This window comes from Malania oleifera, chromosome 13 (genome assembly GCF_029873635.1).
Source record: "Malania oleifera isolate guangnan ecotype guangnan chromosome 13, ASM2987363v1, whole genome shotgun sequence".
NCBI classification, from domain to species: domain Eukaryota; kingdom Viridiplantae; phylum Streptophyta; class Magnoliopsida; order Santalales; family Ximeniaceae; genus Malania; species Malania oleifera.
Window position 1 is genome coordinate 2,613,725 of NC_080429.1, and position 72,089 is coordinate 2,685,813.

Consider the following 72,089-nt stretch of genomic DNA (forward strand, 5'->3'; position numbering starts at 1 on the left):
TTATTATTATTATTATTATTATTATTATTAATTAATTAATTAAATTTGAGTAAGAAGAGTCTTTGAAATATTTCTAGGTTTTTTCCAAAATTTTAAATTTTTGTTTTGAAACTTTTTCAACAACTTTATACAATACTCTAGAATAAAAAAGACCTTTTTTTTTTTCTTTTTCTTTTTTTTTTTTTCATTTTTGTGGTTTTTTTTTTTTTTTTGAGTCAAAATAACTCAAAATTTCTTTTTTATTTTCCTAATTTTTTTATATGACAAAGAATCGCACGCACGCACACACATATTGCTATATATATATATGATGGGTTAATGGTGACATAACAATAAATAAAAGGATGGGATACAGATAAGTGAGGATGGTGGGTTAGAGATGGTATATGTATATAAGTGAGGATGATGGGTCGAATTTGAATTGATTGACTGGATCAAAAGGTCAATTTTGGAGCATTTTTTTTTTTATATATATTTTCTATTTTTGAATGGTTGTACATGCAAACAAAACAAGACATAAAGTAAATTATACCTTTTACAGCTCCTCGAATTCTTCAATCTCAATTTCTTGAGATATCTCTATTCCTCACTTTTCAATTGCTCACATACTTGTCTTTCTATGAATGTATCCTTGTATGAATTATTCATCGTGTGTCTTTACTCTTTCAGGAGCCTTTATTTATAGGCTTGGAAGAGTGATTTGCATTCAATTTGATTTAACTAAACACTTTTGATTGCTCAATCAAATTTTAAAGTAAATTACCAATCAAAATTTCAATTCTAAATTAAACTGTCAATCACCTCCTGCTCTTTTATTCTTTTTATTGTATTTTTCCTTTTTGTTATGTAAAAATTTGAATCATCTTGTATTTTTTTTATTTTTCCTATATTTTAATTTTTTTCCCCTTATATTTGAATTTTTTTTCATGAAATAAATAAAATGCTTTTTATTTTAGTTATATAAGGTCCGGACTATTTTGGGTGTCTACAAGCTTCTTTCATCCTAATGTTGTAGTGTCACTTAATAATTTTAATTTTTTTTTAAAAAAAAACTAAATTTTTTATAAAATTAAATTAAGATTTTAAAAGATGACAAAACCACATTGCTCTTTTCCATTTGCTTTCAATATGTCACGTCTCGAACCCAGAAATGGGCCCCAGGGTATGATTTAGTAACTTAACATGTCCCTGTATTATATAACCATCCATGATACTACACAATATAAGGGTCCGACCCCATAGGGTTCACGTATACCCTATACACAATCACATACATAATATACGCAGCGAAATAATTCAACCTACTACATTCATTCCATACCATACCAAAGTCTAAACAATACTGGAACCTAAGTCCCATAATACAAAACATACCCCTGGGTGTCCACATAACCCAAAAATGACAACCCGACCAAAGATTAGTACTTACACAAGTACTTAGACAATGCTACCAACAACCATGCTCCTGAAACGCTAGAACGCTAGTGTCGGCTGCTCGAAGGACCTAAAATACATTTGTATGATAGGGGTCAAACACTTCTCAATAAGAGAGAATTAGGTTATATCAGTGTATGGGCACATGAGTGTTATTTCAACAGTAAAACATAATATTTCACAATTCCAGTATTTTCATAATACAATTCTAGTATAGTTCAAAAATCACATCTGTAACGACCTGCTAATTCTTTAACATTTTTTTTTTCTATCTATATATCATAAACGTCATCTATCTGAAATACTACTGGTAAACTCAGGCTCAAAGGAGCACTGAGAAAAAACTCTGTAAGTTATACACATCTAAGCAGCGGTAACTGTAAAACAGTAGACTGTCATATATATATATACACAATACTAGAAAACTATAATATTCTGAAGTATATTTACAACCCAAAAATACCCAGTGACAACATCAAAACCTGGGATCTACCTCAAATCACTGGCACCAAAATACACCTACCCGTTCCTGTATGGGCAGTGGAAGACAATCTCTATCCGCGAGCCTGATCTGTTCGCCTAACTAGATCTCCTAAAAAAAAGTAAGTCATTGGGATGAGACAACGCTTAGTAAGAGGAAATATGCTATTACTGGTGTGTGGCAACTGAGTACACATATGAAATACTGATACTGTTATATGAATAAGCTGATAATCTGTACATAATATATGTAATGTAATTTAAAGTATAGTTGTGTATTTGAGGTTACTATCTGAACATACTGCTATTATAATGATATAAACTACTGCTGTGTGATATATCTGTACATAAGAACTTCTGCTATACCTTGGGATCTGTATGTCATGATTTAACCCTTCATTACAAGGTTGTGCAGCCCGTAGGTTAGATTTACCCTGGTTGGCCTACCAGGCAAGTCAATCTATATCTGTAACATCTGCCAATCTGGCCCACTGCAATCTCTCTTGGCATGGTTAAATGGAATCTACATACTATCTGAGTTATGTGGTTGCACTCTATTCTGTACTAGCAATGGTACTGTGCTCTGCTATATATATCTCTGTCTGTAATTTCCTTAGGGATTTGATACTGTGTAATACTATATATGTATATATATACTTATCTTGCTATTTTTAACATGATTTCAAAACAACCATAACACTGTAAATCTGGAATATTTGTAATCTTTATCTGTAACATCTGTAATTTCTATTGGTAATATTTGTAATCTCTATCTGTAATATATGTAATTTCTCTTTATAATATCAGTAATTTCTGTCTGTAATATCTATAATCTCTCTCTGTAATATATGTAATCTTTGTCTGTAATATCTGTAATCTCTGTCTGAGTGTTATGGTTTAGAAATCATGTTATTCTGAGAAATGCTGTAAATCTCATTTTTTTGCTAATAATCTGTATAACTGAACATCTGTAAAGTTGTATAATTAACATACTATATTGTAATAAAATCATGCCACACATTTGAGTAATTAAAATCTCATGCTCAATTTCTATAAATCTACTGTAAAATAATATTCATGATACTCTGGAAATATAATCTGATTCACATGCTTGTAAATACACATTCATAATCTTTTGTTATACATATTAAAAATCTCTAGCATATCATATTTCTCTTACCTAATCTCTGAAAAGTCCGTACTATATCCTGGCTTTATACCTGCAGGGTTCCCCGCTCAACACCCTGAAAACAACATCCTCCAAAACAAAATATTATTATTTCTTCGTATACTACGTTTCTTCTAACTGTAAGGAAAACAAATACTGAATAAAATGCCTTACCCTGAAATTGGCATGAATTTCTAACAAGCCCCACCAATGATCTGCTCCGACAGACCTAAGGAGAACTTTTCCAGGAGTGTCGTGGTGGCTTTAGATCGTCGATCCGACAAGAAACAAGGCCGAAATCGAAGAGAGAAGGGGAGAGGGACGTTAGAGAGAGAGAGAGAGAGAGAGAGAGAGAGAGAGAGAGAGAGAGAGAGAGAGAGAGAGAGAGATAGAGAGTTTCTTGCACCAAATTCTGCAGAAAAATTTGGGTTTTAGCTATTTATAGCCCCAGATTCGTCGACGAGACACGTCATCTTGTTGATGAGTCCTAAAAAAAGTTCGTCGACGAATCTGCACCCTTCATCGATGAGTTTTAGACTGCTACAAACCCCCTCTCGGTATCTTCTCATTGATGAGACGTGTCCTCATCGACAAGGTCCTCATGAACTTTCGTCAACGAAACCCCTGTGTTCGTCAACGAAGCCCTGGTTAATTTCTTGGGTTATTACATTCTCCCCTCATAAAATTTCGTCCTCGAAATTTACTATCTTTGTTGAATACTATCCATATAATCTATCATCCTATAGAGGCAAATTGTCTACTTATTTTATTATTTACCCTCACTTGTGGCGAAGGAATACCGTGGTTACATTTTAAGTTCTGGGGAAATTACACATATAAAACTAAAAGGCTACCTACTAACTAAACCAATACATGTACCTGCAAAAGAAACTTTATCTAACTACTTATACTTTACCTGTTTACCGCTAAACCTCTTGGAACAACTGCGGATATCTCTGTCTTTATGAATAAAATGGAAAGTAATTTATCTATTTATATAGGCATGAGTTACAGTTTATAAATGCATTTTTTCCTTAAAGTTAAAGTAATGATTATATTTTGTCTACACTAAAACTCATGCTAGCCATTCACTGATGATAATCTATTCCTTCTTACTGAGAGGTGTCTCACCCTAATGAATATTTAACTTTTCAGATCCTACAAGAGATCAGGCTTAGAAAGCTTTGGGAAGGGTTTAGTTATCATAGCAATGGTAAGTGGTTGTGAGATATGGAACTTTTTATGTTTATTTTAAATTTTTGGGATGTAATAATGCTATTTGGAGATACTTATGTTTGTGATAGTATAGTACTCTGGTAATGTATTCGAGGTGGTTTAAATTATTTTCACTGCTTTTGTTGGATTATCGTGGTATCAGAGATTATAGATATATAAATAACACTCTAGACCCCACTTTTAGGTTCGAGGCATTACACTTTCTCTTTACTGCTTTCATTTATCTGCTTTCCTTTAGCTTCTTTCCTTTACAGCTTGATTGTGATGAATATCTGGTAAACAAGATAACACTTCTATAGCTTCAGTCAGGTACACGTATTGGGCCATAGTCTCCCACAAAGGTTCTTGTGATCGTTGTGATAGAGTATACTCCGATTTCCGACCGTACTCCGAACGATTGGTGCACCCTTGTTACTCTATGCCATCGAATGACTCATTGGACTACTTAGGTGGGTTCTAGTTAGTTTAATGTGGTAAACTCACTGAACTTAGATTACACACACGACATCCTAAGTCTGATTCATGATTAAGCACAGCTTTGTAGGAGTAGAATTAAGTTAGATTTATATGCTTTCATTTACATGCTTTCAAGTAGTTGATAGAACACACCTTGCAAAATACCATCTTTTTACCTTTCTTTTACACAAGGTTATAATAAACTGATTTGGAAGTGGTTTGATAACTACGCTTTAAGTCCCTGAGGATCAACACCCAATTTCCCCCACTTTCTACTGAACTTGGGATTAGTTAGGTTTTAAAAATATTATTTTTGGTAGTTAAGGACCCAAGCCTTGGTGAACCTACCAAATTTTGGGGTTGTTGCCGGGGACTTAGGTATGGTTATAAGCCAACTTCCATTTTAGAGTATTGTTGCTTTTTTTTATTTGCTTTCGTTTTATTTTATTTTTGTTTGCTGATTCTAAAGTCTTAAATCTATGTGCTTCAAATGTGTATGTTTGGTTTTCGTTCTTTGGATCTTGAAAAAGTTCCCCTAGATCCTGAGATTGAGAAATCTAGTAGGTCCTCTAGGAAACCTACCTCTACTCATGAGATTGCTGATTCATCTGAATTGAAACTCATGGCTGAACGACCATCGGTTCGCGTTGAACAAATCCCTCTACCCCTAATGCATACACCTCACCGTCTTGCATCTGGTACTCGAATATCCAAGCGATGCAATTCGAGATTAAGACTTCTATCATCTCGATGCTGCCCACCTTTTATGGGAACTCTACAGACATTCTTTACTAGCATCTAGATGAATTCTTGGAAATCTTCTCCACCATCCATATACCTAATTTTAGTGATGACGCTCTCCATCTTAGGCTATTTTGGTTCTCTATGAAGGATAAGACCAAATATTGATTGATGTCCTTAGAACTGAATTCAGTAGCCAACTGGGCCACCATGCAGCATGAATTTCTGAAAAAGTACTTCCCAATTGGGAAGACGAACCAACTTTGGAAAGCCATCACAAGTTTCTCAACGATGGATGGGGAACTCCTTTTCAAGACTTGGGAGCGCTTTCGGTACCTACTCTGTAAATGTCTGCATCATCAGGTTCCCTGTTGACACCCTAATTTTAACTAGACCTTTCCGATGAAATCTCATGTCAAACCTTCCCACACTGTTTGTGGACCCCACACATCTTTGTAGGTCCCACACTGTTTGTGAACCCACACATCCTTGTAGGTCCCACGCCGCTTGTGGACCCTACACATTTTTGTAGGTCCCACATGGCTTAAGGGCCCCACATATCTCCATTGGGCCTCACATGGTTTGTGGGCCCCATATCTCCTGGTACGCTAGCTCGGATTCCAACATCCGGTGCTCCTTACCCCCTCGGGTACGCTAGCTCAGATTCCTACATTCGATGCATGTTACCCCCTTTGGTATGCTAGCTTGGATTCCTACATCCAATGCACGTTACCTCCTTTGGCCTGCTTATGCCTGCTGGCTCAGGTTCCTATAACCCTCAAATGGCTCATCGACCCCACATGGCTTGTGAGCCCCAAATATCTCCATTGGGTCCTCACATGGTTTGTGAGCCCCACATCTCCTGGTACGTTAGCTTGGATTCCTACATCCAGTGCACAATACCTCCTCGGGTGCGCTAGCTCGGATTCCTACATCCGATGCACGTTACCCCCTTTAGTACGCTAGCTCGAATTCTTACATCCGATGCACGTTACCTCGTTTGGCCTGCTTGCGCCAGCTGGCTCGAGTTCCTATAACCCTTAAATGGTTCATGGACCCCACGTGGCTTGTGGGCCCCACATGGTTTGTGAACCCCACATCTCCTGGTACGCTAGCTCAGATTCCTACATCCGGTGCACGTTACCCCCTTTGGTATGCTAGCTCGAATCCCTATATCCGGTGCATGCTAGCTCGGATTCCTATAATCCTCAAATGGCTCGTGGACCCCATATGGCGCGTGGGCCCCACACATCTCCGTTGGGCTTTGCACATCTTCTAGGACCCTCATATTATTATTATTATTATTATTATTATTATTATTATTATTATTATTATTATTATTATTATCTAATTTGTCAAATGCAAGCATGCTTTGTTCCCCCATCATCACTCACCACATGTCATGTTTCCTCCCTTTATCATTCTTCCTATGCTATATTCCCTTCATCATTCTTCATTCCATGCTTTGTTCCCCCCATCATCACTCACCACATGTCATGTTTCCTCCCTTTATCATTCTTCCTATGCTATATTCCCTTCATCATTCTTTATTCCATGCTTTGTTCCCCCCATCATCACTCACCACATGTCATGTTTCCTCCCTTTATCATTCTTCCCATGCTATATTCCCTTCATCATTTTTCACCCCATACTTTGTTCCCCCATCATCACTCACCACATGTCATGTTTCCTCCCTTTATCATTCTTCACCCCATACTTTGTTCCTCCATCATCACTCACCACATGTCATGTTTCCTCCATTTATCATTCTTCCCATGCTATATTCTTTTCATCATTCTTCACCCCATACTTTGTTCCCCCCATCATCACTCACCACATGCTTTGTTCCTCTCTTTATCATTCATCTAATGCTATATTCCCTTCATCATTTTTCACCCCATGTTTTGTCCCCCCCATAATTACTCCGCTATGTCTTCTTTCCTATGCTTGCCCCAAGTTAAGTCTATAAATACCCTTCTCATTTCAAGCACAAGGGGGAGTTCTTGGTGGTGGTAAGGAGAAGATTTCGAATATTGAAGTCTTCTATTATAAGTTTGTGAAGCTAGTTTTTTTGAGTGGTAAGGAGAAGATTTTGAATATCGAAGTCTTCCACTGATTGAGGTTACGTTTCATTCTCTTAGAAGATCAAGCGGTCAACTAATCCCATTTTCTACCGATGCCGAGTCACCCCATCTGAAGAAGGCACTCCGTAGTGCCTCGAGTCGGAGCTCAAGAACAACTCTCGGGAAGACGCTGTAGACTGGCCCCTGTAGACTCACCGACAAGAAAAGAAGACTGGAGGAGAGGAAAATGACAGGTAAAACTAATGGATTTTCCCTTCTTGAGTTACAGTCTAAAGTATAATAAACGGGGTATGAAGTTGTGAATCAAAGACTCAAACCCAAAGTTAGGTTCAATCTTGAACCTAAACCCCGTTTATCTCTCTACGAATTGTTTGAACCCTTGAATCGGTATGGAGCCGATTTATTGTTTTATTTAGTATGTTTATTTTTTATTTTATTTGAATGACTTATGATTCAAAAAACCCATAAAAATCATAAAATGCCAAAAAAAATCACAAAAGTTTTTTTTAGGAAAAAATTCCAAAAATATTTTCAAACTTTGACTTCTATGAGATTTGTTTTAATTTTATTTGTGCTATTTTGAAGTTTGGGAAAAAATATTGAAAAATCATAAAAGTCACAAAAATTTTTTCACACTTGAAAAAAATCAAAAAAACATTTTCAAGGTCCAAGAAATCATTTTCACCCCGAATGAGCCCAAAACCTCATAAGGTTTCAAAAATGTCAATTTTCCTAAAAAAAAAAATTCTATAAATTTCAAAATACTTGGGAGTTATTTTTTTAAAAAAACCTATTTTCTCTATTTTCTGATCCCAATGATTGCAAGGAAGGGCGTTGAGTTTTTCGAAGCATGATATGCCTCGGTTATGAGGGAATACCTATATGTTATTATTATTTTTTTTTGGTATTCGTTTTACAATTTTAAAAAGGGGAGTAATTTTAAAGGCTAATTAAATTAATTTTTGGGATAATTTTCAATTAATCTAGTACCAGTTATAAGAATGGGTGTGTAAGGGGTGTGAAGACCTTCCCCTTACGTAACCGCACTCCTGAGCCGGTCTTTGGTAATGTAGACCGATTCTTCCCTTAATTGGGTAGTAATCAAGTGTTCTAACCACACTAAAAGGTTAGTGGCGACTCCATTACACTATTTTTCATGAAAATTTAAAATTCACTTTTCATTTGCTTTGTTCCGCTTGGGAACGTTGCGACAGCTTGACGACTCCGCTGGGGACCATTGAGAGTTGAGCCAGTGATTAATCGTCGATTATCCCAATTTCAAATATAATGAACCTTTTGAATACCCCCCTTTTTCTTTTTGTGCAAATTGATAAAACTAATGGTGTTTAGGTGAGTAATTGTGCATATTAATAACCATAAGTTTTTGACCTACCTTTTATCTTCAAATAAGAGGTAATTGATACTTGTAAATATTTGCCATGTTGAGCATATGATTGGTTGGTAAGCATGTGATTAGTTGTACAGATTTCTAACATGTGATGTGTTGCATGTATTCGATTATGAATAACGAATGGATAAATATGGGGTAGAGGGTGTAGGATAAAATGGACGAACTCACACACCTTCGCAGCTCTATACTCGGGCTTTCCCTTTTAGGATTAGATAGGAGTGTAATAACGTTTGTTCCTTCGTAGCTTAAGCTTGATGGGACCCGCGAACGACTCCGCTCAGTGGGAGCTCTGTCCGGACCTCTGTGAGGGTGGATGAAATTTCAATCTGGGAACCTTTTGTTTAGAGGGATAGAGCTTAACCACACGTGCTTATCCAAAATACCCCACCGAGGATAGAGTCTCGAAGAGACTTGTATATATCCACCCCGAGTTTGGGATAAGAACCCCATCCTTCCCCAAAAGATCTTATGGATTTACACATTGCATGTTAGTATTACTAACATATGGCATTCATATAGGCATCCCATCTGCTTTACCAAGGTTCCGAGAAAAACCAGGGCCGTCCATGGAGAATGCAATAATTTACTAGGAAATTGAGTCTGTGGTACAGTTATATTCTAAAGATCAACAGAGACAATGGGGAGACAGCCTGAATAGAGAATCAGTGGTGAAGTTACCAGCCAATGTCTACATATATACCTGGTCAAACCCACTGGATGAACTAAAGACTATTTGGAAAGGGTGGACACCGCAACACCGTTTGGAGTTCTCGCAGTTATTCGGCCACATTAGTTTTCTATTGCATATATCGGTGAATTTTCATATGGTGAAGGCATTTGTTGACTTCTGGAATCCCCCGTACACATGTTTCACAGTCAATGGGATAGACATGGTTCCTACAATTGAAGATTACACGTTACTCCTACATTTAATGAAACAACAGTCACCTTATCAAATTTACACGCCTAATTCTTGAGTTTCTCTGGCAAGAGAATTGTATAATGTTGTGGAATCAAAATTCAACGAGCCGTAGGGGAAGACGAGAAAATCACTTGGAAGTACCTGAAGACATTGTTGGAAGAATAAGAAGGTAAGGAGGCTCAGATGCATCTGCTAGCCCTGTCCATATATAGTCTGGTTATTTTCCCTATAGAATTAGGGACCATCGACCGAACCACCATTTCTTTTGTGGTACAAGTGAAGAATGGAGTTAATCCAGTCCCAGGCATTTTGGCGGAAACTTTCTGATCCCTCAACAAATGCAGGGGTAAGGGTCAAGAATGATTGAAATGTTGTGTTCCTTTACTTTATGTTTGGCTTGCCAGTCACCTGCCAAGTAACCAAGGGGTACCGTGACACCTTTTTAGCTCTCAGAATTCCCTTAGGAGAGTTTGAAGGGGCTCAGCAGATCGTCCAATGGAGCAAGGCCACATGGAATGAAAAATTACACAAATTCGGAGATTCGGGACTAATCTGGCAAGTGCCATGGATGAAGCATTCCATCATGATATACCGGTGTGGAAACCTCCCATGGGTCCCATTACTAGGTCCATAGGGAGGAGTGGCGTATGCTCCTTTAATCGCTAGGAGGCAAATGGGGGCATCTCAATTTGTGCCAGCAACCCATGGGTTGGCAAAATCAGACTTTTCTTATACAACAACGGATACCCAAAATTAGATCAGGAAGTTCACAGTGGCCTGCAAACACATGCACTTGGTAGACCCAAGTGAGGAAGCAATTACAATTCAGGAGAGCCACAAGATATGGCGGGTAAACTGGGTGAACCCACAATTCGAAGGAACCTTTGGAGCCCTTGCTACTTATGGCCAGTCATGAAAGGATCCACAATTACAGATGGAGCCACACTCAAAGAAGGAGGCGACATCAGAAAGTCAATGCACGGAGAGAGGGAAGGAAGAGTTGGTGGCCTTTCATCGTAAGAAAGTCAAATGGTAGAAAACTTAGCTTTTGTTGTCAAGAAAAGAAGTAGTTGCCTTGAGAAAAGAGAGACAGACGCTTCTAGCTGCACTCGATCAAAAATCCAAGACATTGAAAGGCGCAAAGACTGAAATTGAAAAGAGAACCGTCCACATTCAAGAATTAGACGATCAATGGGATAAGCAGAGGAGGACTTTTAGCCAGGCACTGGATAAGGCCAAACCATTCATAGAACAGGCCAGGTACTAGGAAGACAAATACTAAGCGTTAAAGCGGAAAGTGAATAGATCGGCACCCAGAGGGCCAGAGCCAGCCCAAGGAGGATCGCACTACATCAACAAGAGCAAACGGGACAATCAAAATCCTCCGTCTATGTAGTACATTCGAAAGATCCATGTATTTCACGAAATTTGTAATGAAATGATGATGATTTTTTTTTTCAGAACCTTGGTTGAAGCACATTGGTTGCATAATTGTATTTGCTCATTCATGCACTAAATACATATTTGCATTAACATTCACGGCATATCATACATTTATACTAAACTACGTGGGTTTCATGTTCAGAGGGAAAAGAGGCGTGATTGACAATTGGAAAAATTGAGGCACCTACACACCCTTACAACACTCGTAGAAAAGAAAAAGCTATGGCAGAACAGTTAGAATGCCCGTCCTGGGCATCGAGCAGGGACTGGAGGAACTAAGTAACCAAATGAAAAGAATATTGGACCTGCTACTGAGCAAGGGAAAGACAATTCAGGAGCAGGACCATGAAGCAGATACGGATCCTATCAACCTTCCAGGCTTCACACCAATCCATGGGCAGTTATCTGGATCGCCATTGGTTATTTTACAGGGACCACCTCGGAGTGCTACCACCTTCATGCCGGCAGCACCAATTTCGGGAAATGGGATGCTCCCGACAATGACGGCAGTTATAGGAACAGGCAAGACCACAACTGAATACCGCTGTGACCAGCTTGAAGAGCGATTGAAAGCCATTAAAGGGACCCACATGTCGAATTCTCTCAACCCTGCGGATCTATGCTTAGTGCCGAAGGTGGTGCTCCCACCAAAGTTTAAGGTGCCTGAATTCGAGAAGTTTGATGGGACTCAATGCCCTTAAACCCACCTATGGTTGTACTGCCAAGCGATGGCCGCATACTCCAATGACGAAAAGTTGATGATACACTGTTTTCGGAGCAATTTGATGGGGACAGTGGCCAGGTGGTATATCTACCAAGACAAAACACGGGTCCGAACGTGGGGAGACCTAGCTACCGCCTTTGTAGCCCAATATTGACATGTGATGGAAATGGCCCCAGATCGGATGGCCCTGCTTGAAATGGAGAAGAAGCATGCTGAGACGTTTCAAGAATATGCCTATAGATGGCGAGACCTAGCAGTCCAAGTCGACCCCCGGTGGGTGACCGAGAAGCAATTTCCCTTTTTGTTAACACTTTGAAGGAACCTTACCGAGGGCATTTGAGGGGGGCAACTCCCCACGACTTTATGGACATAGTAGTTGCAGGGGGGAGGATCGAGGCCAACATTAAAGCAGGTCGTGTCAAAGAAAGTAGCATGGAAAGTGGTCCAAGTACGAAGTGGACCGACAAAAAGAAGGATGAAGAGACTTAGATGGTACAGGGACCATCTAATAGAAAAAATACAAAGGGTCGTAGCCCATGGTCCAACCAAAACTTTGCAGTCGAACCTATCGTAAATCAAGCAGCATATGTAAGCACCAGGCCCTAGTTTATGGCCCCCATGCCTGTGTCAGCCCAGCCGAATATACCAGCCCGCCTAAGCTAGTAGACACACACGAGAAATACACCCAAGAGTTTTTGGAGAGTGGACCCAATTCCCATGCCATACGCAGACTTATTCCCTCAGCTTCTAGAACAAAGGATGATATCTACCATCCCCGGGATTCCTCTCACCAATCCTCCCTCGCACTAGTGTAATCCCGAGGTCTGATGCGCGTACCATGCCAATTCTCTAGGGCACCCTATTGACCAGTGTTGGGCTTTCAAACACAAGGTGCAAGATCTGAGGGATGCTGGTTGGCTGTCATTCGATGGGAAGTTAGTTGGTATTCAATACAATCCCTTGCCTGACCATGGAAGGGACAATGTTGGAATGATCGAAGAAGAAGCCGAGGAAAAATTAGAAAGAAGATGGGAACAAATGACGCTAGACTGGGTGTATGGTGAACTGACATTAGCAGGTCTAGCAGGACTAAAGGCAATTTGCCCTTAAGGAGCCCTATGCGCATGCCAAAATACTATGAAAGGATCAGTACAACGATGTGGGACTTTCTGGATTTTTCAAAGTATCTTGATTGACAGCAAATGAGTGGAAGTCGGTCACATTCAGAAAACGAATGAAGTTTCAGTTATAGGGGAATTTGACCATCCCCAATTCACCAACAGACCATTTATCCCCATCATGGGAAAAACCCCACAAGTCCTAGAGGCTCTGATTCGGGTAATGATCGCGGCCCCTCGCCTTTTCACATACCGCAGTGACCGTGCAGTACCGTGGAGGTACAAATGTGAAGTACGCACCGAAGGAGAAACTAGCAGTGCTGCTGAAGTAAGAGGGATAACCAGAAGTGGAAGGGTTTATACGCTGGAGGTCTTGGAAAAAGTGTAGCCTAGCCAAGAACATAACAGGAACCTGAAGAAGCCGGTTCAATCTCAGGAAGCCGAGGAATTCTTGAAAATAATTAAACACAGTGAATACAACATCATCGACCAACTGAAGAAGATGCCAGCCTATATCTCTATCTCGTCGCTGTTGTTGAGCTCGGAAGCCCATCGGGAAGCTCTATTAAAGGCCCTTAATTGGGCCTATATTCCCCAAGACATCAGCATCGATAATTTTAACCACGTGATTGGTGGTCTTACGACTACCAACTACATTACATTCCTTGATGAGGAGATCCCTGTGGAAGGACAGGGGCATAATTAGGTGTTGCACATTTCTGCTAAATGTCGAGATCACATGATTGCACAAGTGTTGATTGATAATGGGTCATCTTTGAATGTCATGCCCATGACGACCCTACAAAAACTGCCTGTTGACCCGTCCTACATAAGGCAAAACAATCTGACTGTGCGGGCTTTTGATGGCACCCGCAAGGAATCGGTGGGATCTATTGAAATTCCTATGCAAATTGGACCGGTCACCTTTGAAATTACATTCCAAGTCGTGGCCATAACCCCATCTTATAGCTGCTTATTGGGGAGGCCGTGGATACATAACACCGGGCCAGTTCCGTCTTCTTTGCACCAACGGGTCAAATTTGTAGTGGATGGGAAATTGGTTTGCGTATACAGAGAAACGGACTTGGTGGTAACCAAACCCATTTCCATCCCTTATGTGGAAGCCGCTGAAGAAGCCCTGGAGGATTCATTTTGAGCCTTTGAAATAATCAACGCAACAACTGTGGTCGAAGGGTTCCCAATCGCACAAACACGAGTTTCCTCAACAGCTCGCATAATTGCGACAAAACTGATCAGACATGGGTATCATCTGGGTCAAGGCTGGGAAGATGTTTACAAGGGATTTTGAAGCCACTGGTGATTCCAGAAATGAAATACAGATACGGTCTGGGATATAGGCCTACGTTTGCAGACAGGAAAAAGAAGAAAGCAGAAAAAGAAGCTCAGAGAAGGGAAAGACTCACTGGTGAGACCAACGCTCGGTGGAGGTCAGGCGTCCCTCATGTCAATCAGACATTCATAAAAAGCAGTCAGTATGATCTTGAGTCTGAAATGAGACATCTAAGCATATTTGTTCTAGATTTAGAGGTTTCATCAACCACCTCAGATAAATGGGTCTGCCATCTTCAACCAGGAGAGGAATTACACAATTGGAGTTCTTTTGATTGTCCCATTTTCTTCATGTAATGATTTCTTTTATTTCTGATTTTTCATTTTAAATTATAGTCATGGGTAGTTTCTTCTCAGTTAATAAAAAATTATGCACTTCTTGACATTCGTTTGCATATTTGGTTCAGCTGTCAAAATTTGTTTACTTTGACTTCATGCGGGAATAAGAGAGATAATGACACTAGTATCCTTGATAAAGAAATTGACATTAATTTTGAAAATATAATTCATGAAACCAAAATTGAAGAAGGTGAGGAAAGGAGCCAAATAACTAAACTGTTAAAAGAATACCAGGATGTGTTCACATGGTCATATCAGGACATGCCCAGTCTAGACACAGAATTGGTAACCCACAAGATTCCCCTCTACCCAAGTTCGAAGCTGGTCAAGCAAAAGTTAAGGAGAATGTGGTCGGAGATGTTGCTTAAGGTAAAAGAAGAGGTGCAAAAACAATTTGAGGCTGGGTTTCTGGAGATAGCCCAATATCCTGAATGGATGGCCAACGTCGTTCCAATAATGAAAAAGAATGGCAAAGTACGAGTTTGCATGGACTACCGGGACCTAAATAAAGCTAGCCCCAAAGAAAATTTAAGGCTCGGATTCCTACATCTGTAGCAAACCGACACAGAGGTTTGGGTCATCGTACCCCCATGGCTCGGATTCCTACATCTGCAGAAAACCGACACAAATGTTTGGATCATCGTACCCCCACAACTCGAATTCCTATATCCACAGCAAACCGACACAAAGGTGTGGGTAAAAAACTTATGGTTATTAATATGCACAATTACTCACCTATGCACCATCAGTAATTGTGCATATTAATAACCATAAGTTTTTGACCCACACCTTTGTGTCGGTTTGCTGCGAATGTAGGAATCCGAGTCGTGGGGGTACGATGACCCAAACCTTTGTGTCAGTTTACTACAGATGTAGGAATCTGAGTTTTTGACCCACACCTTTGATTTGAGGGACGCTTGATCTCCACCGAGCGTTGGTATCACCAGTGAGTCTTTCCCTTCTCTGAGCTTCTTTTTCAGCTTTCTTCTTTTTCCTGTCTACAAATGTAAGCGTATATCCCAGACCGTATCTGTCTTTCATTTCTGGAATCACTAGTGGCTTCGAAATCCCCTGTAAACATCTTCCCAGCCCTTGACCCAAATGATACCCATGTCTGATCAGTTCTGTAGCAATCATGCGAGCTGTTGAGGAAACTCGTGGTTATGGGATTGGGAACCCTTCGACCACAGTTGCAGCGTTGATTATTTCAAAGGCTCGAAATGAATCCTCTAGGGCTTCTTTAGCGGCTTCCACATAAGGGGTGGAAATGGGTTTGGTTACCATAAAGTCTGTTTCTCTGTATATGCAAACCAATTTCCCATCCACTACAAATTTGACCCGTTGGTGCAAAGAAGGCGGAACTGGCCTGGTGTTATGTATCCACGACCTCCCCAATAAGTAGCTATAAGATGGGTTTATGGCTAATACTTGGAATGTAATGTCAAAGGTGACCGGTCCAATTTGCACAGGAATTTCAATAGATCCCACCGATTCCCTGCGGGTGCCGTCAAAAGCCCGCACAGTCAAATTGTTTTGCCTTATGTAGGACGGGTCAACAGGCAGTTTTTGTAGGGTCGTCATGGGCATGACATTCAAAGATGACCCATTATCAATCAACACTCGTGCAATCATATGATCTTGACATTTAGCAGAAACGTGCAACACCTAATTATGCACCTGTCCTTCCATGGGGATCTCCTCATCAGGGAATGTAATGTAGTTGGTAGTCGTAAGACCACCAATCACGTGGTTAAATTTATCGATGCTAATGTCTTGGGGAATATAGGCCCGATTAAGGGCCTTTAATAAAGCTTCCTGATGGGCTTCTGTGCTTAACAACAGCGACGAGATAGAGATATAGGCTGGCATCTTCTTCAGTTGGTCCATGATGTTGTATTCACTGTGTTTAATTATTTTCAAGAATTCCTTGGCTTCTTGAGATTGAACCGGCTTCTTTAGGTTCCTGTTATGTTCTTGGCAAGGCTGCACTTTTTCCAAGACCTCCGGCATATAAACACTTCCACTTCTGGTTATCCCTCTTACTTTAGCAGCACTGCTAGTTTCTCCTTCGATGCGTACTTCACAATTGTACCTCCACGGTACTGCCCAGTCACTGCGGTATGCGAACAGGCGAGGTGCCGCAACCAGTACCTGAATCGGGGCCTCTAGGACTTGTGGTTTTTCCCATGATGGGGATAAATGGTCTGTTGGTGAATTGGGGATGGTCAAATTCCCCTACAGCTGAAACTTCATTCATTTTCTGAATGCGACTGACTTCCACTCGTTTGCTGTCAATCAAGTTACTTAGAAAAATCCAGAAAGTCCCACATTGTTGTACTGATCATTTCATAGTATTTTGGCATGCGCATGGGGTGCCTACAGGGCAAATTGCCATTAGTCCTGCTAGACCTGCTGATGTCAGTTCACCATACACCCAGTCTAGCGTCATTTGTTCCCATCTTCTTTCTGATTTTTCCTTGGCTTCTTCTTCGATCATTCCAACATTGTCCCTTCCATGGTCAGGCAAGGGATTTTCTTGAATACCAACTAGCTTCCCATCGAATGACAACCAACCAGCATCCCTCAGATCTTGCACCTTATGTTTGAATGCCCAATATTGGTCAATAGGGTGCCCTGGAGAATTGGCATGCTACGTGCATCAGACCTCGGGATTACACCAGTGCAGGGGAGGATTGGTGAGAGGAATCCTGGGGATGGTAAATATCATCCTTTGTTCTAGAAGCTGAGGGAATAAGTCTGCATACAGCATGAGAATCAGGTTCACTCTCTGAAAACTCTTGGGTGTATTTCTCGTGTGTGTCTATTGGCTCGGGCGGGCTGGTATGTTCAGTTGGGCTGGCACAAGCGTAGGTGCCACAAACTGGGGCCTGATGCTTACATATGCTGTTTGATTCATGGTAGGTTCGACTTCAAAGTTTCGGTTGGACCATGGGCTACGACCCTTTGTATTTTTTCTATTAGATGGTCCCTGAACCATCTGAGTCTCTTCATCCTTCTTTTTGCCGGTCCATTTCCTACTTGGACCACTTTTCATGTTACTTTCTTTGAAACGGCTTGCTTTAATGTCAGCCTCGATCCTCCCCCCTGCAATTACTATTTCCATAAAGTCGTGGGGAGTTGCCCCCCTTAAATGCCCTCGGTAGGGTTCCTTCAAAGTGTTAACAAAAAGGAAAATTGCTTCTCGGTCACCTAATGGCGGGTCGACTTGGACTGTTAGGTCTCGCCATTTGTAGGCGTATTCTCGGAACGTCTCGGCATGCTTCTTCTCCATTTCAAGCAGGGTCATCCGGTCTGGGGCCATTTCCATCATTTGACAATACTGGGCTACAAAAGCGATAGCTAGGTCTCCCCACGCTTGGACCTGTGCTTTGTCTTGGTGGATATACCACCTGGCCGCTGTCCCCTTCAAACTGCTCCGAAAACAGTGTATCATCAACTTTTCGTCATCGGAGTATGCGGCCATCGCTTGGCAGTACAACCGTAGGTGGGTTTGATGGCATTGAGTTCCATCAAACTTCTCGAATTCAAGCACTTTAAACTTTGGTGGGAGCACCACCTTCGGCACTAAGCATAAATCCGCAGGGTTGAGAGAATTCAATGTGTGGGTCCCTTCGATGGCTTTCAATCGCTCTTCAAGCTCATCACAGTGGTATTCAGTTGTGGTCTTTCCTATTCCTATAACTTCCATCATTGTCAGAGGCATCGCATTTCTCGGAATTGGTGCTCCCAACACGAAGGTGGCAGCACTCGGAGGTGGTCCCTGTAAAATAACCAGTGGCGGTCCAGATGACTGCCCATGGATTGATGTGATGCTTGGAGGGTTGATAGGATCCGTATATGCTTCATGGTCCTGCTCCTGAACTGTCTTTCCCTTGCTCCATAGCAGGTCCAGTATTCTTTTTATTTGGTTGCTCAGTTCTTCCAGTCCCTACTTGATGCCCAAGACGCGGCTTTCCAACTGTTCTACCATAGCTTTTGCTTTTCTGCGAGTGTTATAAGGATGTGTAGGTGCCTCAATTTTGCCAATTCTCAATCACGCCTCTTTTCCCTATGAACATGAAACCCATGTAGTTTAGTACAAATGTATGATATGCCGTGAATGTTAATGCAAATATGTATTTAGTGCATGAATGAGCAAATACAATTATGCAACCTATGTGCTTCGACTAAGGTTCTTAAAAAAATCATCATCATTTCATTACAACTTTCATGAAATACATGGATCTTTTGAATGTACTACACAGACGAAAGATTCTGATTGTCCCGTTTGCTCTTGTTGATGCAGTTCGATCCTTCTTAGGCTGGCTCTGGCCCTTTGGGTGCCGATCTATTCACTCTTCGCTTTAATGCTTGGTATTTGTCTTCCATTCGTTATTCATAATCGAATACATGCAACACATCACATGTTAGAAATCTGTACAACTAATCACATGCTTACCAACCAATCATATGCTCAATATGGCAAATATTTACAAGTATCAATTACCTCTTATTTGAACATAAAAGGAAGGTCAAAAACTTATGGTTATTAATATACACAATTACTCACTTATGCACCATTAGTTTTATCAATTTGCACAAAAAGAAAAAGGGGGGGTATTCAAAAGGTTCATTATATTTGAAATTGGGATAATCGACGATTAATCACTGGTTTGAGTCTCAATGGTCCCCAGCGGAGTCGCCAAGCTGTCACAACGTTCCCAAGCGGAACAAAGCGAATGAAAAGTGAATTTTAAATTTTCATGAAAAATAGTGTAATGAAATTACCACTAACATTTTAGTGTGGTTAAAACACTTTATTTCTACCCAATTAAGGGTAGAATCGGTCTGCATTACCAGGGACCGGCTCAGGAGTACGATTACGTAAGGGGAAGGTCTTCGCACCCCATACACGCCCATTCTTATGACTAGTACCAAATTAATTGAAAATTATCAAAAAAAATTAATTTAATTAGCCTTTAAAATTACTCCCTTTTTTTAAATTGTAAAAAAAATACCAAAAAAAAAAAAACATATAGGTATTTCCTCATAACCGGGGCATATCATGCTTCGAAAAACTCAACGCCCTTCCTTGCAATCATTGGGATTGGAAAATAGAGAAAATAGGTTTTTTACAAAAAATAACTCATGTATTTTGAAATTTATAAGATTTTTTTTAAGTAAGGAAAATTGACATTTTTGAAACCTTGGGAGGTTTTGGGCTCATTCGGGGTGAAAATGATTTCTTGGACCTTGAAAATGTTTTTGTGATTTTTTTCAAGTGTGAAAACATTTTTGTAACTTTTATGATTTTTCAATATTTTTCCCGAACTTCAAAATAGCACAAATAAAATTAAAACAAAACTCATAGAAGCCAAAGTTTGAAAATTTTTTTGGAATTTTTTCAAAAAAAAAATTTTATGATTTTTTTGGCATTTTATGATTTTTATAGGTTTTTTTGAATCATTAGTCATTCAAAGAAAAGAAAAAAAAAACATACTAAATAAAACAGTAAATTAGCTCCATACCGATTCAAGGGTTCAAACAATTCGCAGAGAGATAAACGGGGTTTAGGTTCGAAATTGAACCTAACTTTGGGTTTGAGTCTTTGATTCACAACTTCATACCCCGTTTATTATACTTTAGACTGTAACTTAGGAAGGGAAAATCCATTAGTTTTACCTTTCGTTTTCCTCCCCTCCGGTTTTCTTTTCCTGTCGATGAGTCTACTGTGGCCAATCTACAGCGTCTTCTTGAGAGTTGTTCTTAAGCTCCGACTCGAGGCACTACGGAGTGCCTTCTTTAGACGGGGTGACTCGACACCGATAGGAAACAGGATCAATCGACCGTTTGATCTTCTAAGAGAATGAAACGTAACCTCAGTTAGTAGAAGACTTCAATATTCAAAATCTTGTCCTTACCACTTAGAAAAACTAGCTTCACAAACTTATAATAGAAGACTTCAAAATTTGAAATTTTCTCCTTACCACAACCAAGAACTCCCCTTTGTGCTTGGAATGAGAAGACTATTTATAGACTTTGCTTGGGGCAAGCATGGAAAAGAAGACATAGGGGAGTAATTATGGGGGGAACAAAGCATAGGGTGAAGAATGATGAAGGGAATATAGCATGGGATGAATGATAAAGAGAGGAACAAAGCATGTGGTGAGTGATGATGGGAGGAACAAAGTATGGGGTGAAGAATGATGAAGGGAATATAGCATGGGAAGAATGATAAAGGGAGGAAACATGACTTGTGGTGAGTGATGATGGGGGGAACAAAGCATGGGATGAAGAATGATGAAGAGAATATAGCATGGGATGAATGATAAAGGGAGAAAACATAAGATGTGGTGAGTGATGATGGGGGAACAAAGTATGAGGTGAAAAATGATGAAGGGAATATAGCATGGGAGAATGATAAAGGGAGGAAACATGACATGTGGTGAGTGATAATGGGGGGGAACAAAGCATGGGAAGAATGATAAAATGAGGAAACATGACATGTGGTGAGTGATGATGGGGGAACAAAGTATGGGGTGAAAAATGATAAAGGAAATATAGCATGAGAAGAATGATAAAGGGAGAAAACATGACATGTGGTGAGTGATGATGGGGGAACAAAGCATGAGATGAAGAATGATGCAGGGAATATAGCATGAGAAGAATGATAAAGGGAGGAAACATGACATGTGGTGAGTGATGATGGGGCAACGAAGCATGCTTGCATTTAACAAATTAGATAAATAATAATAATAATAATAATAATAATAATAATAATAATAATATGAGGGTCGTAGACGATGTGCGGAGCCCAATGGAGATGTGTGGGGCCCACGCGCCATATGGGGTCCACGAGCTATTTGAGGGTTATAGGAACCCGAGCCAGTAGGCACAAGCATGCCAAAGGAGGTAACGTGCATCGGATGTAGGAATCCGAGCTAGCGTACTAGAGTGATAACGTGCACCGAATATGGGAATCCGAGCCGTGGGGGTACGATGACCCAAAGGAGGTAATGTGCATCAGATGTAGGAATCTGAGTTAGCGTACTAGAGTGATAACGTGCACCGGATGTAGGAATCCGAGCTAGCATACTAGAGTGATAATGTGCACCAGATGTAGCAATTTGAGTTAGCGTACTAGGAGGGGTAACATGCACCGGATGTAGGAATCCGAGCTAGCGTACCAGGAGGGGTAACGTGCACCGGATGTAGGAATTTGAGCTAGCGTACCAGGAGGGGTAACATGCATCGGGTGTAGGAATCAGAGCTAGCGTACCAAGAGGGGTTGTGCACCGGATGTAGGAATCTGCTAGCATACCATAAGATGTGGGGCCCACAAGCCATGTGGGGTCCATGAGCCATTTGAGGGTTATATGAACCCGAGCCAGCAAACACAAGCATGCCAAAGGAGGTAACGTGCATCGGATGTAGGAATCCGAACTAGGGTACCAGGGGGGGTAACGTGCACCGGATGTAGGAATTTGAGCTAGCGTACCAAGAGGGGTAACGTACACCAGATGTAGGAATCCGAGCTAGTGTATCAGGAGATGGGGGCCCACAAACCATATGGGGCTCAATGGAGATATGTGAAGCCCACAAGCCATATGGGACCTACAAAGATGTGTGGGGTCCACAAGCAACGTGGGACCTACAAGGATGTGTGGGGTCCACAAACAGTGTGGGACTTACAAAGATGTGTGGGGTCCACAAATATTGTGGGAAGGTTTAACATGAGGTCTCCTCGGAAAGTCCTAGTTAAAATTGGGCTGTCTATAGGTGGCAATTAGTTCAAACCTTCTGTGAAAGATTAACTGAGAGAGATAGGTTGATGGTTGATGCATCTTGTGGAGGTACTTTGCTCACAAAGCACGAAAACTAGGCTTGGGTTCTCTTTGAGAACCTAGCTAAGAATTCTCAGTAGCACACTACTGCCACTCGTAGACCCCCCCAATCCATCCACCTCCAAACCTAAGGGTTTATGAGTTGACTATAGGCCACGACCTAATGCCAACCTTGCACACCATCACTCAGAAGATAAATTAAATTCTTGTCCTTATGACAGCACCCGCAGCTAAAGGCCTATGCAGAAGTGTGTACAATCTGCTCTAACCCTTCCCATTCATATTATAGTTGCCTACATGCACCTTCCCAGCCTGAGCTTGTACAGGAGGAAGTGAAAGTCACCCATAATTGGTATGATAAGCTATCAAATGACCCCTATTCCAAGATGTACAACCCTGGGTGGAAACAACATTCCAACTTCTCCTAGAGGCAACAAGTTCCGGGTTTTCAATCCCAAAGACCTCCACAAGCCCCTAATGCTCAACTCCCTCGTCCTTACAATTATCAGAATCATCCCACGTCTTCCCTCAGACCATCATCACTTCATCAACCACCTTTTCCTCAACCTAAATATGATTCTTTCCAAGAGACGGTGTTGAAAGACCTAAAGGACATCGAGGCTGACCGTCAAAAAGATCGGTAACTCCTTCACTCCCATTCCCAATCCATCGCAAAATTAGAAGCCACTATGGGGAAACTAGCTGCTACTTTGAGTCGGAAAGATGAAGGTAAGTCATCAAGTCAGCCCGTAGTGAACCCCAAAGGACAATATGGAGTAGAATATGAACTGGACGCTGGTCCGTCGACATATCATGAGCAGGCCCAGGCGGTAGCCACTTTTCAAAGTAATGGGATGAAAACAATTAAGGACGAGGAGGAGTTAACCTAGGGAAAGGAAAAGGAGGAAAAGAGGGTAGTACCTAGCGTTGATTCTTACACCCTATCTTCCTATAGTATCATACATAGACCCTCTATTCCCACACTTGTCGCTAGAGAAATCAAGCCTCACTATGCCCCTGATAGGGCATTTCATACCTCTCCGATATCATCCTCTGCAACTTCTCATGCAACCTCATTGTTTAGGATGGAGGCTTCTACTGAGTCCATTAGGGACATATTTAAACAAGTAAAGATTGACAAGCCTCTTCTAAATAATATCAAGCAATCACCTGTGTATACCAAGTTCCTTAATGTCTTGTACACACAAGAATACAAGTTGAGGATGCAAATGGATGGATTAGTATAGTAGGCCATGCACGTGAGCTCAACAATATTAGGACACCTTGTTCCTAAACTGAAATACCCCGACTCACCCACTATTTCGTGTGTAATTGGCAGTTGCATCATTGATGGGGCCCTTTTAGATTTAGGGGCGAGTGTGAACATCCTTCCATACTTGGCCTATCTAAAACTTAACTTGGGAGAGTTGAAGCCCACCTCGGTCACATTATATCGTGCTAACCACTCCATAAAGAAACCTCGGAGTGTGGTCAAAGATGTAGTGGTCAAAGTGGAAGAGTTTCATTACCCTATCGATTTCATTATCTTAGAGATGGAGCCTTCCACAAATCTGATTCCTGTCCTTTTAGGATGACCATTTATAGCCACGGCCAATGCATGCATTCAATGCCGAATAGAGATTATGGATATCTCTTTGGGCCATAGGCAACTTTGGCTGAACATATTTCATGCTCCCCGACATTCACCTAAATTCATCCGAGTTGTGGACGAAGGCTTGATTGATCCTGTTATTGGGGAAGAGATTCACTCAATTCTATGGAGGGATCCATTGCAAGAGACATCTTAGCCCAAGTTTCCCTCTCCATCTAGTCCAGAGGATCTTTACAAACAACATTGTAAAACGCATGACTCGGATCCCAGTCTAGAGGAAATGTTGGGGATAAGCCAGCCAAGGTACAACAAGGAAAGGGGGGAGGCCAACTTTGACTTCGAATTTGGATGAGTTCGATATGGGCACCAATACGTCCAACTGAAGATGGTAAACTTGGCACTTCCATGAGGCAACCCGAGAGTTTTTCTTTCCTTCTTAAGTCTTTAAAGTGTACATGATAGGATAATTAGAGTTCATAGTCGTAGGAATAGGTCGTAGGTTCAATTAGGGGTGTAATTGATGCTTGACTATGTTCGTGCCCATCACATCCTTTTGCAAGATGTGGTCAAGTCTCTGAATTTTGCTAGACTGAGGAGTCACCTAGAGGGTCAACCATGTCTGCAACTAGCACTGCGCTGTTTGCAATCTAGTTGGTACAACCAAAAGTCTTTTAAAACACCTGCTTCATCTTCGACTCTTCATCTCTTGTTTTTTTCCACCTCCCTTCAACCTTGTCACCTTCCCTAGTCCATCGCTCTCACCAGGTTGCCTGAATCTAGTCCAGAATCTCACTCACCACAATGTCTTCTCCACCTGTCCCAGGGTAAGGTTCATCTCCAAACTCTTCTCCAGACTTGTCTTATGCCTCGTCTCAACCCCCTACTCGACGACTCCGGCATCGTACCTTGCCAAAATAAGGTTCCTTATTGATAGGTTGGCTGTACTCAGGGGTGCAGGATGAGGCTACATACGTGGTAAAGGCACCACACAGACCGCAAAGGCAAATATCACAACGAGGTCTGGCCCCGCGACCAGGAAGGTTAGCATAGTCCTTGAGGATGCCATAGGCACCAAATACATACTTGCAATTGCATCTACCATATTCTACGGCGCCACCTCTAATAAACAGTCCCTACATCTTTCCACCAGGCTTCGTGAGGTCATGTTTCCTCAGCCGCTAGTGTTTCACACATTCAACTCGACCCTACCGTATCATTCTGCCCTGAGGTTTCCCGAGCCCATGGTTGACCCACAGCCATTGCCTTACCCCTTCCAATCCTATCAATCACTTCGGCTAGATGACATGTTTGACCAACCGGAACCACTCTTGGTTCTCCAGCCGCGTCGATCACATCCTTTTCTCTCCCTTACTTGGCTTCAGTATTTGCAAGAAATGGCGCCTACCTGGGATGCTGCGTTGGCTATACCACTAACAGTTTCCTATGAATCAGATTTTGAATTCACCTCTGATTAGAATCAGTTTTGTTGTCGTCAGGATCATGTTTCCCGCTCTTGAGTTTTGTACCGTGCTTCTATGGCACATGTTCACTGTAACAACCTCCTTATAAAAATAAAGTCTTCTCTACTATTTTAAATTAAAACAACTTCCTACACAGCGAAAAGCAAATAACATGAAACACAACATTATATATATATACACACACACAATACCAATGTCTAATTGTTCCACAAATATTACATACTTCACTGTACTCTCAAGAACTATTCTTACTAATACCAGGGCTGTAATAACCCCAAAAAGGGTTATAGAAGATTAGTAGAATGATTTTCAAAAAAAAAAAATTAATTAATTAATTAATCGGATTTTAAAAAAGAAGAAGAAAAAAAAGTAATAAGAAAAAAATAATAATTAAAATTTATTTATTTTTTATTAATAAAATATATTATTATTAATATTAATTAAATATATTATTATTATTATTATTATTACCCTCCTGAAGCCAAAAGCTTCAGGAGGTTTAATTTTCTTCTTCTTCTTCTTCTTCGTCGTCTTGTTTTCTTTTCTTTTCTTTTACTCTTCCTGCGCAGCCTCTGAATTCCCTTTCTCTCTCCTCTCATTCTCTCTCCCTCTCTCCTCGATTTCATGACGGATTTTCACCCAATCGAAAATCCAAAGATACCACTGGACTCCATTTACCGCTACCGTCATTTCTACCGGAGCAAATTGGTGGTAAGAGCGGCATAGGCATATTCCCTAGGCTAAGTCATTTTTCCTTTTTTCTTGAATTTTTTGCAAAATATAAGCCCAATTGACGAACGGACACCATTACGATAATCTAGGTATGATTCTCTACAAGTCTAACAGAACGAAATTCTCGCGGGGGTGTCGGGCCAAAACCCCAAATTTAGGGTGTGGGGGTTATTAAGGGACTTATTTTTAATTAGTTGGCATTAATTTAGAAATGCTAAAATATTGAGCATCTAGAGCTGAAGTAGGATTTCTGAAATTTAGGGCCCGAGTGAGCGTCGTGGGTGTAATTTTCAGACCCGCAGGAAAAATTCAGAAAAATTAAGTAGGTTGTTAAATGTTAGTTTAAATATTAATTTGAGATATATGGAGCCTAGGGAAGGTTAGATGGGTATTGTTTTTCAGAGAAATAGATTAATTAATGTGAGAAAAATGTAAATTGCAGGAGTTAAATTTCAAGCGCCAAGGGCGTGAGATTTTGGATTCTAGCGAGACTCTCAGTAAGCCAGGTAAGAGGAATAAATTATAACAGTATTTTTATGAAAATTATGGGTTGAGGAATATGTGAAAATGACATATGTTATTTTACCTAAAATTTATTATGATATAAATATCAGATGAAATTTGTGTGGCATGTGATTTATATTAAGAAATGTTTAAACTGAGTTAGATGATTTACCCTGTGAAATATGTGATACTGAAATGTGTTTTAATATGAGAATTGAAATGTGGGAAAATGATGAAAGTGAAATGTGTAAGAAATGTACTCTCTGAGAAAATGAAGAAATGTGAAATATGAAAATGTGTTTTGAGAAATATTGAGTAATTGTGAAATAAGATATGTATATGATAGTATGAGATGAGATGAATTATGAACTGAGAAAATATCATTTAAATGATGAAATGTGTTGAGAATACTAATATTGAAATGTGAATATGTGAAATGAAAATATTGCAATGTTAATTCTGCAATATGAAAATGAGAAATGTGGAAATACGTGAAATATGAATGATAAAATGCCAATACCACATAATGATTGTGGGTATGTGGTGGTAAACCCTGTTGGATGGTTATGATATTGAGTATGGTACTGTTACGAGTGGTGTTAGTGCAACCACACGGACTCTTGGAGCGTGTGGCGTGACAGTCTACTGTGCCATTGTGTAGGGCTGTTGAGCCCCCTGAGTCCGAATCAGGGTTATAGGCCGGCCAGTCGTACAACAGATGCGATACGTGATATGATATTTGATCTAACCAAGTTGGCCAACCGCAGTTAGATCCAGCCTTCGGGCCGCACAACCTTGACCATGGGGGAAGCATGACGTGTATAGAAAGATCCTCAGGGTGGCCATGAGTTACAGAAGCGATGTTGGTATTTGATACTGAGGATACTTATAAGTCTGAAAGAAAAATGGAAACGAAAAGTGAAAGAACGATAAAATTGGCTAAAATGAAAAATAAAAGAAAGAATGGAAATTGAGAAATAAAGAATGATAAAATTGAGAAATGGAACCATGTGAGTTAATAATATAAATAATTAAAGCGAAGTGAAACTCTCTGCCTGAGGACTTACTGAGTAAGGTGAGTGCCCTGATAGGTATCAGATGTGGTCATACCCGGCTGCATAACGTGTTAGAGTAGAGGGAAGCTATCTGTACGGGCGGGTAAACTTCCTTGTTCTTAGGAACTTCGCGGATAATTATGTGTTGGATATCATTGAATTTGATAAATGATTTTAAAGCTTATAAAAGTTTGTTATAAGAATGTGTATATCAGTGTATTTTCTCAGATGAAATGGTGATTTGAAAAGTAAAGTGTATTATAATTGTACTCATATGGCCACACACTGTAAATAATTTATTTCTTCTTACTGGGATGTGTCTTACACAAATTATCTAAATTTTTTAGGGGACAGAGATAGGCCAGGTGGTAGACCTTCGTGATCATAGGGAGCTGGGACCCTGATATACAGGGTGAGTTTGGACTAGGGAGGTGTGATTCCCTAGGGTTGTATTGTTTTTGGATATGAGATAGTATTGTGTATATGTGTATATTGATACTCTGGGTATTGTATTCTGACTGATATGTGTATATTTTCTTCCACGGTTAGGTTATATAATAAAATAACTTTTTACCTGATACCTAATGCGAGTCGGGACGTATGAATGATAGTAGGATTGTTGACGTGGCCGATTTGTGGATTTATGACATGGTTATTTATTTATTTATTATTGAAAAAAAAATTATTCGAGAAATCGTGGCGTCACAATTTGGTATTAGAGCCTAGGTTGCTAGGTTCTGTAGACTTTAGTAGACAGCGAAATACAATACTAGAGTATAGGAGTGGATTTTGAGGAAAATAGGTGATGAGTAGACTGAAATGTGAGTTAGTGGTTGTTTGAGGATGAGGTAAGAATTTAGGGTTCGATTTTGCGGCCTAGGAACAAGGGTACTGAGGTTGTTTCTGTGTTTTCCCTGGGGTGACTATTTCAGAAAAACCATGGATACTACTGCTGGGTCTTGTTTCTGAGTGGTAGGACTGAATCTTAAATGGGGATTAAGGTGTGGATAGAAGAATAATTTATAAGTTATTGTAGTGTATGGGTTGTGTGATAGTGATTGTATGCTGAGATTAACTGTTTCCTTTGCAGGATGGATCCAGGAAACAATAACATGAATGCGGGAGGTGATGAAGCAGGACCTTCTAGTAGGGGTGGTGCAAACCCTGAGGCAGTATTACGTAGCGTCACTCAGCAGGTGATGGCTGAGATGGCCAGGAGCTCGGCGGAGTGGAGCTGCATAATCAAACAATTCACACGTATGCTACCCCCATCTTTGGTTAGAGGAGCGGACCCACTGGTAGCAGAGAACTGGATTCAGGACATAGAGCACATACTGGCAGTCCTCTCATGTACAGATGAGTAGAGGGTGTTATTTGCTACCTTTAAATTGACTGGGGAGGCAAAGCACTAGTGGAGGTCAGTGAGAGTGCTGAAGGAGCAGAGGCCTGACCCTGTAGCGATGACGTGGAGTCGCTTCAGGGAGATTTTCTTCGAGTAGTACTTTCCCACCACAGTCAGGAGTGCGAAGGTATCAAAGTTTCTATATCTGACATAGGGGTCTATGACAGTGCAACAGTATGCATCGAGGTTTGTTTAGCTGTCCCCCTTCGCCCCGTATATGGTGCCAGATGAGGAGAGGAAGAAGAGAGGAAGGCGAGGAAGTTTGAGAAGGGCTTGAGGCAAAACTTGTATAAGCAGGTGGTAGGTTTCCGAGCTCAGACTTTCTCAGAGATAGTGGATAGGGCTGCGGTGATTGAGAGCAGCATAGAGAGAGGCGCAGCAGCCCAGAGCCAGAGGAAGAGGCCCGCGCCTTCTGATTTTCAGGCAGGGCCCAGTCGAGGGCGGTGGAGAAGATATGATACCGGGGGAGGACGACGACAGGGAGGAGGAGTGCGAGAAGTACAGGGCAAACAGATGCCCCCTCCATGTCCTAGATGTTTGAGGAGGCACCCAGGAGAGTGCCGAGGGAGAGAGGTGGTCTCCTATCAGTGCCACTAGCCTAGCCATATCGTGAGAAACTGCCAGACACCACCAGTGGTAGCAGCTGCTCCTCAACTGTATAGAGGAGGTTACTAGGCACCTCAAGGTGGACAGCAGAAGAATACTATGCCAGTGCGAGTTTATGCATTGACGCCGAGAGATGCTGATGCAGTGGGAGATGTGGTGACAGGTACAGTTTCAATACTGTCATTTAAAGCTACTATTTTGTTTGATTCTGAGGTGACGCATTTGTTTATCGCCTGGGATTATGTTAAATTATGTGGGTTTGAGACTCAGCAGTTAGAAATTAGTTTGTCTGTTGCTATGCCGACTGGGGCTGTAAAGGTATGTAGAAAGGTACTCAAGGACTATCCAGTGGATATTCAGGGGACGTTTTTGTTGGCTAATCTAGTGGTTTTAGACATGCATGGGTTTGAGGTAATCTTGGGTATGGATTGGCTAGCGGCCCACTATGCTAGCATTGATTGCAATCAGAGAGTGGTAGTATTCAGACCTCCAGAGGGACAGGAGTAAAATTTATAGGATCACGTGTGCGCACCCCACCTCAGTTACTATCTGCTATTCAGGCACGTAAATTTCTATCAGAAGGTTGTCACGGATATTTAGCCTGTGTGAAGGCAGTATCAGAAGGGGAACTGAGGGTGGAGGATATCCTAGTGGTGAGGGATTTTCTTGATGTATTCCCCGAGGATTTTCCAAGACTACCACCTGATTGTGAGGTAGAGTTCGTCATTGATCTGGTTCCAGGGACAACGCCAATTTCGAAGGGCCGTATAGAAGGGCATCGGCAGAGCTGAAAGAATTGAAGGAGCAGTTATAGGAACTGTTAGATAAAAGGTTTATTTGGCCTAGTGTGTCACCCTGGGGAGCACCGATTTTATTTGTGAGGAAGAAGGATGGGTCGATGAGGTTGTGCATCGACTACCGAGAAATAAACAAAGTAACTATCAAGAATAAATACCCGTTACTGCATATCGATGATTTGTTTGACCAGTTACAAGGGACACAGATCTTTTCAAAGATAGATTTATGCTCCGGGTACCATCAGGTTAAAGTCAGGGCGGAAAATGTTCCAAAGACAGCATTCAGAACACGGTATGGTCACTATGAATTTCTAGTTATACCGTTTGGGTTGATGAATGCTCCTGTAATGTTTATCGATCTGATGAACAGGGTCTTTCACCAGTACTTGGATCAGTCTGTGGTAGTATTTATTGATGATATACTAGTGTATTCAAAGAGTCCAGAGAAGCATGAGGAGCATCTGAGTATAGTGCTGCAGGTATTGCGAGAGAAGAAACTTTATGCAAAGCTCAAGAAGTGTGAGTTCTAGCTGGAACAAGTTACCTTCCTTGGACACGTTATATCCAGGGGTGGTATTTATGTTGACCCGAGTAAGATTGAGGCGGTAGTAGAATGGGTATGACCAAAGAACGTGCACGAGATCAGGAGTTTCCTGGGATTGGCTAGGTACTACTGCAGGTTTGTTGAGGGCTTCTCTAGATTTTCAGGCCCACTTACCCGATTGACCAGGAAGGAAGTGAAGTTTGAGTGGTCTGATTAATGTGAACAGAGCTTTTAGAAATTGAAGCAGCGACTAATCACTGTGCCCATGTTAACGATTCCTTCAAGAGAAGAGGGGTTCGTAATTTATAGTGAGGCGTCCCATAAAGGGCTCGGATATGTATTAATGCAGCGAGGGAGAGTGATAGCCTATGCCTCACGATAGTTGAAAGAATATGAGAAGAACTACCCTACCAACAATCTGGAGTTAGCGGCGGATGTTTACGCGCTGAAGATTTGGAGGCACTATCTATATGGGGGTAGGTGTGAGATATTTACTGACCATAAGAGTTTAAAGTATTTCTTCATGTAGAAGGAATTGAATATGAGGCAGAGGAGATGGCTAGAGCTAATAAAGGATTACGACTACACTATCAGCTACCACCCAGGAAAGGCTAATGTAGTTGCTGATGCTTTGAGTCGAAAATTAGTGGATTCATCTATATTTGCAGTGGAGAATCAGCATCTAATTCATATGGATCTAGAGAGGCTCAACGTGGAGCTGGTAGAGGGCGATCCATAGGCATTCATCGCTGACTTGGTTTTGCAGCCGACTCTACAGGAGAGGATTAAAGTAGCTCTGAGGAATGACGTAGAACTAGTAGAGCTTATAGGAAAGGTGCAGGATGGTTAGGAACCAGAGTTCAGCATTTCAAATGATGGAGCCTTGAGGTTACATACCAAGTTATGTGTTCCTGCCGATCCTGAGATCAAGAGGGTCATTTTGGAGGAAGCATATCGGTCCTTATATACTGTACATCCAGGTAGTACTAAAATGTACAAGGATCTTTTAGAGTCCTTCTGGTGGAGCAACATGAAGAGGGAGATAGCCCCGTATGTAGATCAATGTTTGACATGCCAGCAAGTGAAGGCTGAGCCTCAGAGACCGGCAGGATCATTGCAGCCACTCCATATTCCTGAGTGGAAGTGGGAGCATATAGCGATGGATTTCGTCACAGGATTACCGTCGGCACTGCATGGACGGGACACTATTTGGGTAGTGGTGGATCGACTGACAAAGACTACCCACTTTTTTCCGATCAGAGTTAGCTACTACATGGACAAATTGGCTGAGTTATACATCTAGGAGATAGTTAGACTCCATGGCGTTCCAATGTCCATAGTTTCTGATAGAGACCCACGGTTCACATTTTATTTTTGGAAGAGTCTGCAAGGGGCCATGGGTTCTCAGTTGTCATTCGGTACAACTTTTCATCCTCATACAGATGGACAGACAGAGAGGGCGATACAGATTTTGGAGGATATGCTGCGAGCATGTGTGTTGGACTTTGGAGGTCGTTGGATGTAGTATTTTCCACTGGTTAAGTTTGCGTATAACAACAGCTACCAGGCTAGCATTGGGATGGCACCGTATGAGGCATTGTATGGCAAGAGGTGTCGATCCCTGTTGTAGTAGGATAAGGTTGGAGAGAGATAGGTATTGGGGCCAGAGCCGATACAGCAGATTCAGGATAAAGTCAGACTCATCAGAGACAGGATCAGGACAACATAGAGCCGGCAGAAGAGTTATGCTGATACTCGTCGGCGAGAACTCCGAGTATGTATGTATGTATTGTAATGGGGCTGCATATAAATGGCCGATGTATTCTCTAAGGTGTGTATGTATGTATCGTAGAGGGACTGCATATAGATAGCCACCGTTTCACCTTAGAGTATGTGTGTATGTAGTAGTATAAATGTGATTGTAAAGAAAGATTGTAAAATTTCAAGGACGAAATTTCTGTAAGGAGGGGAAATTGTAAGAACATGAACCGTGAAATGTGGATGTTTATTGTAAAAAAAGGGTGAAAAGGGAAATTCTACAGACTTCGTCGATGAGGACGTAATTCGTCGACAAAGGCAGAAGACTTTTCGTCGACGAAATTTAGAGGTTTGTCGACGAAGAAAAGCCGAGAGGCGGAAATTGGAAATATCAGGCTTCGTCAACAAAATCTTCGATTGCTCGATGAAATCCCTAACTTTTCATCGACAAAGGCACGTTTTCGTCGACGAAGTCCCTCGGGTCAAAGGTCTATAAAAGGATCTTTTGGGTTTCTTCATTGCTACCTTATGGATTATCTCTCTCTCTCTCTCTCTCTCTCTCTCTCTCTCTCTCTCTCTCTCTCTCTCTCTCTTCGATTCCCTCACCATTTGTCACTGGATTCACTAATCCAAAGTTACTGCGAGGATCAGTGAAGGATTCTCTACGTTTCTACTGGATCAAAATCTCGTTTCGAAGGATTTTGGGTTTCGGGCCAAAATCGAGGTAAGCCTTGGTTTTCATTTCTGATTCTATATATGTATAATAGTACGGATTATAAGCTTATTTTGTACAATGGTTTGTAGGTTTAGGAGTCTCGGTTCGTAGTTTTGAGGACCGTAGAGTTCGTAGTTGGAATTCGGGTTAAGGTTAGGGGATCCTGTTTATATTAGTCCATTTTCAAAATCAGGATCGGTAAGCCTGTAGGCTACGATCATATGTATGTTTTAACTACTTATTTGGGGAATTCTATCGAGTAAAAATGCGGGATTTTCTGGTTACAGTTTTCGAAAAAATTAAGGATTTTAAGTATCATCTCTATTTTGTTTGGAAAACTGTTTGTCTTGTTTAAACTATATTATTGAGGTGACCGTAATCCATATTTGCATAAATTGTATACTTGAAATTGTAAATGATATGATTTGCCATAAACCAAATAAGTGTGGTATGTATGGATGTATGTATTTGTTCCAGGTATTTGTAAAACAACTATGTGGCAGCTAATTATTGTACGCTGAAATGTATAGAGACGTAAGTTCCAAAATGATTCCAGGTTTGGTGAAATTGGCTAGGGGCGGCTAATTACCGTACGCCGAGAGTGGCCGACTCTATAGCCGAGGTGTGAAATATCACCAATATGATTCGATTGGTCACCGAAGGTGTGATCTACACCGTATGTAGCAATGGATTCATAGTGGGCTTAGGTCGACGCAGCGTAGTTTGACACGTGACAATGTAATCGAGGTGAGACTAGGTGACCTTGTGTAGTTGCGTATGTAGCAATGGATTCACTATTGGGCTTGAGTCGTAGATCTTCATAGTTGCATGTGTAGAAACATAACTTCTATGAGACTAGGTGACCTTTTGTAGTTGCGTATGAAGCAATGGATTCACCATTGGGCCTTGATCATCGCAGCATAGTTGCGTATGTGGCAATGTAATCGCTGTGAGACGAGGTGACCTAGTGTAGTTGCGAACTAGTGCGACGACACTGACCATATGTATGTATATAGGTATGTATGTTGGGTATCGTATTAACTGGAATGGTTTTTGTAAAAATACTGGAACTATATGTATTTGTATGAAACTGTACGAATTATTTCAAACTGTATCGTATGTAAGTGTTACGAAGTATGTAAAATGACACTGGTATGCCACACACTAATATCAATTATTTTCTTCCTTACTGAGAGGTGTCTCCCCGAATGTATGTACAATATTTTTTTCAGGTCCTTCAGGTAGTGGTAAGTAGCATCCTAGAGTACGGAAGCAAGGGGTGTCGTAGCTACTGCTAGTACCTTTTAGGTATGAGTTTTGGTATCCGGGTTGTCAGGATAGTTTCGTTGACACCTGGAATATGTTTTAAAATTATGGGAATGCATCTCCTTGTTTGTATAGACTCTGGTATGATCTTGTTTATGTATAAAATACCATATTTCGCTGCGTATCTGATGAGTATGGACATTTGTATGTTTGTACATAGGGCAACCATGTACCCCACGGGGTCGGACCCTCTTATTCGTACTGTATCATGTATGTTAAATTGATATAGAGACGAGTTAGGTTACTTAAACTCACCCCTAGGTCCCATTTCCGGGTTCGGGGCGTGATAGTTATGGCTATCGCAATGGTCCAAGTCTCAAGTCTGAATTTGTTGAGTTAGGGATTAGGGTTGGTAGTCTGAATCAAGTAGGATATCAAGATGGGGATGAAGATGAGGTTGTAGAGGAGTCAACTTATCTTTGACTTGGCGAGTGTGTGTCAGGGTTAGGCTTGGTTAAGGGTTTGGGCGTTGATTCCTTTTAAAACAAGTTTAGGGCTTCAGGTTTAAAAATGAACGGGACTGGGTTTTAAAACTGGTTGGGGCTGGTTAAGGGTTCGAGCCCAAGTTCCTTTTAAAACAAGTTTGGGGCTTAGGTTTTAAAAATGGACAGGCTTGGGTTTTAAAAACGGTTGTTGGGCTTTATGAAAAAAAAATCGGCTTTAGATTCTTTTAAAGCGGGCCTCGAAAATAAATGTGCTTGTTTTTCTTTCTTAAAGTGAATGGGTTTTCTAGTTTCTTGGGTTTAGACATTATGACGGCTCCCCATCTTTCAAAATCTGTCCACAAATTTTTTCACAGCCTCGTGAACACAGTCATCCACTAACAGTTAGGGGCTTTACGACTCTCACAACTTATCTTTACTCACAGTCCCTGGGGGCTTCTCGATGCACATTAACTCTCACCACCATATTCATGACTCACCCTCACTCGTAGCTGTTGGGGGCCTCTACGCACACTTTTTACTTTTTCTTCCTCCTGTCATTCACATAATTTAAAACATATACAGTTGGGCAACCTTATTGTTATTCTATTTAACACACTTCCTCTCACACCTAAACACTACAGGCAAACTCCACATGCAACCGCAACCTATCTTTGGCCACCCTCTATTACGGCAACTGCGCCTTAACCATTTCAAATTTCTTAAAACTCTAAATCATTTCTCATGGCAGGGGCTTCATCTTCCAAACAGGTTCCTGATTTGAATGCGGCACCGGAGGTGCCATCCTTTCCTAGTGTCTCTGGTTCCTTCCAATTCTCTCTTCGACTCCAAAGTGAAATGCTGAAGAATGAGACAATACTGGCTATGATGTCCGATATCGGCATAGCTACCCTGGCACTCTATCACAGTACCCAAGCAATGACCTCGACATCTTACTTAGTCCATCGTTTGCAGAACAAGAACCAAACCGTGACCTTCCTTGGAAATGAAGTCAATCTTTTACAGCAAAAATACCGAGAAGAACAATAGAAAATGAGGGACTTAAGGCAAGAAAAAAAAATGCTGAAACGGGAGGTTGAGGATTTGAGAAGAATGGTGGCTATTCTTGGGCCTATAATAGCCGGGTTGGAGAAAAGCAAGGAGAACTTGTAGTGGGAGCATAAACAGCTCAAAACTATAGTGCATGGAAAAGACCAGACTTCTCGTTTCTCAACCTGAAAGGGGAGGTGGAGAGGCATGAAAAGCCATATAGAAACACTATACAACAGATGTAAATGAATGATGTTATGTATGTATTTTGGGAAGAGATTTGGTTTTGTTTTGGGAGAGTTTTGGTTCCGTTATTGTAATCTCCCAGAATCGTAAATGTAACCACTGTATTCCTCCGCCATAAGTGAGGGTGATTAATAAAATTTGGGTGGTTTTCCTTTAAATGAGAATATTGTTGGTACACCGACCTGAGCCGTAATTCCCTCCAAATGGCTTGCTGTAGATGTAGAAATCTAAGTCGTAGCGGGTTCACTAAACCAAGCCTCTATGACGGTTTGCTATAGATGTAGGAATCCGAGTCATGGGGGCACGATGACTCAAACCTACATGACGGTTTTTTGCAAATGTAGGAATCCAAGCCATGTGGTACAATGACCCAAACCAATGTGATGGTTTGCTGCAGATGTAGGAATCCAAACCATAAGGGTACAATGACCCAAACAAATGTAACGGTTTGCTGCGGATGTAGGAATCCGAGCCATGGGGGAACGATGACCCAAACCTACATTTCAACATGTATTGTAATTTTATAGATCGGTCACTCCACTAGAAATGTCCACTCCGAGGAGTGATTACTCTAAGATTCTTCAGCAAATGAGTTTTTAGGTTTGAAACCTAGTTGACTCGCTGGGGAAGATTAATCAGGAATGAAATCACAAGATTTTTTTTTTTTTTTTTTCTGGAAATTCAGTATTTTAAGAAAATGGTTAACCTACTGAGGGTGATCAATCTGGTGTGAGATTCCAAGGTTCTTTGGCTGCCTTTAGACTACTCTATTTGCAACTCAAAAAAACAATGTCTATGATTGGTTCCTAGGGACAGCTGCCCCAGTTTCAAAGCCTATCAATTTGTGTCTAGGATCATTTGATCCAATTTCAAATAATCTCGAGTCGATGTACCAACAATATTCTCATTTAAAGGAAAACCACCCAAATTTTATTAATCACCCTCACTTATGGTGGAGGAATATTGTGGTTACATTTACGGTTCTGGGAGATTACAATGACCAAACCAAAACTCTCCCAAAACCAAACCAAAACTCTTACCAAAAAAAAAAAGGGTGTACATTTGCACGCCTCGTACATCAACATAAATACATACATAACATCATTCATTTACTTTTGTTGTATAGTGTTTCTATATGGCTCTTCATGCCTCTCCACCTCCCATTTTAGGTTGAGCAATGAGAAGTCTGGCCTTTTCCATGCACTATAGTTTTGAGCCATTTATGCTCCCGCTAGAAGTCCTCCTTGCTTTTCTTCAACCCGGCTATTTTAGGCCTTAGAATAGCCACCATTCTTCTCAAATCCTCAACCTCCCGTTTCAGCATTTTATTTTCTTGCCTTAAGTCCCTAATTTTCTGTTGTTCTTCTTCGAATTTTTGTCGTAAGAGATTAACTTCATTTCCAATGAGGGTCACGGTTTGGTTTTGGTTCTGCAAATGACTGACTAAGTGAGATGTTGAGGTCATTGCTTGGGCACTGTGATAGAGTGTCTGGGTAGCTACGCCGACATCGGACATCGTCACCAGTACTATCTCATTCCTCAGCATTTCACTATAGAGTTAAGGAGAGAATTGGAAGGAGTTAGGGACACTAGGAAAGGATGGCACTTCCGGTGCCGCAATCAAATCAGGAACCTGCTTGGAAGATGAAGCCCCTCCCATGAGAAATAATTGAGAGTTTTAAGAAATTTGAAATGGTTAAGGTGCAGTTGTTGTAATAGAGGGTGGCCAAAGATGGTTGCGCTTGCACGTGGAGTTTGCCTATAGTGTTTAGGTGTGAGAGGAAGTGTTTTAAATAGAACAACAATAAGGTTGCCCAATTGTATATGTTTTAAATTGTGTGAATGATAGGAGGAAAAGAGAGTAAAAGGTGTGCATGAAGGCCCCTAGCAGCTGTGAGTGAGGGTGAGTCATGAAGATGGTGATGAGAGTTGATGTGCATCGAGAAGCCTCCAGGGACTGTGAGTAAGGATAAGCTGCGAGAGTCGTGAAGCCCCCCAGCTGTTAGTGGAGGATTAAGTTCACGAGGTTGCGAAAAAATCTGGGGATAGATTTTGAAAGATGGGGAGTCATCGTAATGTCTAAACCTAAGAAACCAGAAAACCCATTCGCTTTAAGAAAAAAAAAAGCGCATTTATTTCCGAGGCCTGCTTTAAAAGAACCCAAAGCCAATTTTTTTTTTCACAAAGCGCAACAACCGTTTTTAAAACCCAAGCCTGTCCATTTTTAAAGCCAAACCCCAAACTTGTTTTAAAAGGAACCTGGGCCCGAACCCTTAACCAGCCCCAACCGTTTTTAAAACCTAGGCCCATTCATTTATAAACTCGAAGCCCCAAACTTTTTTAAAAGGAACCTAGGCCCAAACCCTTAACCAAGCCCAACCATTTAAATAAATTCGAACCTTGTTTTTAAAAAAGGGAAAGTAGGTCAGCCTGTTTTAAAAGTGACATGAGCCTTGTTTTGTTTTTGTTTTTTTTTTAAAATCTGAAGTGGGCCGGCTCATTTTAAAACTCAATCCAAGCCCATTTTTCGAAATCAAACTTAGGCCCAATTCACTCAAACCCATTCTCAAAAGTCCCAAGGTCCACACATGACCTAGACACGTGATAGAGCTCATGTGGCTTGCTCAGGGTCCCCCGAGTTCACTCAACTCACCAAGGTTGACTTGCACGAGTCAACCCTAGTTTGACTCATACACTTACTAAGTTAACTCGCATGAGTCAACCCTGACACTCACTCACCGAGTCAAAGATGAGTTGACTCGCTGTAACCTCATCTTCATCCCCATCTTGAGATCCTAACCTAATTAAAACCTCCAACCCTAATCCCTAACTCAGCAAGTTCAAACCCGAGACTGGGACCATTGCGATAGCCATAACAGTGCAAGTATTCGGATCATCACAAACCAAAAATTCCATACACATGTAAAATCTTAGACAAAAATAATAATAAAAAAATGGGGGCAGAGTTTAGACAACACTTAGCTCTCAATCCAGATCGTGGATCGAATTTCCCCACTGAGACCTTGCATTCAGTCATTCCCCGTTTGGGGCACCCTTGGACGATCAAATCCCACCTTTGCCATAAACTGCAGCCTCATGGAAAGGTCCGGTTAAATCCCCTCAACTTGGCTTCACAGTAAACCCGAAGTTGGAGATTCGACGTTGTATCAAGAAATCTCAGAGCAAAGGGACTTCGGGTGAAGGGCTGGGGTTTCAATCGGAGTGATAAACTAAGAGAGAGGGAAATCTATGAGAATCTAAAAGTATAGGATTCAGTTTCTTCCTAGGGCTTTCACTGGGCAAAATCGCTAAGATAGGATTAGGGGTTTGTATACAGGAACCCTAGGGTTCAAACCACAAAGAGTTACAAAAAGGGAAGAGAGAAGAGAGAGAGGACATAGAGAGTGAAAGAGTGAGAATGAAAAATGAGAAAAAAATGAAAAAATGGGTTTAAATATCTCCTGCCTCGAAATCGCAAGATCATGACACCTAGCAACATCCCCTCCGTCTGATAAGGAAACTGCGTGGTCAAATCTCAGCCGTCCAAGATGTGCTTTCTTAACACGGTCAAGATCTTGCCAACTCATTAATTCAAGTGAATCAATCCTCAACCGCAAGATCTGTGTTTTTTGGGAACAACTTGGATTGAGCTAATTCACCGATCCGCACCCACATACACTCACCCATCGGGCCACCAACACATAGCTCATTTTCCTCCATGCATAAAGAGTGCTGCGTGGCTCCCCTAACTATCGTTGGATCTTTTTTTTTTTTGCAATGACAAATATCATGCCACGTAATGAATCTAATAGTGCCATACCTTAACCACATGATCTATCTTCTCTGGGGACAGTCAAGATCATGCCACGTCTTAGATTCGGGTCACATTTGACACACCACCCAACCATTGACACGGGCATGCCCTCCTCCACACTGTCACATGCTACGCGGTCTCTTGTGAGCCGTTCAATCCGCGTTTCTCCACAACGGAAAGGATCGTGCCACGTCTCTGATCCGGGTTATGTTTGACCCACCACTCAGCTACTGACGCATGGCACGCCCTCCTCCACACTTTTATGTGCTACACATTTTCTTGTGAGCCATTCGATCTATGTTTCTCCACAATAGACAAGATCATGCCACGTCTTTGATCCAGGTCACCCTCTATCTCCTCTTTTGCTAGTCGACATGTGACCTTACTTAGAAAATGACACGTGGCCAGTTGTATGGCCTAACTAAAATAGGTGTCTTTTATCTTTATAGGTCTATTGCTACAGATAACATAGGAGAGTTCCTATTGTTACCTCAAAGCAACAATGCCTATAAAGAGGGGCAGCTGTACATAGGCCTTTCTGAGTAGACCTTGTGTCAAACCCTCTTCCACGCTGCTTGCGGATCCCACACATCTTTATAGGTCCCACGCTGCTTGTGGACCCCACACATCTTTGTATAACCCTAATGCGACTTGTGGGCCCCACATATCTCCATTGGGCCCACATTGCTTGTGGGCCCCATATCTTTGGTATGCTAGCTTGAATTCCTACATCCAATACACGTTACCTCCTTTAGTACGCCAGCTTAGATTCTTACATCCGATGCATGTTACCCCCTTTGGTACACTAGTTCGGATTCCTACAACTGGTGCACGTTACCCCCTTTGGTACGCTAATTCGGATCCCTACATCCGGTGCACGTTACCCCATTTGGTACGCTAGTTCGGATTCCTACATCTGATGCACGTTATCTCCTTTAGCACACTAGCTCGGACTCCTAGATCCGATGTAAGGTAGCTCAGATTCCTATAACCCTCATATGGCTTGTGGGCCCCATATATCTTCATTTGGCCCTAAATAGTCTTCTCATTCTAAACACAAAGGAGGAGTTTTTCTTTGTTGTAGGAGAAGATTTAGAATATTGAAATCTTCTATTGTAAGTTTTTGAAGCTTGTTTCTCTCTTTGTAGGTAAGGAATGAGGTGACGTTTCATTCTCTCAGGAGATCAAGTGGTCAACCGATCTCATTTCCTGCTGGAGGCAGGTCAACCCATCTGAAGAAAGCACTCCGTAGTGCCTAAAGTCAGAGCTCAAGAACCACCCGCAGGAAGACGCTATAGACTAACCCATGTAGACTCACCGACATGAAAAGAAGACCGAAGGAGAGGAAGATGGGAGGTAAAACTAATAGACTTTACCTTATTGGGTTACATTTTGAAGTGTAATAAACGGGGTATGAAGTTTTGAATTGGGGACTCAAACCCAAAGTTAGGTTCAACCTTGAACCTAAACGCCGTTTATCTCTCTGCGAACTATTTAAACCCTTGAGTTGGTATGGAACCGATTTACTGTTTTATTTAGTATGTGATTTTTTTTTATTTTTTTTTCTTCAAACATTTAATAATTTGAAAAACCTATAAAAAATCATAAAATGCCAAAAAAATTTCAAAAGTTTTTAGGAAAAATTACAAAAAATATTTTCAAACTTTGACTTCTATGAGTTTTGTCTTAATTTTATTTGTGCTATCTTGAAGTTCGGAAAAAATATTGAAAAATTATAAAAATCACAAAAATGTTTTCACACTTAAAATCACAAAAAAAAATAAAAAAAAATCAAGGTCCAGGAAATCATTTTTACCCTGAATGAGCCCAAAACCTCCCAAGGTTTCCAAAATATCATTTTTCCTTACTTAGAAAAATCCTAAAAATTTTAAAAGACCTAGGAGTTATTTTTTGTAAAAACTTATTTTCTCGATTTTTCGATCCCAATGATTGCAAAGAAGGGCATTGAGCTTTTTGAAGCACGATATGCCCTGATTATGAGGGGATACCTATATGTTATTTTTCTTCAGGTATTTGTTTTGCAATGTGTGGGTGCACTAGCTCTTCAAAAATCACGCGCAACAGTACTGTGCCTACTATGGTTCGCCGAAATTCTCAAACCATAACTTGCAATTTAACATTCACATTTAGCTATACTTTAAACAATAACACAATATATATTCTCAATGCATTTTATTATTTCCAACATCTTATAAATATATCATAATTCAATACAGTATATTCACTTTACTCATGCCACACGATTTGAATAATATGTATAATTATATCATCTGAAATAATAAGTCAACCCATGTTCATCATCTGTTTTACTGAAAATACACGTTAAATTATCCCCACAATTTATCCAGAAAATTCCTTACTTTAATTATTTCATTTTCATAAATAATAACTAATAACACAGCCTTAGGCTCAAAATCACAGTTCAAACGGTTGGCTTTTCAAAATCCATATGATAATCATACATACACACACACACACACACACACACACACACACACACATATAATTTCCATTTCAACCGGTTGAATTACAAAATTACTAGTTTAATCTATTCCCCTTACCTTATTCACGAAAACTGTACCTATAAGATTCATAAACCGACGCCTATGGTGTTTAGAGCACAAACTCTGTAACCACATATTTCAGTATAATCAGCTAAGTCCTAGAATAATAATTATTTTAATATCCCTAAGCTGTTAACCAATTAAATTCTAAAAACGGGGTATGATCCACTTCCCATATTTAAATTTAATCTCTAACATATTAAAAAAAAAAATACCAATATGATCAAATTCCCATAGTTTAATCTAATTTAAAAATATTCCTAAAATTCTAATTTAATCCAATCCCTGCATCTTAACTTAATTCCAAAATGTTCCCCAAAAATTCCATTTAATCAAATTCCTGCAGTTTAATTTAATCTCAGGAATATCTCCAAAAATCCAATATAATCCAATCCTGCAATTTAATTTAATCCTAGGAATATCTCTAAAAATCTATTTTAATCAATTCCCTACAATTTAACTTATTTCCAAAACACTCCCAAAAATCTAATATAATTAAATACTACAATTTAATAAGTTAAATTTTTAAAACAACTCACGTAATTTGTACTGCTTACCTTAGCCTCGACCAGGGCGCGCACAAGAGAAGCATAGGAGCGAATTGGTCGACAGTGACGATCTTCTCATGAGATATGCTGCAAACTTTCCTACTGTGAAACAAACTTTGTAAACCCTAGAGCCTATAAATATTCACTACAAACATAGGCTCTGGGTTTCTCTTTGGTCTCTCTTAAGTTAGTAATAGACTTAAGATGTCATTGAGAGCCATTGTAGATTAGCTAGAGTAGATTTCAATACTTGTTCTAGTTTGTGCAAGACGTATTCAATGGCCTGTGACAACCGATGATGCTTTTGTGCTTTCCATGTAGATTAGACGATCATTTAGTTGTATCTCCAGTCGTTAGTGATAGATGATTTGAATACAAAGGAGTGATCTTTTACATGCTTTCTCTTTACTGCTTTTATTTATCTGCTTTCTTTTAACTGCTTTCATTTACAACTTGATTGTGATGAATATCTAGTAGAGAAGATAACACTTCTATAGCTTCAGTCAGGTACACATATTAGGCTACAGTCTCCCACAGAGGTTCTCGTGATCATTCTGATAGAGTATACACTGGTTCCCAACCGTGCTCCAAACGGTTGGTGCACCCTTACTACTTTATGCCATTGAATGGCTCCTTGGACTGTTTAGCTAGGTTTTGGTTAGTTTAATGCGATAAACTCACTAAACTTAGATTATGCACACAACATCCTAGGTCTGATTCATGATTAAGCACTACTTTGTAAGAGTAGAGTTAACTTAGATTTATATGCTTTCATTTACATGCTTTCAAGTAGTTGATAGAACACATCTTGCAAAATACCACCTTTTTACCTTTCTTTTACACAAGGTTACATTAAAATGATTTGAAAGTGGTTTGATAACTGTGCTTTAAGTCCATGAGGATCGATCCCGACTTCCTCCACTTTCTATTGAACTTGGGATTAGTTAGGTTTTATAAATATTATTTTTGGTAGTTAAGGACCCAAGCCTTGGCGAGCCTACCATATATATATACACATATATAAGTATTACAGTTACAATTCAGTATTTTAAAAAATAGTTACAGTTTACAGCTAACAGTATTAAATATTTTAAATTTATAAATGTTTTATAGTTTACAAATGCAGTTTTGAAGCTACAATATTAAATGTTAACAATTACAAAATTATGGTATAGTAAAACTCATTATAGCTACACACTGGTATAATCTTTCTTACTTACTGAGCGTCTTCTCACAAATTTATTCTCCTACCTTATAGAGAGCTTAGAGTAGCGTATTGAGAATTAGGCATAGCAAGCACGTATGTGGGAATAGAGAGAGCAATTTGGAATAAATACTTGTATAGTACCAATTGGAAATACTTTTATGATTTTGAATTTTTAAGAATATTAATTTTGATGTTGGAGATATACCTATAATGTAGTCATTTAACACTATGGTATAAAAGTTTATGAAGTTTTATTTGTTTCCACTATTTCTATTTCTTATGTCACATGTGTTATTTTTATAGAAAGTCGCACCTTAGACCCTAACAGGTTTAGGGCGTGACAATTGTGGTATTAGAGCATAGGTTATAAGTTTTGTAGACTTTAGCAAATAATTTTTACTTGAATATAGGCATGAATCATGATGAGGGTAGGACTAGGTAGGCTAGGATGCTGAGATGCTACACGAGGTAGCACAACAAGTCATGGTGAAGATTATGCAAAACTCCAGGGGACGGAGTCATCAACCCACTTTTGACTGTTATACTATTAAACAATTCAATTGTATGAAACCTTCAAACTTTGAAGAAAAAGCTTATCCAACTGCTGCAAAAAATTGGATCCAAGAAATGGAAGAATTATTACAAGTCTTTTGCTGCACGGACGAACAAAAGGTGCTTTACTCTTCTTTTAAGATGACTGATGAAGCCAAATGCTGGTGGAACTTGAGGAAGCTTCTCCTAAAACAAGAACCAGCTCCAGCAATCATTACATGGGAACGCTTCAAGGAGGTTTTCTTCGAATGATATTTCCCCACATCTACTAGAGATGTCAAGGCCAAAGAGTTTGCAAGCTTAATACAAGAAAACATGACCATCCAACAATATGCAATGAAATTCATTGATCTATCCCATTTTTTATTGTACTTTATCCCTAATGAGTTGAAGAAAGGTCAAAAGTTTGAAGAAGGCTTGAGCCCAAGGATCTATGATCAAGTCGTGGTATTCCAAATTAAGGACTTCTCTGAGTTGGTGGACTAGTCAACTGTTGTTGAGAGAAGTCTACAAAGGAATGCTGAGATGTACAACCAGAGAAAGAGGCATATGCCTCAAGGATTCCACTCTAGTACAAATCAAGGTCCTTGGAAGAAGAAGAAAAATTAAAACTTGGGCTAGAGGCAAGCAAATGGAAACCAGATCTGTCAAAACAATTAATAGGGCACCCCTTGTTCAAAATGCAATCGAATATATAAGGGTGAATGTCATAGCGGATTAAATGTGTTCTATCGATGTGGTGAAGCAGGCCACTATGCACGAGTTTCGTGCACCACAAAATAGAACCTACATTTGTAATTAGTACAAGGGAAACAACCATGCACCTAAGGCAATAATCAAAAAAACACAGCCCAGGTGCATGTCTAAGCCCTCACTCCAAGAGATGCGAACAATGCTAGAGATGCGAACAATGCTAATGATGTGGTGACATGTAATATTCCTATGTTCTCTAAGAAAGTAGTAGTAGTATTCGATTATGGAGCCACACATTCCTTTATATATATGGCTTATGTTAAAATGTGTGGGGTTGGGACCCAACCATTAGATATTGAGTTATATGTGGTTACACCAACGGGAACCTCGGTAGTATGTAGGAAGATACTTAAGGGTTGCCCAATTTGCTTTGAGGGAAGAGTACTACCACTACCCGCCAACTTAGTAGTGTTTGTTACGCATGGGTTCAATGTAATTCTTGGGATGAAGTGACTCACTTCTAGCTATGCCAGTGTACATTGCTACAATAAAGAGGTAGTGTTTACATCTCCTCAAGAGCAAGAGTAAAAGTTCATTGGTCCTGTGTGCACCGTTGACCACGAATATTATCAACCATTTAGGTGAAAAGGCTACTCTTAGATGGATGTCAGGGATACCTAGCATGCCTGATGGAGGTACCAAAGGAAGAATTGAAGCTTAAGGATATTCCAATAGTAAGGGAATTCTTGGATATATTCCCTGAGGACTTACCTGGGTTGCCCCTCGATCATGAAATTGAGTTCGCTATCAACATACTTCCAGGAACGACACCGGTATCTAAAGCTATATATTGAATGACACTAGAAGAATTGAAAGAACCGAAGGAGCAGTTATAGGAGTTGTTATACAAAGATTTCATTGGACCCAGTGTGTCACCATAGGGAGCACCGATTCTATTTGTTAAAAAGGAAGGACGAGCTGGTGAGGATGTGTATTGATTATTGGGAGTTAAACAAGGTGAGGATTAAGAACAAGTACCTACTACCTTGCTTAGATGTCCTATTTGATCAACTCCAAGGAACACAACTCTTTTTTAAATATTGATCTTCGATTAGGGTACCATCTGTAGAAAATCAAGTCAAAGGACATTCCAAAGACTACATTCAAAATTAGATATGAACATTACAAATTTTTTGTTATGCCATTCGGGTTGACCAATGCCCTCAATGTATCATAGAGCTTATGAACAAGGTCTTCCATGAATATCTAAATCAATTCATTGTGGTCTTTATTGATGATATCTTGATCTATTCAAGGATCCCTAAAGAACATAAGAACCATTTGAGACTAATACTCCAAGTTCTAAGAGAAAAGAAACTCTTTGTCAAACTTAAGAAGTGTGAGTTTTGGCTAGAGAAAGTAACATTCTTGGGATACGTGGTATCCAAAGATGGCATTTTAGTAGATCCAAGTAAGATAGAGGTCGTAGCAAATTGGGAGAAGCCGAACATTATTCACGAGATCAAAAGTTTCTTAGTCCTTACTGGATACTATCCATGATTTGTAGAAGGATTCTCCAAGATATTGGTCCCACTAACGATGTTGACAATAAAAAAATGTTAAGCTCGAATGGACTGGGGAGTGTGAGCGAAGCTTTCAGGCATTAAAGCAATGGCTCATCACCGCTCTAGTGCTGACAATTCCTTCTGGAGCAAGTGGTTTTGTAATTTACATTGATGCATACTGAAAATGGCTCGGGTTCATGCTAATGCAACATGGAAAGATCATTGCATATGCTTCTTGACATTTCAAGGAGTACGAGCAGAATTATCCTATACACAATTTGGAATTAGCAGCTGTGGTGTTGGCACTGAAGATCTAGAGACATTATCTATATGGTAAAAGGTGTGAGATTTTCACATACCATAAAAGTCTCAAGTATTTCTTCACACAAAAAGAATTGAACATGAGACAGAGGATATAGGTAGAGCTAATCAAAGACTATGATTGCACCATGAACTACCACCCTAGAAAAGCCAACGTGGTAGCAGACGCTTTGAGTAGAAAGTCATCGAAAGCCACGATTTCAGCAATGATTACTTAACATCAAATCATAATGAATCTTGAAAGGTTTGGTGTTGAAATAGTGGAGAGAAATCATCACGCTCTCATTGCTAGTTTAGTAATCCAACCGACCTTGATGAAAAAAATTAAGGCTATACAGATGCAAGATGCAGAATTAGTAAAGATCATGGGTGAGGTACAAAATAGAATGAAGGCCGATTTTAATACCTTAAATGATGGGGTTTTGAGATTTCAAAATAGATTGTGTGTCCCACAATGACAAAGATATTAAAAGAAAAATTTTAAAAGAAACTCATCAATCTCTCTATATGGTGCATCTGGGAAACATGAAGATGTATCAGGACTTACGAGAGTCTTTTTGGTGGAATAACATATAAAAAAAAAAAAAAAGATTGCACAATTTGTAGAACAATGTCTTACTTGTCAGCTAGTGAAGGCTGAACATTAGAGACCAGTAGGGCCGCTACAATCACTCAACACTCCTAAGTGGAAATGAGAGCACATTTCTATGGACTTAGTGACATGGTTACCACAAACACTTCATGGGCAAAATACCATTTGGGTGGTTGTTGATCGTTTAACAAAAACTACTCATTTTATTCCAATCAAAGTTAATTACTCTAAGAATAATCTTGCAAAGTTGTACGTTCAAGAGATAGTTAAGCTACATGGTATACCAGTGTCCATCGTATCGAATTGAGATCCACAATTCACTTCTCAATTTTGGAAGAGTTTACAAGAAGCCTTAGGATCCCGATTTAACTTTTGTACGAAATTACTTTCTCAAACTGATGGACAAATGGAGAAAACAATTCAGATATTGAAGGATATGCTAAGAGCATGTGTGCTTGATTTCGAAAGAAGTTAGATTCAGTATTTACCTTTTGTTGAGTTTGCCTATAACAACAGTTATCAATCAAGCATAGAGATGGAACCTTATGAAACATTATATAGTCGAAGATTTCAATCCCCAATGTATTGAGATGAGGTCGGTGAATGACGAATTTTAGGTTTAGAGATTATATAGAGAACATCCTAAAAAATTAAGCTCATTCGAGATAGAATAAAAACAACTCAGAGTCAATAAAAGAGTTATGTCGAAACTCGTCAACGAGAGTTGGAGTTTGAAGTGGGGGACAAAATATTTTAAAAAGTTGCTACAATGAAAGGGATCATGAGGTTTAGAAAGAATGGTAAGTTAAGCCCTAAGTATAATAGGTTATTCGAGACAGTGGAAAAAGATTGGTCCAGTCGCTTACAAAGTAGCACTACATCCTGTATTATAAAAAATTCATTATGTGTTTCACATTTCCATACCAAAGAAGTATATTCCAGACCCTTCTCATGTGATAGGTTATGAGTCGTTGGAAGTCAACGACACTCTATCATATGACGAGATACCAGCCTACACTTTAGACAGCAAGGATCATGAATTGTGTATCAAGAAGATTGCATTAGTTCTCTTGTGCAACCATGTCATTGAGGAAGCATCGTGGGAATTAGAAGAGAAATACGTTAGAAATACCCCCATCTCTTTGATAATGAAAGGCTAGACTAAAATCTTGACACTAGACAAGGTATTGATTTAAATAACTTAATAGATCTTAATTAAAGTTATATTTAACAAATTTCAACGAGGAAATTTTTAAAATGAGAGAAGGATGTAATGATTCTAAAAAAAGAAAAATCCAACTTCTTTATTTCTTACATGTAAAAAAATAATAATTATAAATTAATAAAAATAAAAAAATAATAATAAATTAACCTTTTAATTAAGAACGTAGTAGGTCAACCGCTTTTATTATCTTTCAAAATAATTAGTAATTTTTCAAAGGTAGTAGATCAACCACTTTCATAATTAGTTATTTTATTTTTTTAAAGGTAGTAGGCATTCTGCTTTTCTTACCTTTCAAAATAATTAGTCATTTTTCAAAGATAGTAGATCAACCACTTTCATAATTAACCCTTTTATTTTATTTTTTAAAGTAGTAGACCAACCACTTTTATCATTTCTCAAAATAATTAGTCATTTTTCAAAAGTAATTGATCAACCACTTTCATAATTTTTCAACATAATTAGTCATTTTTTTTTTCAAGAGTTGGACCCACTTTCACCATTTTTTTAGTTGGTTCCAATATGTTTGCCTATAAATATTGGAGAACCAACCCAAAAAAAAAATTGGTGAAAGTAGGTCAACTCTTGAAAAGAAAAAAAAAAATGACTAAAAAAATTATGAAAGTGATTGATCTACTATCTTTGGAAAATGACTAATTATTTTGAGAGATGATAAAAATGGTTGACCTACTATTTAAAGTAAAATAAAATAACTAATTATGAAAGTAGCTGATCCGCTATCTTTGAAAAATAATTAATTATTTTGAAAGATGATAAAAGTAGTTGGCCTACTACCTTTAAAAAAAAAAGTTAATTTATCATTATTTTTTATTTCTTATTTTTATAAAAAAAATTTTGTAAGTGTGAGAAATTAAGAAGTTGGAATTTTTTTTTTTGAAATTATTGGATGACCTGACCAACATGCATTTCTAAAGCTATTTTTAAAAAAAATCAGTTCCCATTTTGAGATAAAAATATGAATGGTTTCAGTTTTTCATATTTGATTATGTGAAAGAAAATAATATATATATCAATGAATAAAAATACTATTTTGTGCATCAAAATTAATATTTGATTTTCAAATTTTTAATTATATTAAAATAATTTTAATTTTAATAGTTTTTGGTGTCTGGACTGAAATAAAATTTTTTTCTTATTTTATTTCTCACTTTAATGATAATCAAACATGAAAAAAGTAGACTTCTTTGAATATTTTTTTTTCCTTTTTTCTAACTTTTTTGTAGGTGCATATGCAGCCTCACTATCAAAGAAAACAAATTCTTCAAACTGCACATCATGCCTAGAAATTAAGATGGCACCAACAAAGTAATTTTGAGAATATTAATATGTGATTTTTTGAGGAGACATTTCACCAATTTAATTCAAAAATCAATGCAGATTGCTCTGTTATAAAAATCAATTTAGCAACTTGAATTCACTTGCCAAGGAATATAAATGCAGATTACTCTCACTCACTCCCTCTCTCCTCTGTTTCTCTCTCTTCTTCCTGTTTCTCTTCTATCTCCTTCACCGAATCCTCTCTCTCAGATCTCTAAATCTCTGATTTTTTTTTTTCTTTCTCGACTCTGTGTTTTTTGTTCTTCATGGATCTTACATTTAATTTTTTATTTCTTGCAGATCTGAACGAAAAATGAAATTTCAAAAGTGAACTAAACTTCTAACCTAACTTCTCGTTTCATTATTTTTGTTGGTTGGTTTACATTTTCTTTCCAAATTTTCTTGTTAACCAAACAACACAACAAGTAAATTGAATTTTTGGACTTGAATTGAATTGATTTGATTTACTGGACCAGATCAAAATTTTCAACTTAAACAAAAATTTTCATTTCAAGCTACTCAATTATTAATTTCAAAATTTATGTAATTTTAAAACTGAATTAGACAAAACAAAAAAAAACACACACACACACAAAATAACAAAAAAAAGACAAAACAAAATAAAAATTAACCTTAGGGTTCACACTCCTCCGGTCTTCTTCTAGTTCCTGAAATCTTCAGCTGGCTGAAATCTTCAGCTGCCTCTGTGGCCTCTGCAAACCTTCAATCTCCATGCTCTTATAATTCTCTCAATTGTTCGCATGCTGAACTCCCCATTCCCTCTGCTACCAGAAAATCTCTATTTATAGGCGTTGGGAAGCGATCATACCAATTGTTTTTATTATCAAATCACCGACCCACTAATTGATGCAGCCAGTGAATTTCCGTTGGTCCCATTCATTATTGCAGCCAGCCAATTTTCACTGCCTCATCATCGTCTATTGCTGCCAGCCAATTGCCGCACTGTCTTCTCTGCAAATGGGGGACAAGTTCACATGGGTACATGGTGCGATGTGCTACTAAAATTACAAAAGTCATTTTTTAACCAAAATATTTGAAAAGTAAAAGAGGCATGCAAAGATATTCACAAAAAAAAAAAAGTATTCTTAAAATTGTTAACTTTATAGTATTGAAATATGACATTTCATCCAAAGTCATGTTATCAAATGTAGATCGTTTAGGAAGATATATTTTGGGTCTTAGAATTTGGATTTGAATTTATGTGAATTTGTATGAAATTTAGTATAATTTTATATTATATTATGTTTAAATCAATACAAGTACAAATTAAATATTCAAAATATGTGCTACTGATCATAGTCATTCAAATGTTTATCATGTTAGAAATGGAATAAAAGCAATTGATTTGTTAGATCTAATGAATTTTGTTAGAAGACACTAACTACTTATTTTTAACTAAGAAAATAGATGAAAGGATTTCAACATCACTATTTAAAATATAGGAGGACATTGGTATAATATTATAAATATTCGAGATAATGAGCTTTGTTAGAAGACACTAATTATTTATTCATATCTAAGAAAATAGATGAAAGGATTTCAACATTACAATTTAAAATCTAGGAGAACATTGGTATAACATCATAAATATTCGAGAGAGAGTGTTTCCTTAAACTCAAATCATGATCATTCAATCATAAAAGTTCAAAGCCCACCCTCGTGTATAATTTTCCTATATATTACCTATTTTTTAAATTTTCTCTTAAATTGCTCAATCAATTTAATAAATTTATACATACTTGTTTTCATTTGACAAGAATAGTGGGTTTTCATAATTTGCTTAGGACTGCTTGCTAATTCAAGGAAGCTACCAATCATATTCCCACATCCCTCAATACTAACAATATCTCACCACAACCGCCTGATGACTTGCCATCGCGCCGCCGCAGACCGCCTCGTCACAAGCCGCCACCCTACCGTCTACCACCTCATTGTTTACCGCCAAAAGACAGAGAGCACCAGACAAAAGGCCACCAGACACCAAGTCTAGGCCTACTGTACAACTAGGAATTTTTGGTTGTGTATGGAGTGGGTGTTGACTTTGGTGCAATCCCAAGAGGGGGGGGTGAATGGGAGATTTAAAAATTTTTTCCTACGTTCAACTAATCCAGCAACAGCATTATGCAACTTAGGGGCAGTCTAAATATGTATAAACTTGCAGGAATTATATATATATATATATATATATATATATATATTAATTTTCAGCACACACAAAGCAATTACAGTATCTCTCAACCAAAAACAATAACATGTCAACTAGATATGCAGTATATTCAGTAAGGAAATTAAACCAAGCACAAAGTAGAATATAAAGCAAGGAAAGTAGAGGTGACACCAAATGTGTTATCGGGGTTCGATCAATACTGCCTACGTTCCCGCCTTGGTTCACAAGCACAAGGATTCCACTACGGTTCACTTAATGGGTAGAGTAACACCGTTTATAACACCTTGTTAGGATGGTGCACCTAACTTTCCAAACCGGGTCTAAGCCAATCGGAGACTTTTCACAGGACAAGTCTCCCTCTTTCGAACACACGTTGGGAATATAACAGATAATCAAATAAATTTTTTTACGTACAAACAGATGTGCTTCTACACAAAGCAAATATGTACCACAATATAGTCAAGATAAATATGTACTCATAAATGATAGTAATTATGCTCAGCGCAAATAAAGTGTGCTAACACTCAATCTGATGTAAATATACAATCAAGTCTCAAAGTGTATTTTCAAACAGTCTTTAAAACAAAATATCAATGTTAATCAATCACCACTAGTTTCAAAGAGTTCCAACTAGAGTATTCAAAATATCTCAAAGATAATTTTCTCAAAATATTTGCTCTATATTTGACAAATCAGTAAGCTTGTAAAAAAGATTTTACACAATCAAAAACACATAAGTTTGATGAGTCTTGCGACAATGATGCAAAGACTTACTAGCTAAAAAGGTTTTCCCACACAAAGATTTATTAGTAAAAATCAGGGGAAAAACCTTATACTCAACTCTTAACCCGAAAATCAAATATACAACACAATGAGAGTTTCCTAGCAAAGAGAGTAATGTATAACCACTCAAAGCACTCTCAAAAGGATTGATTTAGTAAAAAAATAGTAGTATGTGAAGGTATAGATTTTGTATTTGAAAAAGCTTTCTAAAAAATACTGAGAGTATTTTTTCTAATTAAAGTACTAATCAATTGCTAATCTAAGCAAATGAATCCATATATATAGGCAAGGCCAAAATTATAACCGTTAGGGATACAAAGGAAATAATTAAATTTGTTTTAAAATAGTTTAAGAAAATTAACCTAATTTAACCCCAATTAACCGTGGTAAAATTTTGGCCAACCTGAGAGTTTCGGTCGACCAAGCCATAGGTTTGGTCGCCTGAACAGACACATGAGAAAAAGAGATTTTTGAATTTTGGGTGCTTGATCAAGGGTTCGGTCAACTAACCAAGGCGATTTTTCAATCCGTGTGAAGTTTAATCGCCTGGTCTCAAGTTCGGTCTGCCGAACTTGCACATTCGGTCGCCTAGGGGTATTTTGAACATAATGTTCGGGCACCCAAGTTATTGAAAAAGGTTAGGGTTTGAGTTCGGTTGACCATGGACACTCAGTTCATTGAGTTCGGTCACCCGAAGGCAGGTCAACTTTTTGACCAATCAATAGTTCAGTCGATCGAGGCAATTTGACTTGCCTGGTTCGGTCTCCCAAAGCCCTTATGATTTTAAACCTAAGTTCCATTCTTTAATTTAAATTTACCTCTGATGACATGTGAGTGTAGTGGTATCCTATGTACTAAGTGTGTAGGAACCTAATATCAATTTAGGGCAACCTGAGCATAAAGGTCTATCATGCATGATACAGTTATTACGAACCATATTACGTTACAGTCCAAAATGAAGAATATAAAATTAAAAATAAAAAATAACCATAATATTCTTCATTCTCCCTTGGAGTTACCATACGCCATCATGATATAACGTTCTTTTCAATTCCTTGCGAAGAGTGAACTTGTATTCAAACTCAGGGCAAACATCAGTACCATTGTATTTATCATTATCAAAATGGGATATGACCAATTAGGTCAACAAGGGAGAACTATGAACTAGTTGTTATAAAATATGCAGATAATTAACGATAAAATAAATGGAGATGAGACCAAGATTTTACATGGTTCAGATATACCTACTCCACAGGCGGATGGGATCAAACTCCACTACGTTAAAAGGAATTACAATATGTATTTGCCTTTGTACAATAAGTGTCCTGATATGATTCAGTTGTAGTCATAGGTTGCATAAGGTATCAGAGCAAAGGGGTGCTACTTGTATGAGCGAGTAATCGCCCCAATCCTTGAGAACTTTCGTTAGTAAAATATGCTGCATGTGTGTGAGTAGGGATAGAGAATGATTTCATAATTATGGATTAATTTGTAAATGATGTTTATATTTTGTACACTTAACCTCATGATGGCCACACACTGGTATTAATCTATTCCGTCATACTAAGATGTATCTCACCCATTATACAATTCATCTTTTCCATTATACAATTAATCTTTTTCAAGACCTCCGCGTGATCGAACTTAGTGAGCTTGGGGTTGGGTTTGTTGGGAAATACTGTTTTTGGATGTTTATATAGAACTCTGGTATATTATTGAGGATGTTTATTTATTTTTACGCTATGTGATTGATGTTATGGTATCAGACACAGATGATTGGATCACATCACACCCCGAGCCCCACATGGCAGGTTCAGGGCGTGACATTTTCTCTTGTTTTTTTAAAGAAATTTTTTGTTAAAAAATTTGTTTTAGTCAATTTAGTATAAAATCTCATGTGTTCATCATTTAAACATGGGTGAATGGAAACAAATGTTTTTTTAGAAAGTGAAAGAAGCCTAAGAAGAGGGTAAAAAATGTTAATTTGTAATGAGACATTTCAACAACGACTTAATGTAACACTTAATGGCAATTAACATGTTCAGAAAACAAGTACTATACTTGAGAAAGTTAACTTTAGTTGGTAGGTATTTCTTTTGATCACTTGAGCCATGTGAAAAAGACCAAGGACTATTATGTATGGAATATGCTTGGTCTACTTATCCCCAAGGGTTAACTCAAGTGGATTTGGGCAGGCCTAAGACGGCCTGAAAGACCCATTTAGTATATATATTATGCTTTGTCAAGTAGAGGGATGGAGTGATTGAGAATTATTCAAACAAGGACCTTTCTAAGCTCTTCTTGTAATTGGATGTGATTGAGAAACAAGGATTTTACTATTGCATATAATATTGTTCAAGTCTATTAATAAAACAAAATCATGCTTTTTTGACCTTTAAGAGAGAGAAAGTGGCTCAAATACATTCCCTATAAGAATGTTCAAGCTTCAAATGGAGTTGCATCCCCAAAAAATTCTATTGGGACCCGTTTAATTTGTAAGTAATGAGGGGATCATAATAAGAGGCGATCCTACTTTTTCCAAATAACCTTGAGGTTTTAAAATCACTCTGTTTCTTTCTTCGTCCTCCCCCGATCTCTCTTTATTTCTATTATGTTTGTCTAATCTCACCCCCTTTCTTGGAGTTTTCTTTTTGCAAGTGTGCGATGTTAAGGGCGTCTTCGAGATTTGTTGAACATGAGTCCTGGAACTCGAGATGAATTTTATGTCCCTTCCTATTTCTTCTGGGTTGTGTTCTGATTTTGACTTTGGATTTGATGTTTCGAGTTTTGAACTTGGATTGATGTCTTGGGTCATGTATGGGTTATGTTTTGAGTGGTGTTTAGATATGGGGCTTTAATCTGTGTTTTGAACCGAGTGGGTCCAGGGTGAGTTAACTCACCTGGAACTCGGTGAGTGGGGGGTTTGGGTTGACTCAGGTGAGTCAGCCCATTGGGTTGAGTTTGGGTTTGAACCTAGGTAGTGGGTTTATGGGCCCTACGAGGTTCTACTTAGCTCTAGGTTTTGTTTCATGGCATGGGCTTGGTGGTTTTGTTTTCACAGTATAGGCTTAGGTTTAGGAGTTTTAAAATTTTGGGCTTTTTTTTTTTTTAAAGGTAGGCCCTCACTTTAGTTAAAACATGGGCCTGATTTTTTTAGAAAAAAAAAAAAAAAAAAAAGGGTAGTGGCTTAGGTTAAAACGTGGGTCTGGTTTGTTTTAAAAAGGTGGGTCGTAGTTTTAGTTAAAACGTGGGTATGTTTTGTTCAAAAGAAAATAAGTCATGGCTTTAGTTAAAATGTGGACCTGGTTTTGTTTCTTGGTTTGGGCTTCTAGGTTATAAAAATTTGGGCTAAGGTTTTTAACAAAAATAATGGGCTCTGTTTGTTTTAAAAAAGGAGTGGGTTGTAGGTTAGGCTTTAGTATTGGGCTTGGGGTTGGTTCACTGTTAGGCTGTGGATTTGGTTTCATTGTTTGGGCTATGGGGTTTTGGCTTTCGTGTTTGGTCTGGGGTTTTGGTTTGTGGTGTTTGGGCTGCAAGTTTGGGCTTCCATGCTTAGGCTATGAGGGGTTGGCCTTCGTGCTTGGGCTTGGGGTTTTGGTTTGTGGTGTTCGGGCTACAGGTTTTAGGCTTCCGCGCTTAGGCTATGAGGGGTTGGCCTTCCTGTTTAGGCTTGGGGCTTTGGTTTGTGGTGTTTACGCTACAGGTTTAGGGTGGACGAGTTGATTTAAAATAATGATTTGGGTCGGGTCATGGGTTATCCTAGGCTATCAAATCCTGCACATAGTATATGTAACGCCCCGTACCCACAAAGTGGGGTCCGGATGTAATGACCCGAAAAATAATGGTAATTAAATAATAATAATAATAATAATAATAATAATAATAAAAGAGGGAGAAAAGGAAATAAAAAAGGAGCGTTCGTCGACGACACAACGTGTTGGACTCATCGACGAGGGTGCTCTTCGTCAACGAGAAAATACCGAGAGGGTTTTGGGTGATTCTAAATTTCATCGACAAGGAGAGAGTTCGTCAACAAGTTGTTTTCATGACCTCGTTAACGAGGTGACGTGGCTCGTCGATGAACATCAGTGTACAAATAGGTTTAACCCTCATTTTATGGCCGAAAACCTGCGGGAATGTCTCTCTCTCTCCTCATTTTATTTTCCCTAATTTCTCTCTAAGATTTCAGGCCGATCTTCTGCTAGTTCGACGATCTGAAGCCACCACAACACTCCTGGGGAATTTCTCTGCATATCTGCTGAAGTGGATCATCGATGGGTCGAGTTCGGAATTTATCCTAGATTTAGGGTAAGGCTTTCTACTCAATATTTGACTTCCTAACAGTTGTAGAAAGCGTAATACGCATAGAAATACTGAAGTTTAGTTCTGGGAAATATCATTTTCAGGGTGTTGAACGGGGAACCCTGCAGGTGTAGGACTGTTTTCTTAGGGGCTCTTCAGGAATCAAGTAAGGGGATAAACTAAGTTAACTATTTTATAAAAATTATTAGTAAAATTGTATAGCATTTGATTTCTTGAAAATATATGTATATAAATATATATAGGAGTATTATATTGGGAAATACTGGTGAAAATTGATGATATGTTATGGATATATATAATACCCATTTTGTGTGGCATGAGTAGATTTTATGATGAATTACTGTTTTATAGGAACATGATAATATTATGGATTTTTATAATAGAAAACCAGCGTTTGGGTCGAGAATTTTATATATGTTTTGTCGGTGTACGGGTTGAGTTATGGATATGATTTGCCGGTGTACGGGCCGAGCTATGGATATGTTTTGCCAGTGTACAGGTCGAGCTATGGATATGTTTGCTGGCCTATGGGCCGAGCTATGGATATGATTTACTGGCGTACGGACCGATGATTTTCATGATATACATATATATGCAAAATGATATGATGATATTGATTTGGTAATTAATGGTATGAAATAACTATGTATCACAGTTTCATTATATGCTATGTGTTATCAGAACCTGGTTGGTTTCGTTTAGGCTAGCACTTGCACGATACCGCTGCATGTGTTCATGATCATCATGATATTATGTTAATACTGCTGTACGGAGTAGCGTGAGGACGGATAGTCGATGTGGTTTTAAGAAGTGTGAGCGGTCCTGGTGTACGGACCAAGTCTGGCAAACCCATCAGACTTACAGACTGTACTTTTGACTTGACAGTGGTCGGCCAACCATTGTTAGGTCCCGCCTTTGGGCCACACAACCTAGTCATGTGGGGGTAATACATGACAAGAACCAGCTAATCTACTAGGGTTGTTTTCGTATTATTATTATATGAGATGAATTATGCTTAAAGAAATTTTGTATGTTCTGTTATGCCGTGATTATACATGTTTTTACCAGAAATGATACATACAGTTTTACTAGTTATGTTTATGTATATGATTATATGTAAAACACTGAAATGCTTATGTTACCACACACTAGTATTAGTTTATTTCCCTTACTGAGAGGTGTCTCACTCCGAATTATATAAAAATTTCAGAAGCCCTTTATAGGAGAGCGGATAAAGCTCCGTTGAGATAGTGTTGTTGATCTGCCCTCTTTGAAGGATAAGTTTTGGTGGGGACGGATGGATTTTGTGGAAAATGTCCTTAGGAATTTCTTTTTGGGATGTATATACTTTAATACAATGGATGTAGTAACTCTAGTGTTGAGATGTATGGTTTTGTATTTATGATATTAGGATCTTATGTTTCCTACTGCTTAGGCTTCCGTTTTGTGCTTCTCTTATATCCCTGGTACCCATGGGTTTAGGTTGATTATGATCTGCAAGATTTATCATACCGATTTGTACTATTTAAGAAACAAAATAAATAAATAAATAAATATATATATATATATATATATATATATATGGAAATTAAGTAGGTCGTTACACCGGAGGTCACATGTTACATTCATCTGCTTCTGATACCATACACCACAATTAAGCAGCAGAATAAAAACAATTAACCTCGAATTCAAATACCAGAGTCAACCTGTATACATATATACGCCATAAACATTCGCCACCATTCATTTATATTACATACCGGTATTTTTTAAAAAAAAACATAAACTTACATAAACTGTTTTTATAAACTTCCCAAATTTACCAAAAATACTATCTTGCCAGAGCCCTAAGCCCGATCTCCCGATGGACCTAAAAAGATAATCATCCACTAGGGTGAGACACATCTCAGTAAGGAAGAACAAATCATAACAGTATGTGGCAGAGTGTTTAAATATTACAAAATATACTATCATTTTCCAATCATCACCAACCCCTGCTGAGAAATCACATTATTAATATCAACATAAATCTTTGAATTCATACTCACATTTAATATGCATAAGTTTTTATCTCTAATTCCATACTCATATTCATAATTATTTTTGATAATAAAACCCAAGAATATGGAAGATTACCCGCCCATAAAAGTAACTTCCCTCTGCTCTAATACCAGTATCAGGGCACTCGATTAACTCGGTAAGCCCTCGGGTTATGTATATAGACAAAGTATCCAAGAATACGGAAGATTACCCGCCCATATCTTCCCTCTGCTCTGGTATCAAACTGAAAATACCAGGGCACTCGCCTTTCTCAGTAAGCTCTTCGCAAAAAGGTTTACCTTGTCATATGTATATATACATCTAATTTAATTATTATATCATTCATCTTATCAGATCACATTCCACATAAACATACTGTCCACACAGGACTCTCATCCATACAAAATAAATATCAATACATGGTCCACATAGGACAAACATCGTCACATAGTCCACACAGGACTAGTCCACACAAGACAATCATCATCACATGGTCCACACAGGATTGGTCCACATTGGAAAAACATCCTCACATGGTCCACACAAGATCATCACAGACCACATCGTGGCCCACACAGGCACCACTAACCACCAGCACAAATCCCCATGACCTACCCGTAGTATATCAGTAGAACAACCTCCTTAAGCCAACCAATGCTCTACCCCAATATATAATAACAATATACGAACTCTTCAAGCCTTCTAACGTATATTGTGATTACATCTAGAAAATATAACGAACTCCTCAGGCCTGCCAACATTATATTGTGATACACACAAATAACCACACAAAAATCCATACACACAAATCACATTATTTATCACACAGCAATCTCAAGTAGTCAGTATTCACAACAATCAATATTCACCATAAACTGTACTCACAGCTAACCAGTAGTTCAAAAATCAATAGTAATTTGATCATTCTATACTCACATCAGCCAGTTAGAATTATAAAAACTGTATTCCTACCACACAATTTCTTTTCCATATATATATATATATATATATATATATATATCAAAAACATTATTTTTCCCAAATGTTCAACTGTTCAAATAAATCATACCTAAGTGTGTGTGTGTCTATATATATATATTTTATATTCTCAAATTAACCAGTTTAAACTTTAATAAAAATCCTACTATAATTAGTTCCCCTTACGTGTTCTTCTAAATTATTCCTACGAAAACCTCGAAACGACGCCGACTCACCCGGTCCCTAATTCAAAAACCCAAATTTATCAACCCAAATTTCAACAAAAATGCTATTTTATCACTCCCTAGGTCATATACATTCCATATTAACAATATAACTTAAAATATCCTTCTTACCCTGATTTTGGGATAGTTCCCAAACTCCTCAAACTGAAATTCTGTTTCAATTAAGTTGTAGAGAATCCTCCCAGGATCAACGTGGTAGCTTCTAATCGTCGAACCGGGGAAAAAACGAAGCCAAAAACTTAGAGGGAAGGTGGGAGGGCCATTTTCTAGAGAGAGAATATGAGAAAAGGAAAGAATTATCGCTAAAAGCTTGATTTTTGACTATATATAGGCACCTCGTCGACAAGATACGTGAATTCATCGACGAGCCCAAGAAGACCATTCGTTGACAAGACTGAGAGTTTGTCGATGAAATTCAGAATATCTGAAACCTCTCTTGGCATCTCTTCGTTGGCAGAACATGCATACCCGTCAACGAGACTACGTAGGTTGTTCGTCGACGAGTCCCTGCTTAATGCCATTTTTTGAAATTTTTCCTTCCCCTTTCTTTTATTCTCCCTTTTCCCTTTATTCATTTTCCTTATTATTTTAATAGTTAAAATTTTCTAGGTCATTACAGTATATTTCTGTTTGATTTCAAAATAGAAGGAACTCAATAGGTTTTTGAAAAATTACCTACAGTCTTCAACTCCACCAATATTTGAGTTCTTTTCTCTTTGGTTCAAACTTGTCCTTCTAGGTGGATGCCGGGGCTTTTGAAGTTGGTTTTGCTTTTTGAACAACTCTCCTTCCTTGGTATGTGAGAGTCTGCCTATGTGTGAGCTTCTTTTGAAATTCACACACAATTTGTGTGAGAATTCCCCTGCAATTCTTACTGACTTTCAACTCTCTCTCTTTCTCTCCTTTCTATTGATTTTTCTCTTTCTATGAGTGTTGGTGTCCTTTTCTATAAGGCCCCCCAAATTATAGGATTGAGGTCCTCAACCCATTTAGGTAATGAACCCGAATTCCATTCCAACCCTTTCCTTATGTAAATTTCCCATGCGCATGCCCCCCATCCTATAGCAATAAATCCTTCTCCTTGTGTGATTTTGCATATTCTCCCCTTATTTGTGAGTCTGCGGCTGAAGATTGTGAGGGATACAATCCAATCTTGAAATCTCTCCAATTAATTGCACGATGCTGGGATATTCGCACACGCAAGAGCATTGTTCGAACTCTCTAAATTTTTCTGTTTAATGTAGGGTTTTCCCATAATGTAAATTCCCTATATGTATATTGTATTCATATTACCCGCATGTGCACCCCACTATATTTGTATTCTCCTGTACTATGAATTTCCACAATATTTGTAATAATAGGACTTGCTTTTGTTTTCAATAATTGCATTTAGGAGACCCAGTTGCAAAAGGGGTGAACTTAGTTCTAGGAAATAAAAAGACTCAATTTTTAAAGGACTAAACTTTAAAACAAAATGATTCTAGCTAACAGAAGGACTTGATTTTAAAAGGACTCAATTTTAAAACAAAAGGACTCTATCATAAGAACTCCATTTTAAAAGAATTCAGTGAAAATGACTCAATAAAAAAAATTTAAAACCAAGGGACTCAATAAAAAGGACTCAATTAAGAGGACTTAAAATAGAAGGACTTGATTGAGGAAAAGGTTCAACTAAAGGAATATAAAAACAAAGGACCCAACAACATATATATATATATATATATATATATATAAAGGACCTTTGAATTTCCTGAATATAAAATTGATCCATCTTTTAGGTAAATTACCAGGTTGTTACTAAGGGTCCCCCAGGCTTTCCACAATGTGAACAACAGAAGGCCCTTAATGAAAAGAGAATGAAGGTCCGGTTAAAATTGGGGTATTTATAATATATAGATATTACATTAAAAAAATATTAATTAAAGATATGTTTTATTTTCTATATTTTATGTTTTTTTTTTAAAAAAAAATGTATGCCACTTTATATGAAATGTTTTAAAAAATAAAATAAAAATTATTTTTAAGTGGATTATTAATGGGTACTCGTTTATTAAACTGGTGAATTTGAATTTATATGTTAGCCACTTGTAGTAAACAAGTCAATCGGAACCCGTTTACGACCTGCTAACTCGTTTGGCAGCCCTACCTTTCCATTTTTTTCAATTTTTCTTTTTCGAATGTGTGCATATTTAGGAGGCAGGTGACAATGGGACTTGTTTTTCAAAAAGCTATCCTAAGGTGTAGAGCATGACTCTCTTTATTGTGTTTTGCATTTGAAAAATTGACATATTAACTTTTTTAGAAAATCTTATAAATCAATTGAGGGGATTAAGAGGGTGGACCCAAAAATTCACCACACATCAAGCAAATAAATAGAGAATAGAAGAAGGCATATGGGACGAAGGATGCAAATCTCCTTTCTCCCTCTACTTGAATGGGGTTACTATTTTTATCTAAAGAGAAATCAACAAAATCAATCAATTATTTTGGCCGATCTTCTTTGGTCTTGTACTGTTTGTATGATGTGAATGTATGATTAGTGGACATAGTCCACCGTATCTCCGACAATTGGAAAAAGTAGTCAATAACACTGAAGTACTTGCCATGTTTTAAAAAAATAAAAAATAAAAAATAAAACTTTAGTTTTAGTAATTTTATGGATGTTTTTTTAATTATATTTTAAATTTGAATGGTTATTTATTTTAATTTTAATATTTAAAAGTTGGGTTTGAACATGAAAGTATTGTAACAATATTGCCATAACAACTGAAAATATAAAATTTAGTTTTTAATTTTTTTTAAAATTGAATATAAACTTAAGAGTAGCAAAATAAAGGGTTTGTTTGGTATCAACTTTGTTTATATTTTCTGTTTTCAACATGTTTGTTTACTTTGCTAAATTTTTTTGGTTTTTTTGTTGTCGGCTTTCAGCTTTTTAGAAAAAAAAAAAAAATTAAGAATCAAATTTTATTATTTATAATTGTGTTGGATACTTGTTTTCGAAACATTTCAACATGTGGAACTAATTTTTGTAAATTTATTTTTTTTTTTCTATGTAGTATTTAATTAAAATGACTGCTTGAATAAATCATATTTTTACTTGTTATTTGATTCTAAGATTAAAAAAGAACATTTTTTTAATTAATTTTTAAATTTGTATATAATTTTATAAATATTGACCAAATTGCTACTTTTTAGTTTTATATTTTTATTTTTAAAATTTTTAACTTTTCAATTTATAATTTTTATCATTTTTGATAGCGACACCAAATGACTTCTAAGTAAAAGCATTGTTGCATCTCTTTTTTGCATTGTGTAATGACAAATATTTAAAATAAAAATATTAGCAAGTGGTCCATTAATTTGTTATCGTTGTGTCGACTCTGTCTAATGCACAATGGAGCTCGACTGTTGAGAATAAAAGTATTATAACTTAATTAGGTGTAACTTTTGTTGACAGTTATTAGGTGAACCATGTGATCAGTGGAGCCATGTAAAATAGAGCAAGATTTTTTTTTTTTTGTGTACAAAACTACAGTTGAAGATTTTCTCTTTTTTTAATGAAATTTGTTATCATATTTCTAGTTAATTTTTTGTTAAAAATTTATGGGAAAGTGAAAGAGGCCTAGAAAGAGAGTGAAAAACGTTATTTTGTGATGAGACATTTTAACGACGACTTAATGTAACACTTAATGACAATTAACGTGTTTGAAAAATAAGTACTATACTTGAGAAAGTTAACTTTAATTGGTAGTTATTTCTTTTGGTCATGGAGCCATGTGTAAAAGATCAAGGACTATTATGTATACTTGGTCTGCTTGTCCCCAAGGGTTAGCTCAGGCGGATCTGGACAAGCAGTAAGGTTTTCTAATAATAGGAGATTGTGTTTGATTTCACACGGAGCCTAATTCCTTATATTTTGTAACAAGGCAAGTTTTTTCAGGAAATGTTTGTGCCTTTTTGGTAAACCTAATGTAAAGCATATGATATTTTTGAAAGACGTTCTTGAAATCACAAGAAAGGACTCTTATCTTTTTTTTTAACCTCAAGAGAGTGAGTGACTTTTCAGTCCATTAAAAAATTAAAATCCGAATAAACATGAATGCCAAAAATTCCATCATACATAACCTACGATTGGGATCAACTTTGTTTTCCTCTCTCTACTTTTTCTTTTTTCTTTTAGCAAGGTAAGCTTGATTTGTGTAGGTTCAGATTATGGTCTTGCATCTTAAAAATACCTTTTTCACTTTGTGTCCACACCTTTTTTTCTTTTTTGAAACATACATACTTCATACAGTATAAAAACCGCCAACCCATGCATGCATACTTTGCAATTAAGATGGGATTTCGGATCACAGTCGGTCTCCTCACTCTCCTTTTCCTGTTCAATAATTCTTTTCCTTTAACCAGGCAAGGTAAGCTTGATCCATGTTTGAAACTTTGAAAATAAAATTGTGAATTTAAATTTGTGCAGATTTGAATTATGATTTTACATATGTTGAGTCTTATCTAAATTTAAATTCAGCAAAGTCGCAACCCATATCATCATAGAAATTATTATTGAATTTAGATTCGAGTGTACTATTTTTCCTCAATAAAACTGTATTTTCATTTTGTCTAAACGAATCGAAAGTTTACACACAATCTCCTCTTCTTTTTATCTCAGACCGGGTTGAAATCGGTATCAAGAATGATGATGCACATACATATATATGCTCAATGAATCAGGTAAGTAGTAAATTGTTTTTTCATTTAATGATCTACCATTCTATTACAGGTTATTAATTTTCAAAAATAAAAAATAGGTCATGAAGATCACAATGCGCTAGGTCAGTGAATAGAAAAAATTAAAGGAGAAGGTGAATAATGAATATACATACTTGCAATGAATTGAATGTAATTGATACAATAATTCTGTTTTCATACTGTTTTGTTACATTTTATTTTATTTTTAAAAAATAAAATTATAGTTAAAACCATAAATTTCAATTCAGCGGCATCCGTCCTGCGCTCAACATCCTTTCGACCACACCATATTGAGGGGTCAAGAACGCCAGATGCTGTCGCCGCCGCCGCCGCCGCCCGATGCCGGCCGCCAGAGTCCTCGTCGATTGACGCAGCACCAAAGCTCCCGCCAAAATCGTCATCGATCACGGCTGCTGAGCAAGCCGCCGCAGCAAAGCCGTAGCAAAATACTCATCGGCCGCCGCCGCTACTAAGAAGGTCGTCGCACCGCCACTGAAAATTTCGATATTGTGCGAGGGGTAAAGACTTTGTGCAGTCCGTTTCATCAATATTACCCGTCATGGATGTGTAACCATGCACTTCCTTGGCTATCGTATTTATCTTCTTCAAACAAAAGTGAGAGGCATAAGGAATAAAATTAGAGAAGAGACGTGAATTTCTCACTTGCATGTTAATATTAAGTAATATCTAACTGATTTACTTATTTAATTACTCGATCAACGCAAAGTCTCTGAAATTTTCAAATATTTAAAACATTTCGTAAAAACAAAAAACTGTAAACTCCATTATTGAAAATTTTATAACCATTGCATGTTTGTCAATTTATCCGTTCCAAGAAAATTAAAAAAATAAAATAACCATTTTTTTTTTTGAAAATTTTACATGATTAATTAGGTGTCTAAAAAGTCATATTAGGTGTCTAAAAAGTCAAATATTAACAATAAGTGGACAATGCATGCATCTCAAATCAGAGTTATGACTCAAAATGAATAATTTTTACTTAGAGCAACATTCATAGTGGCCACATAAGTATGTTTATTCACACAACATATTTAACTATCGTTAAAAGATTATCCTCCTATGCTTTGAAAGATGTGCACATATGCAAATCCCTTTCCATTTTTTTTTTCAACTATGTGCGTATGTAAGAGGCAGATACCAATGAGGCTTGTTTTTCAAAAAGCTATCTTAAGGTGTAAAGCACGACTCCATTTATTGTGTTTTGCATTTGGAAAATGTTGTGCAAATTATTGCGCAGCGAAAAAAATCGATCAAACAATGCAGCAACTAACAACGAAAAATATGGAAAACACAATCACACAAATAATAAGAAAAGCAAATAAACAATGACACAAGAATTAATGTAATTTAGTAATGTGCCTACGTCCACGAGAGCAAGCGGCGGCTAAAATTCACTATCTATAAAAAACAGGGTTACAACATTGTATATATGCTAACCCTACACGTAAAAGGGATTAGAGTGTTCCCTAAGTGCCCCTGTATCAATCCCTGGAGGAAAAATCTTCATATACCCGACCTATTGATCTTCTCCCCGAAGAGAGTAAACCGTAGATGGTCTATGCCAAACCATTGACGATTTTTTCCTGAGCCTAAAACTATCGATTCCCTTAGACAAACCGTCGACGATTTGCTCCTTGATTAAGTGTCGAAAATTGTATAATTAAGCATTTAAATGTGTTTATTGGTTATTGAAAATTGGATTAAAAGCTTAGTTATGCATATAATTTTTGTAATTGAGCTTAATTGAACCATTATTCCATTTTCCCTTAAGTTTATGAGTTATAATTAATTATTGTAGTGTATTTTTCGAAGCAGCTGGGGTTTTGGAACAAGTGAAAAAAAAAACACAGCAATTGGAAAAGAAAAAAACTATGGAGTGTTGTGTGTGAGGAGTAGCTAGGACCACATGCAACAAGGTGGCAGCAGGGTTGTGGTAGTGCATTGCTATGTGTGATTACATAAAACAACAGAAAAAGGCATGTAGAAGGGACAAACATAGCAGTGGTGGTGTGTTGTGGCAGTGCAGTGCTATGTTGTGACAATGCAGTGTGTCACCAGCTAAGCTTGTTCAGGACATTATGCTTGCCTGTGACCACTTGTCTCGTGTGCGGATAGGTTTCCATCATGTAAATACTAGTGTAGGGTTAATTTCTGCTAGTAGTTTCTTCGTATGCCAAATAAAGTAGTATGACTCCGCGATCACTTTGATGTTTCCTAGTGCTAGAGTGGGAATGACCTAGAAAGCTCGTTAGGGGAGGGTGAGTGTTCATTAGTCATTGTAAAACTCACTAGCTATTGTCAACGTATTTAGCCTACTTGCCTCCCTCTATAAACACATGATGTCAACGGAGGTGTTATTAATGAATTGCGTAGATTCAATGTTAACTACTTGCTTGCCACTGCTTTCATGAATGCTTACTATTTCTGTTGCCATTTGACTGAATGCTAATGAAAGTGTTTTGTGGATGAATGTTGGTAAACAATTAGCTGGCTAGTTAAACAAGAGTGCTTAGCTAGCGTCGCATGGCCTTTTCACAATGGTGTGAAAATAGTCAAACCGTGACACTTGGTATCAAAGCCCAAGGTTGAGTTGCTACGAGAAATCAGTTACCTTCATTGTGAGATTTGGAAAGCGTTGGTAAGTGACCATGGCACCAAACAATGTTGGAAGGATTAGCATGCTGGAAGCACAGGTTAAGGCAACAACCAATACTGTGACTGCGGAGGTGGCCCAGATGAGAGAACTTGTTAATGAAGTGATGGGATCACAAAAGCATCAAACAAGTTTGCTAGGTGAGATGTCAGAGGACTTTCGCCATAAATTTGAAACTTTGCAATCTCGGATGGTGGATTTAGACACGTCACCTCGTCGACGAGTCCTATAGAAAGTTCGTCAACAAACTTGCACCTTCTTCGACAAATTTCAGATTTTTTTCAAAATTTTCTCTCAGTATCTTCTCATCGACAAAACTTGTCTTCGTCGATGAGACCCTCTTGTTCCCTCGTCGACGAATCCCCTGTGTTTGTCGACGAGGACCTGATAAGTTTTCTCATTTATTACTCCCAAAGTGCAATGTCGTCGATGAACGCAAAGCATGCATCGACAAAGTCTTCTGCCTCCTTCTGTTTCTATTTCCATTTCCCTCCCTCTTTATTATTTAAATATCATTATTCTTCGGGTCGTCACAAGTATAATGTAAAATGGCTATTTTTGATCAAATGAAGGATGAATGTTTTCTGTAAACACTAAATGTATGCTGACCACACACTGATATTAACTTAATCTTCCTTACCCAAAAGTGTCTCACCCCAATATACAAATCATCTTTTCAAGAAATCTCAGGAATCGTGCTTAGCAGGATAAGGGGGTGAAAGTTAGAATAGTCTCTTTTGTGAGGATCTATATGAACTCAGGTGTATGTAAATTATGTTGTAAGTCTCTGAACTTGTATTATGGTTGTATGGACTAAGTTAGCGGTCCTTTATCAGTTAGGATGTAATATGGATGTTTGGAAACCTTTATGTATAAAGGAAACTCAAAACTCTAGTAATGTATGTTTGGAGAATGTTTCATTATTTCTGCCGCATCTATTATGATAAATATGGTATAAGGTACATAGACATCACTAAAGTAGCATCTCAGGCCCATGTGGCTGGTTGGGGCGTTATAGGAGCTCTCCATTATCTCTCTCTAACTGTAACAACCCGCTTAATAAACTGGGTTTTTTTTTTTTTATACTATGACATTCTACATGCTATGATATCATACTAGGGTAAACTCAATCATTAGCCTAAGTAACGAGCAGAAATCACATAGACATAACCACATGTAAATATATACAAATCCAATACCAGAGTACTAACATGTTTCCCAAAATATACATATATATATATATATATATGTTTCCCCAAAATACCCTCAACTATGCTGGGATATACAAAAAATCCTGTATAATACTCACTTCACTGACAGGGCACTACTGAAGCCCCTCTATCTGCAAGTCTGGTCTGCTCGCCTACCTGGATCACCTGAAAAATGATTCAACACTGAGATGAGCCAACGTTCAGTAAGACAAAATATGTTATTACTAGTGTATGACAAATAAGCTACAGTATTATGAAAATCTGTTTTCATATAATCATGTATAACTGGATATGTAAGTATAGTACATGTAATAAAATACACCACCCTTTTCATGTTGCTTAACATAACAGTATTGTAGGTTACTATTCAAAATACTTCTAGTATACATAAGTATGTTCCTTGTTTCTGTAAATCTATACATACGTAACAATAACTGAAAACTTTTCCTGTGGATAACTGTGTGTTATGATTTAACCCCTCATGATAGAGTTGTGCGGCCCGTAGGCAGGATCTACACTAGTTGGCTGACCAGGGTAAATCACTATACTCCATCGGTCTAATCTGCCCACCTCAACCCATATCCGATGGGGAGCCTGTCCACGTCAAGGGTCTAGGTGATTGACCTACTACCACGTATTATCTAAATAGGTGGTTGCACTCATAACATAACATAATATCTGTAGCAACGGTACGGTACTCTATAACTGCATAGTCCAACAAGGCCTGATACTATATAATATATTTCTATATACAACTATCTGATTTACCATGATTCTGAAATAACCGTAATAACCATGAGACTGAGTAAACTGTAACTATAATCCATACATCATAGTACTGAGAACTGTATAATCATAACATTGAAACTGCATAATCATAATACTAAAATTCGTATAATCATGGTACTAAAATCCATAAAATCATGGTACTGAAATTTGTAAAACATATCTCCGTACTATATTCATATTCTCAAATCACACCATACTTTAATACATAATTTTCATAATTTAATAAACTGTATAATATTTTAAAAATACCTAGTATAGCATATTTCTCTTACCTGACTATTGGAAAGCCCCTATGGTATACTGGCCTAACACCCGTAGGACCTCCAACATAACACCCTAAAAACAATATTTTTCAGAACGAAATATCAGTATTTCTCTACCTATATCATTTCCTATAATTGTCATAAGGCAAAAAATGAACTAAACGGTCTTACCCTGAATTTGGGATGAATTTAACTTTGTTTCACCAATGATCCGCTATGGCAGACTTGCAGAGAAGGTGATGACCCAAAAATATATATATATATATATATATATATAATTAAAGTATAATAATAATAAAATAATAAAAATGGTCATTAAGTTAATATCAATACAGAAGTGTTTTTCTGTAGGATCCTTGATTCCATGTTTGATGCCTAAGAAAAACCTTGTCTTAGCGAGTGCTCAGAGACT

At 38.3% G+C, this 72,089-nt stretch overlaps 1 long non-coding RNA gene across 2 annotated transcripts; it reads right to left on the reverse strand.

Moving 5' to 3' along the window:
• Positions 1–1,292: 1,292 nt before the first annotated feature.
• On the reverse strand, positions 1,293–52,314 carry LOC131145661 (uncharacterized). 2 transcript variants are annotated; one of them, XR_009134187.1, is made up of 5 exons: positions 52,070–52,314; positions 3,257–3,344; positions 3,095–3,158; positions 1,958–2,026; positions 1,293–1,504 (listed from the first exon to the last, which is right to left on the reverse strand). It is a non-coding gene; the product is annotated as an uncharacterized LOC131145661 (long non-coding RNA). The 2 variants fall into 2 exon arrangements; XR_009134188.1 differs by lacking the exons at positions 3,095–3,158; positions 3,257–3,344 and having other exon boundaries at positions 52,070–52,298.
• Positions 52,315–72,089: the final 19,775 nt, after the last annotated feature.